This window comes from Culex pipiens, chromosome 1, assembly GCF_016801865.2.
Source record: "Culex pipiens pallens isolate TS chromosome 1, TS_CPP_V2, whole genome shotgun sequence".
Taxonomy (NCBI): domain Eukaryota; kingdom Metazoa; phylum Arthropoda; class Insecta; order Diptera; family Culicidae; genus Culex; species Culex pipiens.
In genome coordinates this window covers 81,835,927-81,908,015 of record NC_068937.1, presented here as the reverse complement: position 1 = coordinate 81,908,015, position 72,089 = coordinate 81,835,927, and the positions used below count along the sequence as shown (strand labels likewise).

General features: G+C 41.2%; 2 protein-coding genes across 3 annotated transcripts; both read left to right on the top strand.

Annotated features, from left to right (window-relative positions):
* The first annotated feature begins 28,309 nt into the window (after positions 1-28,309).
* Positions 28,310-50,727, top strand: LOC120431202 (uncharacterized). Of its 2 annotated transcripts, none has more exons than XR_008211838.1 (2): positions 28,310-28,958; positions 43,559-49,342. XR_008211838.1 is itself a non-coding variant. In XM_039596344.2 (2 exons), the coding sequence occupies exons 1-2, from the start codon at positions 28,935-28,937 to the stop codon at positions 50,685-50,687; spliced, it is 1,545 nt and encodes a 514-aa protein (XP_039452278.1). In that variant the 5' UTR covers positions 28,662-28,934; the 3' UTR covers positions 50,688-50,727. The 2 variants fall into 2 exon arrangements, 1 of the variants encoding a protein (XP_039452278.1); XM_039596344.2 differs by having other exon boundaries at positions 28,662-28,958; positions 49,167-50,727.
* A 10,244-nt stretch (positions 50,728-60,971) lies between these two features.
* On the top strand, positions 60,972-66,356 carry LOC120431200 (uncharacterized). The gene has a single exon (XM_039596343.1). It carries the CDS (start codon positions 60,972-60,974, stop codon positions 66,354-66,356), a length of 5,385 nt encoding a protein of 1,794 aa, XP_039452277.1.
* The last annotated feature ends 5,733 nt before the right edge of the window (positions 66,357-72,089 follow it).

Genomic DNA, 72,089 nt, shown 5'->3' with positions numbered 1-72,089 from the left:
GACTCATCGCTCAGACAGTAGTCTGGATTCTGCAGTTATGGTATCCCGGGTGGGGTTTTGTTCTGCTGCAGAAGCTGGGGCTGAGCAGCCTGTTGCATGACCGCAGGACGTCCAGGTAGGGTATACGAATTGCTATCTCATCCAACGCTTCCGGACGTTGTGACGTTGATCGCGCTGCAGCAGGTTTTTGTGCTGGATAATCACGATCGAATCGAGGACGATTTGCGGACCTCGGTGGTGGTACTGCTATTGCTATTGCCACTGCTGCAGCTCCTATGTGCTGTGTGATGAACCACATCAGGTCACTGACAAGGATGAAATCGCCTAGAAAAAATATTTGTTTTGGCGTCAGATGTTCAGGTCGGAAGTTCAGTAGAACTTACCTTAGACGCAGCAGCGGTGATCCCATCTCGAGGTCCAAATGTCGCACACGTCCTAAACCACGGTGGCACACCGCCTCGCGGTCCAGAATTCCCAGCAAGATTTCCTGGTCAAAGCGACCGACGCGACGCAGGGCAGGGTCGAGCGCATGCCGGTTGGTCGCACCGATGACGAGCACCTCGTCACCGCCTTCGATCCGCGGGAGCCCGTTCAAGCTGCACAACGACTCGTCGTTCCATGTCCTGCGCGTTGACGCGGTTCGCCGAGATGGCATTGATCTCGTCGACGAAGAGTACGCTGCCTGCTCGAACAACTCCTCCGAGTCATCGGAAAAGCCGCGACCGACTCCGTGGCGGCGATCTCAATTAGTCCAGTCGCTAGCACAAGGTCTTGTCCATTCCACCAACAGCCTCGAAGCACGTGTCCACCAGCTTGGACCAAACCTCCTTGATGCGCTTCGATCGCTCCGACCGACCTCTAAACTGCGACACTTAGCTCTTGTCCGAGTCCGAGCAAGTAGAGTAGGGCGTACGCGTTCCCGACGAGGCGATCGTGGGCGGCGGTAAGCGACTTGTCGAATTTGGACAACTCTAGCGCGCCGTCCTACAACGTGATCAGCAACTTGGTGCAATTGCTAGGGAAGTTCAACACCCCAGTTCTGGAGTTCGCAAAGGGTGACACGAGCCACCTCGTCGTAGATGGCCACAGCACGGATCACAATATGGGCCGCTTGCAATGCTGCGGGTTGGTATTTCTACTCATAGCTCCTGGCACAGATTTTGATAGTACCGAAACAGCGAATCGAAGAACTGGTCCCACAAGATGGTCGCTGCGGTTTTTCCAATGCCACCTCCACTTCTCTGCTTCAGCAGATTGCACGCATTTCGAGCGGATTGTGACGAGTTGCTTCCCGGCCAACCGGATGAACTTGAACAAGCAAACGGACCGGGACGATGCACGCTGGTAGTTGACGACCACTTCCATCGATGAAGAGTAGGCACGGCGAGAGGATCGCTGCCTGCTTGAAAACCTCCCGGATGCGTGGATCCTACTCGCCGGAAACCCCCGCGACCAACTTCGTGGCGGCGATCTCAAACATTCTAATCTGCCCCGAGCCGAGAGGTCCGTACAGCAAAAATTCATGCGGAGGCAGCAATCCAATGTGTCGATAAAACTCCGCTCGGCTTGGCACCTCCACCGGAACTACACCCGAGTTGCTCGATGACCTTAATTTGTGCTCTCCGGCCCTTCAACAACGTGATCTTTTGCAAGCTCTGCTTCACGGTAAAACTTTGTGATCAAACTGGAGGAAAACAAAACAACAAAACGATTGACAGCTCAGCAGAGTGGTACACGCTTATATGAATTCAGTTAACTTTGATTGGAAAAAAAATCGTGGGTTCGGATCGGATCTGAAGCCGACGGAGCCGATCACGCAGTTTCAGCAGTTTCAGACGTGAGAAATCCGCCAGAACCGAAGTGGCACCCCCCTAGAAGTGGAGTGTGTTTTTATATTCTGTTTTTGTAAGTATTCCACATAACTACGAGTTTTTAACAAATAGTCAATATACCTTTATCTTTCAGGAAGCATAAAATCATATTTATGGTGTTCAACGTGGGAGCTTTGTTTAGAAAATAATGGTCGTTTTGAGGACCTCCAGCTTCGGGCTTTGGCAGGTACAAGTTTACAACAGATGGATATTCCGGAACGGATCAAGTGATTGGACGCCAGGAAGCCGCGGACATTGCAGGCTGGTTTTTCCCCCTCAATTTGTGTGTGGTGTTGAAATAAGATCAATAAATAAATGTATTTGAGCATTATTTTTGTTTTCATGTGTTTTTCTCTTAAATAATGCCAAACGTATCCGAAAACTTCGAGCGGACGAAATTCACCGAAATCTGGCATCCCATCCTGAACTCAGCAAATTCAATCAAAAAAATCAACTTCCCCAACCAATCAGCTGAGTCGGTAACGTAGAAGTGTGTAAACAAACCGAAAATAGAACTGAGAGAGGGAGAGTGAGCAACATTTTTGCTTCTCCCGTTTTTTTAACGTTTTGTGCAGGGTTGGATCAACAACAGTCGAGGCCAGCTGGAAATCAGAAATATAAAGTCCAAACCCGGTTGCTTATCAGCTGTAAAAGCGCATTTAGTGCAGATGTTAAAACAACTTAGCTGTAACCAACAGCTGGTAAAGCGCTTGTAGTGCTGCAATCTGACTTGTTTTAGTGCTGTTTGGTTACTTGGGTATGAATACAAAGAGACGAGTTGTTCCTTTTAATTTTAATATCTTGACAGATACTTATTTCGTCTACTACTTGCAGACTTCATCAGTGTTCTGTTCTCGACTGAAGGTTCATCGCTGGTGTATCCGTATTTGTAGTTACTGTAGGTACTACCTCCTTGTTCTTCTTTGGTACCGTATAGGTAACAGCTTAAACAGCCACGTTGAGCCGTTACCTGAGTCCTTGTTGAGTAAACGTTTGTTGCCTGCCTTGAAGATTTCCAAACATTCGGCATAGACAAATCCAGCGAAAGCTCAACGCTGCTTTTTGATGGTGAGAGATTTGACAGCTCCCATACTAAATGTCTCGATTTTCATACTTTTTGTTAATTTTCTTCTAAAATAAAATACTTAACATATGAAAACTATATATTTTTGGTGCTCAAAATTCCTGCTGAATCGAATGGTGTACTTATCTCAATTGCAAATTTTTCGAACAGTTTTTATTTTAATAATATTCTAGACACATTTTGTGCACCTAATCAATCAATACTTTTATCATAAATAATCATTTTATTGCTTAAAAATTGAGTTTTCCTGAGCTCCCATATTCAAATACATGGAAGCTGTCATTTCTAACACCATTGGCCACCTAGCGGCCATTTCAAACTGGATACGTCTATTGCGGCTAGCGGAAACTCACCACAGCTAATAATTTGACAGTTCCCAGTCAAATCAATCCGAATTCTGAAACGGAATCTAATTAGAATCGTATACAAATTCCGTTTCAAACGCAACAACCGGTTCGAACACGGAACCGGTTGTTGCGTTTGAAACGGAATTTGTATACGATTCTAATTAGATTCCGTTTCAGAATTCGGATTGATTTGACTGGGTTGGAGAACCTAAAAGCACTGACGAACTGACGTGCCACCAAGAGTTCAAATCTGACCGCACTTTCACATCTTCCTTCTCACTCACTCTCAGCGATCAGCGATTGTCAAACACACGGTCTGACAGATGCGCAGCTGCTGCTGCTGAGAAGCTTTCTGAAGCAACATGTGAAAAGGGTGGAAACCATTCTTAATTATTTTATTTTCACAAGATCTTTAGTTAAACGTAATTTCTTAGCAATTTTTCTAATATAACATAAATGGTAGGGTTAAACATTGTTTTGTCTTTAATTATTTGGCAATGTATATGATGATTTCAGAATTTCCGTAACATTAACATTTTTATCCATATTAGCCGTTTTCACTTGTTGTTCCTGCATTCTTCGCAGCACGGAAACAGCTGCGAGGGTGAAGTGTCAAACTGGGATTTTGACATTCACTTAAGAAGAGAAAAGTACGAAGAAAAAGAAGAAGAATGCGGTCATAAATGATCGAGAAAATTGTTCCTGGTGGCACGTCAGTTCGTCAGTGCTAAAAGCTTTCCTGTTGCCAAGTGTGTGTGCCGAAAAAATCGCTCCTGTAGCTGAATTTGTGTGCTGGCGAAAGACCGATCCAAAGAACTTCGTAAGCTCTTGCAATTTTGAACCACCGGGACTTACGAAACGCTAATGCAAACATATGCTAGAAATTCATTCTACTACTGAGTTTTTTTAAAGGTCCTTTAAGCTATTGTCTTTCATATGTTATATGGACCTCTAGAAAAACTTTACGATTTAAAAAAAAAGAAAGCCATTGACATTATTTTTTGCAGGATTATTCTTGAAATTTGTAAAATAATATTGTATGCCCACCTAACTACGATCATCTTGAATCTTGAATGCGCAGGGTACACAGAAAAAAAATCATGGTAATATTACATCTGGGAAGGGGTACATCTTACTTACTTTTACTGCTCGTACAACCTCCGGGTCATGAGCTGTCTCCAGATGCGCTGCCACTGAACTCGGTCCTGGGCTGTTACTCTCCAATTTCGACTCGGAACTCCCACACTTCTCAGATCTTCCTCCACTTGGTCTAACCACCTAGCACGTTGCGCCCCCCTCCGCCGCGTTCCAACCGGCTCCGAATTGAACACCAACTTCACCGGATTGATTGTCCGGTTCGGTTGGCGCGCATCCAGCGCGTCCGGCATTCTTGCGACGTGTCCGGCCCACCGGGTTCGGCCAGCCTTGGCGACCTTCCGAATACTTGGCTTGCCGTAGAGTTGCGCCAGCTCGTGGTTCATCCTTCTCCTCCATACGGTGTTCTCACGCACGCCGCCAAAGATCGTCCTAAGCACTCGCCGTTCAAAAACTTCAAGCGCTTGCAGGTCCTCCTCGAGCATCGTCCACGTCTCGTGCCCGTAGAGGACGACGGGTCTTATCAGCGTTTCGTACATGGTACACTTTGTACGCCGGGAAAGGTGACCAGACCGTAGGGTCTTGTGGAGTCCGTAGTAGGCACGACTACCGGTGATGATGCGCCTCCGAATTTCTCTGCTGCAGTTGTTGTCCGACGTAACCAACGATCCGAGGTACACAAACTCCTCCACGACCTCGAACTCGTCGCCGTCGATCGTCACGCTTGGTCCTATGCGAGTCCTAAGGGACTCGGTTCCTCCTGCCAGCAGATACTTCGTCTTCGCAACATTCACCTTCAATCCAACCTTATCCGCTTCCCGCTTCAATTCGGTGTACCGCCTGGCCACATCCTCGAACGTTCTGCCGACAATGTCCATGTCGTCGGCATAGCAGATGAACTGGTTGGACCGGTTGATGATCGTGCCCCGCATGTTGAAGCCCGCCCGCCTCATCACACCTTCAAGCCCAATGTTGAAACAGAGGCCGGAGATACCGTCGCCTTGTCGCAGTCCCTTGCGCGATTCGATCGGGTCGGACATCGCTCCCGAAATCTTCACGCTGCACCGCGCCCCGTCCATCGTCGATTTCACCAGTCTGATCAGCTTCCCGGGAAAGCCGTTCTCGTACATGATCTTCCATAGCTCTTCGCGATCGACCGAGTCGTACGCGGCTTTGAAATCGATGAACAGGTGGTGCGTCGGGATCTGGTACTCGCGACATTTTTGGAGGATTTGGCGCAGCAAAAAGATTTGGTCCGTCGTCGATTTCCCCTCCACAAAACCGGCTTGGTACGTCCCAACGAAATCCTTTGCTCGCTCCGACAGACCACAGAAGATGATCTGGGACAGCACTTTGTAGGCCGCGTTGAGAATGGTGATAGCTCGATAGTTCTCACATTCCTACTTGTCCCCCTTCTTGTAGATCGGGCATATTACTCCCTCTTTCCACTCCTCCGGTAGCTGTTCTGTGTCCCAGACCTTGACAATCAGTCGGTGTAGACAAGCCGCCAGCTTGTCCGGGCCCATCTTGATGAGTTCAGCACCGATACCATCCTTACCCGCTGCTTTGTTGTTCTTCAACTTCTTGATGGCATCCTTAACTTCCCTCATCGTGGGTGCTGGCTCGTCCTCGCCGTCCACCATACCGCTGACGTCGTTTCCCCCGTCGCCCTGGTACTCCGCCTCTGGGCCGTTCAGGTGCTCGTCGAAGTGCTGCTTCCACCTTTCGATCACCTCACGCTCGTCCGTCAAGATTCCTCCGTCTTTATCCCGGCACATTTCGGCTCGCGGCATGAAGCCAGTCCGGGATTGGCTAAGTTTCTTGTAGAACTTACGCGTTTCGTTGGAGCGATACAGCTGTTCCATGTCCTGGCACTCCAACTCTTCCAGGCGGCGGTTCTTGTCCCGAAAGAGATGGGTTTGCTGTCTTCGCAACTGTTTGTACGACTCCTTGTTCCCACGGGTGTTGTGCAGCAGCCACTTGTCCCGCGCTGCTTTCTTCTCGTCCCAAATCGCCTGACATTCCTCGTCGAACCAGCCGTTCCGTCGAACTCGGTCCACGTACCCGATGGCGCTCGATGCCGCTGCGTTGATGGCTGCTTCCATATGGCTCCAGCAGGCCTCCAGAGGGGCTTCAGCGAGCTCACCCTCGTCAGGCAACGCAGCTTCGAGTTCCCGCGCGTACTGGGTAGCGACCTCAGGATCCTTGAGCCGCTCCAGATTATACCGCTGCGGGCGACGGTACCGGATCTTGTTGACCTCAGACAGGCGTTGGCGCAGCTTGGCCACCACCAGGTAGTGGTCCGAGTCGATGTCCGCGCCACGGTAGGTTCTGACGTCGATTATGTCCGAGAAGTGCCGACCATCGATGAGAACATGGTCGATTTGCGTCTCCGTGTCGTTTGGTGATCTCCAGGTGTACTTGTATAGGGAGGTGTGCTGGAAGAAGGTACTACGTATGGCCATGTTTCGGGAGGTAGCGAAATCGATGAGTCGTAGGCCGTTCTCGTTCGTCTGCTGGTGGGCGCTGAACCTCCCAATAACCGGTCTAAACTCCTCCTCCTGGCCGACTTGAGCGTTTAAGTCGCCGATGACAATCTTGACGTCGTGTTTTGGACACTTCCTGTACTCGCGGTCAAGAAGCTCGTAGAAAGCGTCCTTGTCATCGGCGTCGCTTCCCATGTGCGGGCTGTGCACGTTGATGATGCTCAGGTTGAAGAATCGGCCCTTGATCCTCAACCGGCACATTCTGTCGTTGACTGGCCACCACCCAATCACGCGCTTCGCCATTTCGCCCAGCACTATAAAAGCTGTCCCCAGCTCGCGTGTATTGCCGCCGCTCCAATACATAGTGTAGTCACCGTACTCCCGGTGGTCCTTCCCCTCCCAGCACACCTCCTGCAGCGCCACGACTTCGAGACCGCGGACCCGCAATTCGTTGGAAAGAATGCGGTCGCTCCCATCGAAGTTGAGAAACCTGCAGTTCCAAGTCCCGAGTTTCCAATCCCTGGATCCCCGAAAATCGGGTCGGCGATTGGATCGGCTCGCATCTGGAGCTCTCTGCACTTGGTTTTTACGGCGGGTGCGTGTAGCCATCACCAACCCCCTGTCTCGCCGGAGGACCATCGTACCAGGACTGTTTAAAGTCCCACCCTGGCACTGAGACTTTTAATCAGCCGCCCCTAACCTGGGGAACAGACGCTGTTTCGAGCCGCCCCTAACCTGGGGAACAGACGCTCGGAGGGGATGGGCACACTGTGCGCCTTCAATTCTCTTTTCACACTTCCAAGCAGCACTACGCACTACGTCGAAACGACGACGACGATACCATCTCACAACACTAACACGATGTGGACTAGCACGGGCGACGACGACGAGTTTGCTGTTGCCACGCGGGGAGCACTTATTGTTATATTGTTTTGGCCCAATCTGAACCGCGATCGACAAACAATTTTCGGGACGAAATCGACGATTTCCGCGATCCCTGGGCACGAATTTTGTGTTGCACTGGACCACCACGGGTTCCGCCACCCGTTAAGGGACACTCACGCCGCGTAAAAAACACGGATTTTTCGATGAATTCGGCGGACCGGTCGCAGCTCGACACCACTCAAGTACACACGCACACACGAAATCCATCTTTTATGTCAGAAAAAAGATGTAATTTTACCCCTGGAAATGTGTAATTTTACTGGTGTAATGTCACTTTTTCAGTCTAAATTGAGGTAAAATTACATCATAAAAGAGGTAATATTCAACCTTCCAAAATTACAGCTTCCAAATTTACATTATTATTTACTGTGTAGGTTAGTTACCCGTTTCGCCACCAATCTCAATTGGGCAGCACTGTTTTTTCGCCCGGTTAGATGAATGAGTGGCAATTTTACCTGTACCTACACAGAAAAAAAAATCATGGTAATATTACATCTGGGAAAGGGTACCTCTTTTATGTTAGATAAAAAGGTGTAATTTTACCTCTGGAAATGTGTAATTTTACCACTATTCTGGTGTAATGTCACTTTTTCAGTCTAAATTGAGGTAAAATTACATCATAAAAGAGGTAATATTTAACCTTCCAAAATTACAGCTTTTAAATTTACATTATTTTTTTCTGTGTATTATATGGTTCCATTCAACACGAACTACCCCTTGTTAAGAAAAAGGTAAAATGCTTAACTTTATTACTGCGTCTGCACCCGAATAGAACCGGTTACCTTACCAAACTACGTCACTGCCAACTAAGACTAACTCGAGTCGGAGCGTTCACCTTAGGCAGCCAACAAAGCAAGCACGAACTCTTGACGGAAATCGAGTCCTTATTGAAAAGATTTTGGGCCGGCAACCGGGCTGGAAACGGAACCCAAGAACGAACGATTAACAATATGAATAGTAACCAATTTTCGTTCGACCCAGTGCTTTCGTCTTCAATGATCCAAAACGAGGGAAACTTGCTGGACCTGGCCATGGGCGGAAAAATCGGACGAACCCCAACCCGAATGACCAAGGGGCCCCACCAGGATCTAATCCAGGGGACCCGGAGGGAAGACCCGGAAGCCATCCGGATAGCCATCGACCCGGACCACCAGCGGACATACGGATCCACTCGGAGGTATCTCGGCGTGGGACTTTCCACCCTTCAATCGCCCACCTCCAGGTTCAACCGGCGCCAACAATTTCCCAGACCGAAAGGGACCACTGGGAAATTCATCAGGACAAGGTCAACGGTCCCGAACGGCAACCGTGAGGAAAACCGGTGTGACGAAAGTTGCGACAGCTGGAAAGGGCAGAATGACCGTTACATCAAGGAAGCGCTGAGCGCGCAGTTTTCAGCCATGAGGGTGGAAATCACTCAAGCGTTACTACGCCACCTGGAACAGCAGATTGCACAGGGAGGATTTAACTTCAACCCCCAAATGAGACCCTCCGGAAATCAGAGCAACAACTCCAATGCCGGAGGAATGGGACCTCAATACTCGGGACATGGCGGGGACCCACCGAATACCGGCGGAACGGTCCCAGAGTAACCAGAATGACCACCAGAACTTCGGCGGATCGAGCGGACCTCAACTTTACCCTCAAGGAGGGCCGCAACCCAACTTGTATGGTGGGCAAGGACCCCGACCGTCCACGCCGCGTTCTGGGTTCCCAGATCGTCACCGCCTGACCGTACCTGTAAATAAATGGAGAATTCACTTTAGTGGCGAACCTCGTGGAATGACGGTTAAACAGTTCATTTCCCAGATGGAAACACTGGCGGGGAACAATAAAAACACCGAGCAAGAACTCCTGGGCCAAGAAAATTTTCTGTTCAAGGAGAACTCTGAAGCGGAGGATTGGTACTACACGTTCTGTCATAGGTTCAAAACCTGGGCCGAATTCAAAACTCACTTCCAACTCCGGTTTGCACCGGTCCATCAAGACCGAACGGTGGAGCGACAGATTTTAGATCGACGTCAGTACCCCAATGAGCCAATCATGAAATTCGTTGACAAGATGGAGAGACTAATGCAGCAGCTGGGAAGACCGATCGCGGAGGAACGGAAGTTAGAGATTCTAAAAGAGAACATCAAAGATGCCTACAAACCGTTCTTGATACCATACCGAATCACAACGATCAATGAGCTCATCGCGGTTTGCATCGAGGATAGGGCCATGACTCCAACCCCGATGCCGTATCACCGATCTAGACATCCCCAGATAAACTGTTTGGAGGAGGAAGGTGAGTGGGACGAAGACCCTGAGAAGGAGGAAATAGACGCTGTCGGCAAGGTGGCAGGTGGAACTCGATTCACTAACCAAAGAACCCGGGACCATCCCCGAATTAAACCGTCGATTTCAGGCCACGGCTCTCCGATGCAGTACACCGGGACCATCCCGAAGGGCGAAGTAGGAACGGAAATACCTCCCAAACCCGCGAAAACGATCCACAACACCAACATAAAAGCCAGCAGATGCCCCCAAATCACGGTGGACATCCTGGGAACCGCCGTTACAGCGCTGTTAGACTCCGGAGCAAGCGCAACGATCACAAATTCTAGGGAGCTAATCACCAAACACAACTCGCGCATCCACCCAGCAAACGTGACCATTAAAACCGCCGATGGGACCCCTTACGAGTGCGAGGGTGTGGTTTTGATTCCGTACACGTTTCATGGTTTATAAATGTTATCCCCACGCGAGGGGTAGCTCACTTCGCGTTAGACCACAAAAACGCTTTAAAACTAGCTTGAAATTTCAGAACGCGGCACAAGGCGACGTTTTTTTTCACAACGCTACGAGAAGGCAAGTTAAGGTTAAGCCGGCGGCGATGACGCCAACGCCGGCCAAGATGAGCGACTCGACTAACCTCAACCAGCTGATCGGCCAGAAAACGCAGCTCAACAATTCCTGGAGTGCGGACCAGGTGCGGTCCGGAGCTGAAGGTCCTGATTTCCGCCGCAGATGTTTTCTTGATGGCTTCGGTGAGGCCGTTTCTCGCCGGAATGGCGTTCCATCCCGTCCTGACGGGCTCTAGTTCATCTGTAACACTGTTCCCGATAAAAAGGTGGACAAAAATCTGCGATGCAGAATTTCAAGTTTCAGAAGAATTCTTTGCTAATCTGCCGAGGTCGACTTTGTCGCTGCTGTACAACTCGCGGATTCACGTCAAGACAAACACAGACGAGTAGACCCCGATTGGCTCAGAAGTTCCTTAAGCTTCGGCGCCGTGGAACCGGCTACTGAGAGGTCGTGACTGTGAATACCGGAGAAGAAAAAAGCGCAGTGTGGAGTTTTTTTTTTTGATTGTGGAAAGAAAAATGATTGTAGTTTTGCTGTCAACTGAAACGTTTTTTTATGTTTTAAAAATAAATAAATAAAAAACAGCATCCTTGGCGATTTTTTTTAAATTTATTTTGCTGTTTTGCACCATCAGTGATAGAGTTTCCAGGATTTTTTGGCTTTGACTGAAAAAAGATAACGAGAATAAAAAAAATACACAGCAACTTGACTAAGGGACAGACTAGAAGCCTCTATACTGGCCTACCGTACGACCAAAGCCAGGTGGCCGTTTTCATAATGGGGCGTTAATATTTACAGCTCCTAAGCCCGGCCACCCGGTTAGCTTCGGCATGATGCCGCCTTGATGGTGGTGGCGTGGTGATTTTGTTACAAGGGGAGGTGTAATTTTGCATTGGGCGGGTTTTTGCCGGTGGACAATTTGACTGCCTGCTGGTGAGGCTGCCTAGCGCAACGGTGGTTTCGGCAATCTGCAACACAAACGCAATACTCCGTTTAGGTTCAGTTGGGAGGTTAAGATATCGGTACTGGTGGTCAGAATCAACATCACTGTTCCACGATTCGACGTTCCATTACACAAATTCAACCCGTTCGACAGCGCTATCGCCGCAACGGTTGACGACCTGGGGTTTGCCGAAGCAGATTCGGCGGAACTTTGCATCTACCGGGACCTTCGTTGCCTTCTTCTCCACTGGAGGAGCCACGTCCTCAATGGCAAAGATCGTTGGAATCGCAAACTCCAAGAACAACTATGATCTCCGTACCTGCTCCCTGCCGGCCATGTGGAAGAGTTCCGGCCATTGCAACACCAAGCTATTGGTGGACCTTTTTTACGCAACAACGTAAATTTTAGCGAAAACCGGGCGGAAACAGTTCATTTTGAGGAAAATAGTATTTAAAAACATACATTTTCTACAATGACAAACTGCTCGCAATGTGACAGCGAGAACTGTCAGATGTAATTGACAGTTCTCGTTGTTAAATAATTCGAGCAGTTTGGTGAGAGAAAGCAACAAAAAGGAACAGAAAAGGCGAGTTAACGCGCGTTAACTCAAGAAAAGGTCAGAGAAGGTGGAAAAAGTAAAACGAACGCTGAACAGTTTTGTAAAAGGAGCTCCAACGCTAGGTCAAGGCGGAAGTAAGCCACCCCTCGTCCCCACGTTACTTGTACCCCAGGTCGCTAAAAAGTTAATTTTGGGGATTAATTTGGGAAGCGTTTGAAATTTCACCTGCCATCTTAGGGAAAACAGGGACGGCCATCTAACTAGAAAGCGAGACGCACCCGACGCTGAACCTTTTGGAAGAATATTTCAAGGAAGAAGAGAACATCATGCTGACGATCGAGACCGCGGAGGTGTTTATAATCAGTGAAGCCGAACCTGAGAACGATGTCAGCTTGGAGTTGCCAACGGTATAACGGCCCTGCGACGAGACGATCAGTGAGGTGCTGACCGAACACTCGTTGTCGGAACTGGAGCAGGACGGAACTAATTTAATGTCGCATAAGATCAACCTGATAGAAGGCGCACAACCGAAGAAGTCACCGCAGTACAGGTGTTCCCCGCAAATCCAGAAGGAAAAAGATCAAAATATTGAACGAATGAAAGAATTGGACGTAATCGAGGAATCGACATCTGAGTGGTGCAACCCATTGCTTCCCGTAAAGAAATCCTCGGGAGAGTGGAGATTTAGTCCAAAACACTCCCTGAGCACTTCCAGTTGCTCCGAAATGTTAAAAGCAGCAAACTTGTCGATCAGTTTGGAAAAGTCGCGGTTCTGCCAAAAACGTATTTGCTACCTGGGGTATATGATTTCGGAGGAGGGATTAGCAATTGATAGTTGAAAGGTACAACCTATCCTAGACTACCTCACCCCCAAACTCGACAAAAAACAGACAAAACCTCCCCCGCTCCTTCCAGCAGAAATCAGCAGCGTCAGGATGACGGTATCCAAATTGATACGAGAAACAACAACAAAACACCAGGACAACGCCGAGGTACGAACAGTGAAGGAATTCAAGGAGAAATCCGTATACTTCTTGAGAAACTCGGGAACAGGGAAAAATATTCACTAAAACGAGGATACACGCTACATGGTATGGTCAAAAAAGTCGAAAACACTATCAAGGAATGTGCAGGCCTTTTGAAATCGGTTGGAAAACTGCAAAATCGCTGAGAGTACCGAACCCAACTCTACCTAATGCACTACCTAATGTGCATAAACCAGGCAACGAGATGCGAGAAATCATTTCAGCAGTGGATGCCCAAACCCATCGGATCGCAAAGTGGCTTGTCGAGGAATTCAAGAGTATGCCGAAACGGGTCTAGCTCATTTCCCCGAATGACATTTCCCCGAATGCCATTTCCCCGAAAATCATTTCCCCTAATTGGCCACATCCCCGAATACCACTTCCCCTAATCAGCCACATCCCCGAATGCCATTTCCCCGAATATCATTTCCCCTAATCGGCTATATCCCCGAATGCCATTTCCCCTAATCGGCCATTTCCCCGAATGCCATTTCCCCGAAATGACACTTACGCCAATTGCCGTTTATTTGAATTTAAATTTTCCCGAATTTTTATATTCCCTAATCTTCATTTTCGCTAAAGCTTTTTTCCATAACTAACAGTTATTTTCTTTCTCAATTTTACCGAACAAACAGCTTTTTCGGGTATGCTGTTGATTAAATGTTGTAAATTGGGTAGTAAAGCCCTTTGTCAATTTTTATGAACAACGGTAAGAAACACGATCAAAAACCAATTCTGATAACGTGTTTTCTATTTCATTTTTATGCAAAAAAAAGTTATTGACAAGACAACATTTTTTCGATGGATCAACTATGGTCCCCTTGGAACGAGCTGTCAAGTAGGAGCTTTTCTGCCAAGAAGGGCATTGTACTTAAAAAAATAAGCTTTATCGTTGTGAACAATAATATCACAAATTTAGGCTTAATTTTAGGACCCAATTACAGTCCAAACTCGATTATCCGAAGCCTCGATTATCAGAAGTTTCGACCATCCGAAGTTCGATTATCCGAAGGTTTGTATGGGACTTCGGATAATTAAATCACGAACATTTCAGTTCTACAACCCCATTTTAGTCAAATTTGAATAGTTGATTGCCTGTTGAATAATAAAATGCATTTTTTCAACATTCCAGCACCGCCATATTGGCCGCCATCTTGGATTTAAAAGTTTTAAATCACTTTAACGTAGTTTAGGGGTCATACTTAAGCTCGACAATAAAAAATTAGGCATCGAAAAAAATTTCTTTTCGTGATTCGATTATCCGAAGTGAAATTTTTCCGAGGCCTTCGGATAATCGAGTCTGGACTGTACTAGATTTTTTTTGTTCAATTAACATTTGTATTCAACCGCATAATTAGATGTTGTTTTTGAGAAATTTGTCTTCTTTCGAATTTTGTTCAAGAACCCAAAAATCGAACAAAAAGGTACATAAGGCTGGTACAAATTTTATTTAAAGTTTTTGTTGATTATACTTTTCGCCGAATCTCTATCCAGCAATGTGAATAAAACGATCAGTGTGAACGGGGTTCTGTACTACGAAAATCGCACGGTATGTTTTCTGAATCATAAAAAAATAACAAACTTTTTATTGCATCATTATTATCATGTCTATAATAAAAAGTATATGTTTTGAGAATATATAACAAAAAGTCTGTAACAATATTCATTGTATTTGAATGAATAGTACCAAACCTTTCAACACCCTTTCCCCCCTAAAATGCTACGTCTGTTCTGAGTGAATCCAAAAAGAAAGTTGATCATTCAAGGCCAATACGAACCTTTTAAGAAATATTATATGTAGTTTGATGTGATAAAAATTGCCATCATTTTTTTTCTTATAAAATGCTATTTCCCCGAACGCGGTCAAGCGGAAATGCCCGGTGACCAGGAGCGCGCGCGCTCCGGGGCACCGGGCATTTCCGCTTGACCGCGTTCGGGGAAATGGCATTCAGGGAAATGACTATTCAGGGATATGACTAATCGGGTAAGTGGCATTCGGGATTGTGGCCCATTCGGGAAAATGACTTTCGGGGATGTGGACGATTAGGGGAAATGGGAAATTCGGGTAAAAGGAATTCGGGGAAATGACTATTAGGGGAAGTGTCTTTTCGGGGAAGTGGCATTCGGGGAAATGTCCCTTCGGTAATATGGGTTTCGGGGAAATGTCATAGATTCAAAAACGATCCAGTATATAACATTCGTCAAATTATGCATGGAACAGAGCTACTTCCAGTTCAGGGATTGCATCTACCAATAGAGGATGGGAGCATCAATGGGTAACCCACTGTCACCGTTCCTGAGCGATGTTTATATAGCTGCTTTGGAACACGAACTCCAGACCAAAAACCTACTACCAGAACGTTGGTGGAGATACGTGGATGATGTCTTCTGCATCATCAAAAGGGATTCACTACCAACGGTACTGGACACCATAAACGGGTCTAGCTCATTTCCCCGAATGCCATTTCCCCGAAAATCATTTCCCCTAATTGGTCACATCCCCGAATACCACTTCCCCTAATCAGCCACATCCCCGAATGCCATTTCCCCGAAATCATTTCCCCTAATCGGCTATATCCCCGAATGCCATTTCCCCTAATCGGCCATTTCCCCGAAGTGACACTTACGCCAATTGCCGTTTATTTTAATTTAAAGTTACACGAATTTGCATATCCCCTAATCATCATTTTCGCTAAAGCCTTTTTCCATGACTAACAGTTATTTTCTTTCTCAATTTTACCGAACAAACAGCTTTTTCGGGTATGCTGTTGATTAAATGTTGTAAATTGGGTAGTAAAGCCTGTAGCCTTGATTACTTCAAGGGTCTTAGAATTTTGGACCATAGGCTGTCATCCGAAGTAGATCGGTGTCCTCAAGCCTGGCTTGGGAGCGATCACTAAACTGTACAGTTCTGGTCTGTGTTCTAAGAAAGAATCTCTTTTATTTGGTGGCTCCTGGCCCTTTTATATGAGTTTGGTTACATTTCTTACATCGTATTTGTAGAGAGTGCATAATTGGCAAAGGGTGCGCGTGGTCGTAAAAAATATTCGGAGTTTAAAGTGATTTTTTTGCGCCTTTTGTTTCGCATTTTTGTCGTGAATTGTGTGCTGCGAGGAGAAGATATGTTCCACCAGTGCAAGCGGATGGTTGTGTTTGTGTGCAAAGTGAAAAAAAAAAAACAAATCAGAATTGTGAGATGGATTTTTGTGGTGTTTTTTTTTTGTGTTGATTCGCGATCGTGAATATCAGGAGTGAGTTGCGCTGTAGCTAGAAAACAAGATCGATCTTGGAATTTATTTATATTAATCGGTGTGCTTAAAGCCCTTTCTTCATCATCGGTGGTTAGAAGGCAATTTGACGGTTGAGCTCGTTAGGTTTATCGCGTAAAAAATATTTTGATTCATCAAGAACGTTGTGTGGTGCGCGAGTCTTTTTTGTGTTGAAAAGACCTTCCCATAGCTCCGTAGCTCGGAGGGCTCGACGTCGGTTGTTTGTGTGTTGAGCGAAGATGGCTTTCGAATGGTGAACGCCCGAAATGTCAAAATCGCGCAGTAGCACCAACATTAGAAAAAATGTGGCTGTCATGCCATGGCACACTTTTTCCGTAATGTTGGTACCACTGCGTGATTTTGACATTTCGGGCGTTCACCATTCGAACGCCATCTTCGCTTAAAAACCTAGATTTGATTACCCTATTTTTATGGATTTCTTTATTTTTATTTGAGGGTGTATGAAAATTTTTTTATATTTGGATGATTTAGACTTACTATATGGGCCTTCATAAATGTTGTCTAATTTTCTATTGGTTTCTGATTTAATTAAAATTTTGTCTCCTACTTTAAGGTTGATTGGGTTTGATGATTTTTGGTTTTGTATTCTTTTCAGTTTTGTTTTGATTATTATATCACGTACTCTCTGAGCTATTGTTTGTAATTTGAATTTTAATCGTGATTGTACATAGGTTCTATTTTGTTTAGTGTGTATGTGGGAAAATTTGCTTGTTTTCCAAAAACTATTTCGAAAGGTGTATACTGCGTATCAGTATTTATTGGCAGAACATGTCTTGCAGGGGCAACGAACAGAACTAGAATGATTTATTCATCAAATTACATTAAGTCAATATCAAGTCAAGGCATACTTATGCGTATCCTCAACACTCCTCCTCGCATGAGTATCCCTAACGTCTTCAGGCTTCGTTTTTGCGAGTTCCAATGGTCAGGATCTCCATCTCCTCCTGAATCCTGGACAGTTTGCTCTCCTGTTCATCTGGATCAGCCAATCGACGTGATTTTGGCACGGTTCCACTTCGCTCCACTGGTCCCTTTCGTTTGGTTCGACCACTCACACGCCGTTTGGATGATGCTCGAAAGAAGTAAACCGGTTGTACCACATCATCGTGAAACTGGACGGGATCCTCCATTTACCTTTGATCTTGACCCAAATGTGTAGCACCGCGCAATGTATACTCAAATACTTCCCTTTTCTTCGTCTTCTTGCTCCGACGTTTGCTTTCGATCAGGACTCCCACAAACTGCGTACCGATCTCCTTCTGTTGTCCGGAGCGCCACCGACGTTGCTTGAGCCGGTACAGTCCGTCGCGCAAAACTGCCACCGCTGCTGTCTCTCCTCGTGACATTATCCGGCAGCCATGTTTGCCGAACCGGATATCCGCTCCCTTCACTATCAGCTTAGCCACCGAAATGAGGTTCATCTCGAGTCCCTGGATGTACAACACGTCGGTCAGCTTGATCACCGTTTGCTCTCCGTTGTTGTCCACGCTTTCAGCGTCACCGTTCCAATCCCTTGGACATCCACCTCCTTACCGTTCGCCAATAGCACTTGTCCTCTGGGGGCAGGTTTCAGCGAATCGAAACAAGCCTTCACGCAGCACACGTGGGAGCTGGCTCCCGAATCCACGATCCATTCTTGCCGTTTGCTGTTGTCCAATACAAAAGCATACGATTTCTTGCTGGCGTTGACTTCCACGTCGTCATCACTCATCTCGGCTGGACAATCCACTTTCCTATGGCCTTCCTTACCGCATCCGTAGCAGATCAGCTTCCTCTTGAATGCCACCTTATACGCTACTGTCGTGTCTCCCGCTTCACCTTCGTTCATCTTGCGCTCCTGGTCCAGAATTTTCCCTTTCACGTAATCCAGCTTAAGATCCTCGTCCTTCATGATCAGCAAAGCAGTCCGGACTTGATCGTAGCTCATCGGCAAGTTATTTTCTTTCTCAATTTTACCGAACAAACAGCTTTTTCGGGTATGCTGTTGATTAAATGTTGTAAATTGGGTAGTAAAGCCTGTAGCCTTGATTACTTCAAGGGTCTTAGAATTTTGGACCATAGGCTGTCATCCGAAGTAGATCGGTGTCCTCAAGCCTGGCTTGGGAGCGATCACTAAACTGTACAGTTCTGGTCTGTGTTCTAAGAAAGAATCTCTTTTATTTGGTGGCTCCTGGCCCTTTTATATGAGTTTGGTTACATTTCTTACATCGTATTTGTAGAGAGTGCATAATTGGCAAAGGGTGCGCGTGGTCGTAAAAAATATTCGGAGTTTAAAGTGATTTTTTTGCGCCTTTTGTTTCGCATTTTTGTCGTGAATTGTGTGCTGCGAGGAGAAGATATGTTCCACCAGTGCAAGCGGATGGTTGTGTTTGTGTGCAAAGTGAAAAAAAAAACAAATCAGAATTGTGAGATGGATTTTTGTGGTGTTTTTTTTTGTGTTGATTCGCGATCGTGAATATCAGGAGTGAGTTGCGCTGTAGCTAGAAAACAAGATCGATCTTGGAATTTATTTATATTAATCGGTGTGCTTAAAGCCCTTTCTTCATCATCGGTGGTTAGAAGGCAATTTGACGGTTGAGCTCGTTAGGTTTATCGCGTAAAAAATATTTTGATTCATCAAGAACGTTGTGTGGTGCGCGAGTCTTTTTTGTGTTGAAAAGACCTTCCCATAGCTCCGTAGCTCGGAGGGCTCGACGTCGGTTGTTTGTGTGTTGAGCGAAGATGGCTTTCGAATGGTGAACGCCCGAAATGTCAAAATCGCGCAGTAGCACCAACATTAGAAAAAATGTGGCTGTCATGCCATGGCACACTTTTTCCGTAATGTTGGTACCACTGCGTGATTTTGACATTTCGGGCGTTCACCATTCGAACGCCATCTTCGCTTAAAAACCTAGATTTGATTACCCTATTTTTATGGATTTCTTTATTTTTATTTGAGGGTGTATGAAAATTTTTTTATATTTGGATGATTTAGACTTACTATATGGGCCTTCATAAATGTTGTCTAATTTTCTATTGGTTTCTGATTTAATTAAAATTTTGTCTCCTACTTTAAGGTTGATTGGGTTTGATGATTTTTGGTTTTGTATTCTTTTCAGTTTTGTTTTGATTATTATATCACGTACTCTCTGAGCTATTGTTTGTAATTTGAATTTTAATCGTGACATAGGTTCTATTTTGTTTAGTGTGTATGTGGGAAAATTTGCTTGTTTTCCAAAAACTATTTCGAAAGGTGTATACTGCGTATCAGTATTTATTGGCAGAACATGTCTTGCAGGGGCAACGAACAGAACTAGAATGATTTATTCATCAAATTACATTAAGTCAATATCAAGTCAAGGCATACTTATGCGTATCCTCAACACTCCTCCTCGCATGAGTATCCCTAACGTCTTCAGGCTTCGTTTTTGCGAGTTCCAATGGTCAGGATCTCCATCTCCTCCTGAATCCTGGACAGTTTGCTCTCCTGTTCATCTGGATCAGCCAATCGACGTGATTTTGGCACGGTTCCACTTCGCTCCACTGGTCCCTTTCGTTTGGTTCGACCACTCACACGCCGTTTGGATGATGCTCGAAAGAAGTAAACCGGTTGTACCACATCATCGTGAAACTGGACGGGATCCTCCATTTACCTTTGATCTTGACCCAAATGTGTAGCACCGCGCAATGTATACTCAAATACTTCCCTTTTCTTCGTCTTCTTGCTCCGACGTTTGCTTTCGATCAGGACTCCCACAAACTGCGTACCGATCTCCTTCTGTTGTCCGGAGCGCCACCGACGTTGCTTGAGCCGGTACAGTCCGTCGCGCAAAACTGCCACCGCTGCTGTCTCTCCTCGTGACATTATCCGGCAGCCATGTTTGCCGAACCGGATATCCGCTCCCTTCACTATCAGCTTAGCCACCGAAATGAGGTTCATCTCGAGTCCCTGGATGTACAACACGTCGGTCAGCTTGATCACCGTTTGCTCTCCGTTGTTGTCCACGCTTTCAGCGTCACCGTTCCAATCCCTTGGACATCCACCTCCTTACCGTTCGCCAATAGCACTTGTCCTCTGGGGGCAGGTTTCAGCGAATCGAAACAAGCCTTCACGCAGCACACGTGGGAGCTGGCTCCCGAATCCACGATCCATTCTTGCCGTTTGCTGTTGTCCAATACAAAAGCATACGATTTCTTGCTGGCGTTGACTTCCACGTCGTCATCACTCATCTCGGCTGGACAATCCACTTTCCTATGGCCTTCCTTACCGCATCCGTAGCAGATCAGCTTCCTCTTGAATGCCACCTTATACGCTACTGTCGTGTCTCCCGCTTCACCTTCGTTCATCTTGCGCTCCTGGTCCAGAATTTTCCCTTTCACGTAATCCAGCTTAAGATCCTCGTCCTTCATGATCAGCAAAGCAGTCCGGACTTGATCGTAGCTCATCGGCAAGTTATTTTCTTTCTCAATTTTACCGAACAAACAGCTTTTTCGGGTATGCTGTTGATTAAATGTTGTAAATTGGGTAGTAAAGCCTGTAGCCTTGATTACTTCAAGGGTCTTAGAATTTTGGACCATAGGCTGTCATCCGAAGTAGATCGGTGTCCTCAAGCCTGGCTTGGGAGCGATCACTAAACTGTACAGTTCTGGTCTGTGTTCTAAGAAAGAATCTCTTTTATTTGGTGGCTCCTGGCCCTTTTATATGAGTTTGGTTACATTTCTTACATCGTATTTGTAGAGAGTGCATAATTGGCAAAGGGTGCGCGTGGTCGTAAAAAATATTCGGAGTTTAACCCTTTCAAGCCTGGTGGGTCATATATGACCCAAAAATGATAATTTTCAAAACCAGCCTATAATTTTTGTATGGTCTTAAGAATTATTTTCCCATCATCAGATTAAAAAATATTTTTTTAAAAATTCAGGCTCGAAAGGGTTAAAGTGATTTTTTTGCGCCTTTTGTTTCGCATTTTTGTCGTGAATTGTGTGCTGCGAGGAGAAGATATGTTCCACCAGTGCAAGCGGATGGTTGTGTTTGTGTGCAAAATGAAAAAAAAAAAAAAAACAAATCAGAATTGTGAGATGGATTTTTGTGGTGTTTTTTTTTTGTGTTGTATTCGCGATCGTGAATATCAGGAGTGAGTTGCGCTGTAGCTAGAAAACAAGATCGATCTTGGAATTTATTTATATTAATCGGTGTGCTTAAAGCCCTTTCTTCATCATCGGTGGTTAGAAGGCAATTTGACGGTTGAGCTCGTTAGGTTTATCGCGTAAAAAATATTTTGATTCATCAAGAACGTTGTGTGGTGCGCGAGTCTTTTTTGTGTTGAAAAGACCTTCCCATAGCTCCGTAGCTCGGAGGGCTCGACGTCGGTTGTTTGTGTGTTGAGCGAAGATGGCTTTCGAATGGTGAACGCCCGAAATGTCAAAATCGCGCAGTAGCACCAACATTAGAAAAAATGTGGCTGTCATGCCATGGCACACTTTTTCCGTAATGTTGGTACCACTGCGTGATTTTGACATTTCGGGCGTTCACCATTCGAACGCCATCTTCGCTTAAAAACCTAGATTTGATTACCCTATTTTTATGGATTTCTTTATTTTTATTTGAGGGTGTATGAAATTTTTTTTATATTTGGATGATTTAGACTTACTATATGGGCCTTCATAAATGTTGTCTAATTTTCTATTGGTTTCTGATTTAATTAAAATTTTGTCTCCTACTTTAAGGTTGATTGGGTTTGATGATTTTTGGTTTTGTATTCTTTTCAGTTTTGTTTTGATTATTATATCACGTACTCTCTGAGCTATTGTTTGTAATTTGAATTTTAATCGTGACATAGGTTCTATTTTGTTTAGTGTGTATGTGGGAAAATTTGCTTGTTTTCCAAAAACTATTTCGAAAGGTGTATACTGCGTATCAGTATTTATTGGCAGAACATGTCTTGCAGGGGCAACGAACAGAACTAGAATGATTTATTCATCAAATTACATTAAGTCAATATCAAGTCAAGGCATACTTATGCGTATCCTCAACACTCCTCCTCGCATGAGTATCCCTAACGTCTTCAGGCTTCGTTTTTGCGAGTTCCAATGGTCAGGATCTCCATCTCCTCCTGAATCCTGGACAGTTTGCTCTCCTGTTCATCTGGATCAGCCAATCGACGTGATTTTGGCACGGTTCCACTTCGCTCCACTGGTCCCTTTCGTTTGGTTCGACCACTCACACGCCGTTTGGATGATGCTCGAAAGAAGTAAACCGGTTGTACCACATCATCGTGAAACTGGACGGGATCCTCCATTTACCTTTGATCTTGACCCAAATGTGTAGCACCGCGCAATGTATACTCAAATACTTCCCTTTTCTTCGTCTTCTTGCTCCGACGTTTGCTTTCGATCAGGACTCCCACAAACTGCGTACCGATCTCCTTCTGTTGTCCGGAGCGCCACCGACGTTGCTTGAGCCGGTACAGTCCGTCGCGCAAAACTGCCACCGCTGCTGTCTCTCCTCGTGACATTATCCGGCAGCCATGTTTGCCGAACCGGATATCCGCTCCCTTCACTATCAGCTTAGCCACCGAAATGAGGTTCATCTCGAGTCCCTGGATGTACAACACGTCGGTCAGCTTGATCACCGTTTGCTCTCCGTTGTTGTCCACGCTTTCAGCGTCACCGTTCCAATCCCTTGGACATCCACCTCCTTACCGTTCGCCAATAGCACTTGTCCTCTGGGGGCAGGTTTCAGCGAATCGAAACAAGCCTTCACGCAGCACACGTGGGAGCTGGCTCCCGAATCCACGATCCATTCTTGCCGTTTGCTGTTGTCCAATACAAAAGCATACGATTTCTTGCTGGCGTTGACTTCCACGTCGTCATCACTCATCTCGGCTGGACAATCCACTTTCCTATGGCCTTCCTTACCGCATCCGTAGCAGATCAGCTTCCTCTTGAATGCCACCTTATACGCTACTGTCGTGTCTCCCGCTTCACCTTCGTTCATCTTGCGCTCCTGGTCCAGAATTTTCCCTTTCACGTAATCCAGCTTAAGATCCTCGTCCTTCATGATCAGCAAAGCAGTCCGGACTTGATCGTAGCTCATCGGCAAGCTTCGCAAGAGCATCGCAACCTGTACATCCTCACCCAGGTCCTTTCCAGCACTCCGTAGCTTCGCAAACAGTTCCTCAAGATCGTAAATGTGTGTTGCAACGTCTCCTCCTTCCGGCAACTTCCGGTCGCAGATCTGGCAGATCAAGGACACACGGGAACACATCGATGTCTTCTGGTGCTCGTTTTTCAGCTTGAGCCACACCTCTTTCGCCGTTTTGAGCTCTCGGATTAGCGGATGCTGGCGCCTCTCGACCAGCAGCGAAATCGTTGCGCGTGCTCTCTGGACTCCATCCGTCCACGCGTCATTTTCTGGAACCGGGGCCTGCGCGTACTCGACGTACTTCCACAGCTTCTCGCGAATTAACAGCATTTCCGTTTCGAACGCCCATTGCGCGTAGTTTTCGTTGTTCAGCTTCTCAACTACAAGCTTCGCTTCCATTTTTCTCAAGAAAATTTTCTTCAAACTTCCGATTCCGATTCCGTTATCGCCTTGGTTACTGGGCCCATAACCTATTGGCAGAACACGTCTTGCAGGGGCAACGAACAGAACTAGAATGAATTATTCATCAAATTACATTAAGTCAATATCAAGTCAAGGCATACTTATGCGTATCCTCAACAGTATTTGGTGTAGTATCTAATCTAATCTAATCTAATCAGACCCTAGCGCAGCCAATCTTTCGAAGGGATCCTGGAGAGTGCCTTAGGTTAGATGACGCCTAGCACTCTTCTTGTCATTTATTAACATTTGTAGTGCGCCATTGCATTAGAATGCATTGAAACATCACAAGCGTTAAAGCGGCCAGGCCTACTGCGTAAAGCCGTATCGCAGAGATGACTCGTAATTGGGTTGAGTTTGAGCACTGAGTGTTCGAACAACAACACTATTCTGAATCGACAGGGGAGGAAGAAGCGTGGGGACACACCACCATACGCTCCGAGATTTGGTTGTATTCGTTGGGAGCACCATGCTAAGAAGGCTTGATACTCCGGGACCCTCTGGGATGGGACATTGTATTTCCACGAATGCCCTGGACTCTATTTGCCGTGGTTATAGCGCCACAACTCGCTCTCTGTAACAGTAGTCCTAATTCCAGTCCATGCTCACCAAGTCGTCATGGCCTAGTGGTTAGCATTTTTGCTTACCAATCCAAAGGACGGAGGATCGAACCCCGCCTCGAGCGACTTTGATTTTTCGTTCATATTCAATCATTTCAAATTAATGTGTTCTTAACTTTCTCGTTGGGAGCAGATGGGAATCGAACCCAGAACCATTCGCTTACAAAGCGAACACCGTGACCAGTCAGCCACGGCCGCTCCTCGTATCAGTATTTGGTGTAGTATTGTAACAAAAACAATAGTAAGGGAGCCATGAATCCCAATCATCATGCAACTCATTTGTGAATGACCTGAGGTATTCGTTGAGGCAACGATGATTACGTTCCAGATTACCAATTGTTTGTGGGTGGTAAGCTGTTGAAATTGTTAGATTCAACTGTAAGAACTGAGAAATTTTACCGAATACTTCATTTTTGTATTCTGTTCCTAAATCTGATTTAATATTTTTGGGACATCCAAAAACTAAAATGAGGTTTTCTACAAACGCTTTTGCAAGTGTTTGAGCTTGTTTATCTTGGATTGGAACAACAATAACGTATTTGGATAGATCGCATTGCATAGTTAATGCGTATCGATTACCATTTTGCGTTTTTGTCATTAGGTTTTACGCCGACTCGATTTGGAGGTTAGAAAGGAGTGCACTGTTTACATGGACTTAGCACAGTTAGATGCGGTCGTCGATTTTGTTCGGGGAAATTCGTCGACAATCGACGAAGACCATGTAAACAGTGCACACGAGCTGTCAAATGACGTCACGGTGTAAAACCTAATAGGTCCAATTGTGTCTATGGAAATTGTTTCGAATTGGAAGTTGAAGTTTTTGTATAAATTTCGTTTGTTTTTGCAGAATGTTTGTTCATTTTACACTGAACACATTTTTCTACAAAAGTTTTGATTAGTTTTTGCATGTTTTTAAATTTAAAGTATCGGGCTACCTACGTTGGAGCCAGCCATAGCAAAGTTTTAGTGCTCCGTATAATTTTCGAGATTTTCACGCCGCGGGTGAAGTGTTTCTTCGCGAACTTGCCGCCCGGAGATGCCCAAGCGTGGCGCTAGGCATGGCAACTCGAGTGCAGCACCGGGGACCTCGCGGAACCCGTCTCCTGGCCGGATTACTAAAAACAATCCGGCCAATAGTCAAATCAAGCCTTCCACCGCGGCGACAGCGTTGGAAGGCATTGACAAAACAAAGCTGCATCCACACTATCGCAGCCCGTACCAACTACGTGTGAAGACAGCTAAGGCAGGCCGGCAGGCCTCCGGCGTCCCCTCCGTCACCCCCGTCCCCACACGCAACGAGTTCGAGACGCTGAGTGGTGATGATGAGGACAATGAAGACGACTGCAGCACCAGCAGTAGTGACGACGACGACGACCCTGCACGCGGGTCGAAGAAAGCAGAAACCAGCAAAACTGCGGCGAAGGGAAGAAGACCTCCGCCGATATTTGTCGTCGACACATTAGCAGATACCGTGGACGAGCTAATGATGGGCCTTAGTTACTGTTTGAAGATCGGGAAGAAGAATGTCCAAGTAATCACGTTTGATAAATCTGGGTTTGATAAAGTTCTTGTCGTGCTTAAATCGAACAACGTGAAATACTTCACATTCGACCCGGCTGAAACAGTGCCGGTTAAAATAGTCTTGCAAGGGTACATGGACCGGCCAGTGGACGAACTGGCTGGGCACCTTGCCGACGCAAAAGTTCACCCCCGGGACATCAAGGTGCTCTCAAGAACGACCACGGTGACGGGTACCCACGTGCTCTATCTTCTCTACTTCGACCGTGGTACTGTCAAGCTTCAGGACCTCCGGCGGATAAAAACGTTGGATGGCTTCTGGGTGACTTGGAGGTACTTTTCTAAGAACTCGACGGACGCAGCCCAATGCCACCGTTGCCAACAATTCGGCCACGGCTCAAGAAACTGCAACCTCCAACCGCGCTGCGTTAAGTGCGGTGAAATGCATTTCACGGAGAAGTGCAAACTTCCCCAGAAAGCAAGGCTGAGTGAAAGCGACGCTCAGCAGCAACGGTCTCGTGTCAAGTGCGCGAACTGCGATGGAAACCATACAGCAAACTTCCGTGGCTGTGCCGCGAGAAAGGCCTACCTCGAGGAGCAGGCTAAGAGGAAAAAGAAGCTTCCAGCGACCCGGCCACCTCCGAGATCAAGATCAACCGTTCCTGCAGCTGGACAAGGCGCGGCTGACCGGAGTATTCCAGCGTTTCCTCCCGGCTGGGGAGGTTCTTACGCAAGCGTGACCGCGGCGAGTGGTGGTACGGTTCCGGAACAAGCAGCGGTGTCCGGAGATGACCTCTTTACCCTGCCAGAGTTTTTCGCTCTCGCGGGGGAAATGTTAACCCGTTTTCGTGCCTGCCGTAACAAGGCAGAACAGTTCATGGCTCTGGGAGAGCTCATGATTAAATTCGTGTACAATGGATAAGCTGCCTCGTGCAGCGCTGTTCTTCGACGTCAAAAGACAAAATCATTCTGTGATCTAGCTTTAAGTTTTCCTCTAACTATCCCGTCTCTTTAGTAATTGTGTAGGTTTTTTTTTTAGAACTTTTTCCTACCTTTGATTAGCCCTTTAGTAATGAACAATTGTGTCACTAGACAAATTATATCAACACATAGCTGAAAGGACCTCCAAAACTCTATTATGCTTAATAGTTAAACACATTGTGAATTGATTATCTACTGAATAAAAACTGAATTGAAATTGAAAATTGAAAAAATAAATTTAAAGTATGCTTTCAATTTTTTCCAAAGGCGGTAAGAACCAACATAACCTCCTAGCGGTGATCATGATAATATTCTATAATCTTTAGTGCTTCAAGTGGATCATTTATAATTCTACGTTTTCTATAAAAGATTAACGTAAGGTTTATTACTTTTGAGTTTTGGTTAGTAATAGGATTTGGTTTGGGTGTGGCTAGCACTTTGTACGCGTGTATGAACTTTTGAATATCACATAAACTTGAGAATTCAGCGGTTAGCGCTAGAGCTAACTTGTCTATTCCTAGTTTATTGGCCTGTGAGTCAATGTTCTGAATAATCTCCATGAGATTATCATTAGTATTAGACAGAGGCATAGGGATAATCGCTGGAGTTAATTCCTTTCTGGATCGCTTGTCTCTAATGGAAATTTTTATACCGGTTTGCGCATTTGTATCAATACCAACTATTTCAAGTTTTGGTAGATATATAGACGTCATTTATATTGCAAGATTCGTAGATTTTGAGTTGATCAGGCTCTACTACTGAACTTGGTTTTGTTTGATTTTGTTGATGCAGTTTTGCTCGCGCTCGTGTTTGTACGAGATGCACATTAGGGTGTAATATCAAAATCGATTTTCCAGCACAGCAATATTTCAGTTCCTTTTGGGGTCCTAAACAACTCCCCAAAGTTTGGGAACGATTGGTTTAGTCCTCACTTTGCGCAAAGTTATTCAATTTTTGATATTTATAAAATCCACGTTTCACGCTGTACTAAAACCGGATTCATATTCGGATGCTCTGGAAGGTGCTCTACAACTTTCCCGAAGAGAGTATGGTGCTAACTTGCTCCTAAAAAAAGATACAGCGTGTTCAAAACTCGTCTAAAACGTGTTTTTTGCGCCAAAATCACGTTTTAGACGAGTTTTGAGGACGCTGTATCTTCTTTCAGGGACAAGCTAGCACCATACTCTCTTCGGGAAAGTTGTAGAGCACCTTCCAGAGCATCCGAATATGAATCCGGTTTTAGTACAGCGTGAAACGTGGATTTTATAAATATCAAAATCCAAAAAAATGGAAAATTGAATCGCTTTGCGCAAAGTGAGGACTAAACCAATCGTTCCCAAACTTTGGGGAGTTGTTTAGGACCCCAAAAGGAACTGAAAAATTGCTGTGCTCCCTGAATTTGTACAACTTCATTTTTTTCCATACAACCATATTACACCCTAATGCACATACATCTGTTTCAGCTCATCAATGTCGATTACTACTCTTGAAAGTGCGTCAGCTCCGACGTTTGATTTTCCAGGTACATAGTGTACTGTGAAATCGAATTCTTCGAGATCTAAGCGCATTCTAGTAAGTTTCGATGATGGCTCTTTCATTGAGAACAGATAGACTAGTGGTCAATGATCTGTTCTAACGACGAATTTCCTACCATATAAATATGGCTTAAAATGGTCAATTGCCCAATGTATGGCAACGAGTTCCTGTTCTATAGTGGATTTATTTGATTCACCTTTAGTGAATGTTCTGCTTGCGTAGCATACTGGTAAGTCAATATCTCCATGCTATTTTTGAAACATCCGTTGTTAAAATGAACTGCTTTTCGAAGTCAGGAAATTGAAGAATTTCTGGTGACAACAGTTTATTCTTAATTTCTTGAAAAGCGTTTTCGCATATATCAGACCTGATGAATGGTTGATTTTTGCGTAATAGACGATTTAATGGGTGAGCTGTTTTTGCGAAATCTGGCAAGAAGCGTCGATAATAATTTGCAAATGCTACAAATCTTCGAACATCATCTGCGTTTTCTGGTTTTGGATATTTTTGGATCACTTCATATTTTGATTTGTCCGGTTGAATGCCTTTATCTGAGACATGATGACCTAAATAAGTCACGTCAGTTCCGAAAAAGTTACATTTTGCTGGATTTAGTTTAAGATTGAAGTGTCTTAGTTTGGACAAAACATTTTCCAGATTTGAGATGTGATGATTGATTGAGCATCCGACGACGATAATGTCGTCAATATAAAGGAATGCACATTCTGCTGGCAATCCACTCAAAGCAATCGTCATCATTCTTTGATGACTTGTTGGACGAAATGTTTAATCCGAATGGAAGTCTATTGAATTCGTAGTGTCCATTAGAACTAGAAAAGGCTGTGAATTTTTGTGATTCCTCTTCAAGTTCAATTTGGTGAAATCCGGACATTAAATCCAAAGTTGTGAAATATTTTGCTCTACCTAGATGATCTAAAATTTCATCAATTCTTGGTAAATGAAATTTGTCACCGAGAATCTTTTTATTTAATTGTCGGAAATCCACTACCAACCTCCATTTTTTCTCGTCATTGTCGGTTTTTTTTGGGCACTAGCATTATCGGGGAATTATAATGAGACGTTGAGTGTCTTATAATCCCGTCATTTAGCATTTTGTGCGCTTGTTTGTTTGTTTCCTGAATGTGCGCTTCTGGAGTTCGGTAATTTTTAATATAAACTGGTCGACTATCTTCCAAGTTTTTTTTTGTTTATAGAAATTATTCGTGGTGAGATGATCATTTTCTAAAGAGAAAATTTCATTATATTCACGACATAATTCTATTAATTTGTCTTTAGCTTTTTTGGGAACTTTATCCAGTTTTAGCGACATCAGTAATTTTTTATGACGTTTATTTTTGATTTCGTGACCAAAGTTATAAGCGTCAAAATTGACGACATTGGTCATATTTTCAGTAAAGTTTTTATTGATCTTTACTGTTTTATTAGTAGTATTCAAAATTTTTACATATGGAAAACTACTATCTACAATGGAGTTTGCGATGAAGACTCCACGGTCAGTCTGATGTGAATTTATTAAATACACAGACCTGGTATCTGGTAAATTTACTTTTCGAAATACTTCACAACGAGGAGGAATATAAGTATTTCCTTCCAAGTTATCAATTATTTCGAATTCAAATTTTTCCGAATTGACAGTTCCGGAAAGTAACCATGTATCGTAATCGATGTTACAATGGTACTTTGTAAGAAAGTCTCTTCCAAGAATTCCATCAGTGGGGATTGTTACTTCCTCATTGATTAATTGGAATTCTTGAGATACCTTTATGTTTTCTAAGATTATGTTACCATAAGTACTTCCCAACGTATGAATACCTTCATCGTTGATACCTGATATGGTGCATTTATTTTCGGGGTCCATTGGAGTGGATCCAAAAAGTTTCGTAATTTTTAATAAGGATATTTCAGCGCCGGTATCAACTAAAAATGTACATTTGGCGTCTGATATATCTAACTTTACATTAATAAAATTACTTAAATTATTGCTGGCTGTAAAAAACCGCTTTATTGCTGGTTGTGAGTTTTAATAGCCGTTTTATGAGCTATGTTCCCCGCGTGGTTTCGGATGAAACCGAACTGGAGCATTTAGCTTCCAGTTTTGTCACGATTTCAGCCAAGTTAGCAGGGTTGTCACCTACCGTTGATCTGGCTTTTTTCGTCAATTTTGTCAGCACAACCTGAACTGCGATTGGTTCAGTTGCTGCTGTGACGAGTGGTGTCAATGCAGCTAGTGCACTTGTCACATTTTTTAGCTTATCTCCCTGCCCGTCATACTCAGGGACGAGGGTAGAAGCTATTTGAATGATTTCGGCAGCATTTGCCATTTTAACTTTTTTATATGATCTGTTTAATGTAATTATTACCTTAACTAGTGTCCTAAATGAAAGTGGTTCAACGTGTTTTTCGAGCTTTTCATTTATTAATGTTATGATTTCTCCTTGGAGATATCGTAAAGTTTTTGTCAACGGAGCTTGTTTTTGCTCCGGCAAATATTCAATTTCCGAAAGTCCTATGCGATATAGGCTTTTCGCTTTATCTAGTTTCGTTAATAAGGTCTTAGACCTATATTTTCTGTTTGGGTTTTTGATAATTTTTTTAGAATAACTCCCAGACCTTCATATGTTTTTTCTAATAAATTTTCTGTCATCTAGATTACTTATCATTTAAATGAAGATTATAGCGGGTATGCAATCTCTGTTGTGTGCTCCCCTTCTTGAAAATTGATGATTCGGGTATGCGGCCACTTATGTGCGCTCCCCTTCTTGAAGATTGATGATTCGGGTATGCGGCCACTTATGTGCGCTCCCCTTCTTGAAGAATGCCGAAAACACCGCGTAAGGATATGCATCCGTTAAACAATAACGCGCTCCCCTTTACGGTTGTTTATTTCCTGGCGCGGCTGCACCTGGTTTCGCTGCTGCTAATGCTGCTGCTGCTGTTGTTGCTGCTGGTCGGCTGCCCTTAGCCGATTCCATCGTTGGCGTTCTTTTTCGTAAAAGATCTTCTTTTGACTCTTAGTCATTCGCGGCGGCGTTTGTCTTATTATTTTTTTGTTTTTTTCCACTAACACCGATTGTTCATAGTTTCTCAGTATTGTTAAAAGTTCACATTTTACGAGGCACTGAATCAGGCCTTTTACACATTTTAAATTCGTTCTTACGATGATTGGCACTGATGTAGTGTTCAATCTGTTTACTGTTTTTTTAATGGTTTCCATATTTACTGTACTTGTTGGTCTTTGATCCTGGACGATCGGCCTCGCGCACGATGTGGGTCAGTTCACTGATCAATTTTCCGTCAAAATGTTTGATAACGATACTACCTTTTTTATTCTGTTTTCGGGTTTCAATCGTTCATAGCGAATGACTAACTTGTATAAAATATTCAGTAGTCCTAACACGATGATCGTTATACCAGCGTAGGCTAGTATTGAAGTTGCGTTCGCGGTTTTTTCTAGGTGCGCCGTTTGCGCCACGTTCGCATTTACGATGCGAATTATGTCTTCGTGCACCGGGGGTTTTGGAGTTGTGTTCTGATTACCCATTATGCAGAGGATAAAAAAAACTCGTTTCACTTGCGGTGTCCCGGTCGGTTGTTGATCTTCAATTTTTGTACAACATTACGCCTCACTATTTCCATTTTTTAAGTGCACTTTTAACTTATTTTTTTACAAAGTCCCGAAAAAACGAATTGAAAATCGCGGCGCGTTGCGTCCGAGCCGCTGCTCACGGGCGCCATGTAGCCTTGATTACTTCAAGGGTCTTAGAATTTTGGACCATAGGCTGTCATCCGAAGTAGATCGGTGTCCTCAAGCCTGGCTTGGGAGCGATCACTAAACTGTACAGTTCTGGTCTGTGTTCTAAGAAAGAATCTCTTTTATTTGGTGGCTCCTGGCCCTTTTATATGAGTTTGGTTACATTTCTTACATAGTATTTGTAGAGTTTACTCATTGGAGACATCTGGAGTTGGCTCTCTCTGTTTATGGCCTGAAGTGTCCTTTGCGCTGGATCAGCATTATCCAGCGCATGGCCACTTTGCCGTAAAACACGAAAAACTGTACAACCCGAAACAGTCCCATGCGCAAGCACAGCAGTTATGCCAGCGCATATTGAACCGATTGTTATGTAATTTGAGTCCTGGGCCTGGCTGTGTGTGGCTCACTCAGCCAGGCAGGGCAATAAATTGAAATTGAAGTGTGAAGCAGTAAATGATGGGTTGCAACTAATTAGCTATGCAGGGTTCAGTGTCTTGCGAACCTTCGTGGTGAACGGACACTAAAGCTGCGGTATTTTTTACTACCTAAGCTCAGAGTTATTTCAAACAAAATTCACAGTCTTTTTAAAGACTACCTGAGTTATTTTCCAAAATTCTAAACAGTCTTTTCAAGACTAACCCCACCTCAAATTTTGTTGTATTTTACAAACGAAGCCATCTTTTTAAGAGAACTTTGGCCTTGCAAAATGCGTCAAAACAAAGGTAAACGCAAATCTTCTGAAGATTTTTGTTACGTCGGTGAAGCGTTTGAACGCTAAGCCGGCTAACGGAAACAGAAAAAGAAAACAGCCTCATCCGAGGTCTGATTCTGAAAGTGAGGTCATTCCTCCAATCCCATTGGCAAACAGTTTCGGTGTTTCTTCTCCTCGTACTGAGCCTTCTGCCGTCGAGAAACGAGTAAAGGCTCCGCCAATTGTAGTGACTTCCGTCTCCGATTTGGCCAGCTTTCGAACGCAACTGAAGAATTGCAAGGAAACTTGCAATTTGAAGGTTTCGTTCCAGCTTGGTCGAAGAGGAGAATGTCGCTTGTTGACGGAATCTTTACAAGATCACCAAACTTTTGGTGGTTATTTGAAAAACCACAAACACAATTTCTACACGTATGAGACCAAGAATGCTCGTCCATTCAAGGCGGTCCTGAAAGGTCCATCCAACGACTTGTCGGTGGATGAGATCAAAAACGAATTTAAGGTGTTGCTTGGTTTTGCCCCATCCCAAGTAATACCAATGAAGAAAAAAACAAACGGGAATATTTCTCGCTTTGGTTTGACTTTACAATTTTATCTGATTCATTTCAACAGAAATGAAATCAACAATTTGAAACTTTTGGACAAAGTTCAGTTTTTGTTCCATGTACGGGTAAAGTGGGAGCATTTTAAGAAACATGGCGGTAATGGCCAGAATCTGACCCAGTGCCGGCGTTGCCAGGCATTCGGTCACGGTACTGATCATTGCGCCATGGTTCCAAAATGCATGGTTTGCGGGGATTCTTCTCACGACAAGGACAATTGTCCCGTGAAAGAAGTCACCCAATTTAAATGTGCAAATTGTGGTGGAAATCACAAATCAAATTTCTGGGATTGCCCCATCAGAAAAAAGGTTTTGGATTCTCGTGCTAAGCATCAGCCGAAATCCAAACCGAAATTTTCTCAAAGTCAGGTTGTACCTGCATCTTTAAATCAAACGTTCGTGATGTCTCACTCGAACAATGCTAGGAATACCCCTACCGTGGAAAAGTTAGGTAACACTAATGGTATTTCTTATTAACGTCGTTTCGGGTTCGGGTTCATCCACGAATTTTAAATCCTCTACCAATCTTCAAATTGGGCAGGTACCTCAAATTTCATTTGAAAATGTTTCTGCTGGCAACGCTTTGGGATCTTCTGATCTCTGCGATGTTACGTTTGAAAAAGTGACTTTTTTGCAAAACTCACTGTTTGGTTTGATTCAAACAATGAGTAATGCTACATCCATGATGGAAGCTATGAAAAAATGACTTTTTTGCAAAACTCACTGTTTGGTTTGATTCAAACAATGAATAATGCTACATCCATGATGGAAGCTATCCAGATTGGATTAAAATTTGCGAATGATGTTGTTCTTACCCTGAAGTTTAATCATGGATCTAAGTAATTCCATCAATATTATGAATTTTAATGCTCGCTCTTTAAAAGCGAAAGAAAATGAATTTTTCAACTTTTTACGAGTTCATAACGTGCATGTTGCTGTTATAACCGAAACATTTTTAAAAACTGGCACTTATTTGAAAAGTGATCCAGATTATAAAGTTATAACTAATAACCGAATGGATCGAAATGGCGGTGGAGTTGCAATAGTTATCCACCGTAGTATGACTTATAGCACGTTACGTGACTTTAAATTAAAAGTTATTGAAAGTTTGGACATTGAACTTGAAACTTCTTTTGGGAAAATTATGATTGCAGCTGCATACTTGCCTTTCCAATGCACTGGGGGAAAATAAAAATTATTTCAAGGGGAATTTGAATAAACTTACTCGGCATAGATCTCGATTTTTGATCATCGGTGATTTTAATGCCAAACACCAATCTTGGAATAATTCAAAAGTAAATTCCAATGGTAAAATTCTATTCAGAGATTGCACTTCTGGTCTTTATTCGGTTTTATATCCGAATGGGCCAACTTGCTTTTCTTCTGTTAGAAATCCATCAACAATTGATTTGGTTTTGACAAATCAAAGTCAGTATTGTGGACCTTTAGTGACTCATGCTGATTTTGATTCTGATCACCTTCCAGTAACTTTTTCACTTTCTCATGAAGCAGTTATCAGACCCAATAGTTCTGTGTTTAATTACCACAAAGCTAATTGGGACAGGTATCAGCATCATATTGAGAATAACTTAAATCATGATTTTGTTTTAGAAACCAAAGCTGATATTGATTCAGCCTTGGAATCTTTATCTAATGCAATTGTGGATGCTAGGAATATTGCTATTCCTAAAGTCCAAGTCAAATTTGATTCTCCCATTATTGATGACGATCTTCAGCTTCTGATTCGTCTAAAAAATGTTCGCCGAAGACAGTATCAACGTTCTCGTGATCCTGCACTGAAGCGAATTCAAAAAGATTTGCAAAAGGTTATTGACCACAGATTCACTCTCCTGCGAAATGAAAAGTTCGCAAGAGATGTCGAACAAATTAAACCTTATTCCAAACCTTTTTGGAAACTTTCAAAGGTTCTTAAGAAACCTCAAAAACCAATCCCTTCTTTAAAAGATGGTGATAATATTCTATTAACTAATGGGGAGAACGCTCAAAAACTTGCTCAGCAGTTTGAGAGTGCTCATAATTTCAACTTAAATGTTTTGAGTCCTATTGAAGATCAAATTTCAACAGAATTTCAGAATATTGTTGAACAAGAGTTTTCATCAGATGATGTTTTTAATACGGATCTGAATGAAATAAAATCTATTATCAAAGAATTTAAAAATATGAAAGCCCCTGGTGAGGATGGCATTTTTTACATTTTAATTAAAAAATTACCTGAAGCAACTTTAAGTAGCTTGGTCAAAATTTGCAACAAATGTTTTGATTTGGCATATTTTCCCAGTAGTTGGAAAAATGCCAAAGTAGTTCCGATTTTGAAACCGGATAAAAATCCTGCTGAAGCCTCAAGCTATCGGCCCATTAGTTTGCTTTCATCTATTAGTAAATTATTCGAAAGAATAATTCTTAATAGAATGATGACACACATTAATGAAAATTCAATTTTCGCTGATGAGCAGTTTGGATTTCGCCTTGGGCATTCAACTACTCATCAGTTGTTGAGAGTTTCAAATTTAATTCGAAGCAACAAATCTGAGGGCTATTCTACTGGCGCTGCTCTTCTAGACATAGAAAAAACATTTGACAGTGTTTGGCATAAAGGTTTGATTGCGAAATTAAAAAGGTTTAATTTTCCGATTTATATCGTGAAAATTATTCAAAATTATTTGACGGATCGTACTCTGCAGGTATGTTATCAGAACAGCAAATCTGATCAACTACCTGTACGTGCCGGCGTCCCTCAAGGAAGCATTTTGGGTCCAATTTTATACAATATTTTTACTTCTGACTTGCCTGATTTGCTCCCAGGATGTCAGAAATCACTTTTTGCTGTTGATACAAGCATCTCCGCCAAAGGTAGAAGCCTTCGTGTCATCACAAGAAGATTACAAAAAAGCTTGGATATTTTCAATTCTTATTTGAAAGAATGGAAAATTACTCCAAATGCTGCAAAAACTCAACTTATTATTTTCCCTCACAAACCAAGGGCTGATTTTCTTAAACCAAAAAGTCATCACATTATAAAGATGAATGAGGTAAATTTAAAGTGGGAGGATCAAGTGAAATATCTTGGACTTGCATTTGACAAAAACCTTACTTACAAGGATCACATTGAAAGTATCCAGGTTAAATGTAACAAATATATTAAATGTTTGTATCCACTTATAAACAGGAATTCTAGACTTTGTCTCAAGAATAAACTGTTAATTTATAAACAAATTTTCAGACCTGCCATGCTTTATGCTGTGCCGATCTGGACAAGCTGTTGTTTAACCAGGAAGAAAAAACTTCAGAGGATTCAGAACAAAATTCTGAAAATGATTCTGAAACTTCCTCCCTGGTTCAGCATCAGTGAACTTCATCAATTAGCCGAAGTTGACACTTTGGATGTTATGTCCAATAAGATAATTGATGCATTTCGACAAAAATCATTGCAGTCTTCAGCTGCATTGATCCGATCTTTATATAGTTTATAAGTTAGTTTTAAGGTATCCCTTTTCCCTTTTGTACATGCAGGACCTCCTACATTTGAAATCACTGAATAGCGAAAGCTAAAAATTTCATGAATAAATGAAAGTTGCTAGTATTTAAAATTGAGGTGAAAAGTCATCGATTGTGATTGGACACTCAATAATATTTTAACTGAATGAATGTACATGGATAAGAAAAACTGAATAAATAGAAATTAAAAAAAAAGCTATGCAGGGTTGGTAAACCCGTGCAGGGGTGGTAACCTATCAGTGATTCATAAAAATTGACAAAGGGCTTGTGATAGGCTATCACAAGCCCTTTGTCAATTTTTATGAACAACGGTAAGAAACACGATTAAAAACCATTTCTGATAACTTTTTTTATACAAAAAAAGTTATTGACAAGACAATATTTTTTCGATGGATCAACTATGCCCCCCCTGGATCGAGCTGTCAAGTAGGAGCTTTTCTGCCAAGAAGGGCCGTGAAGTGAATTTTTAGGAATTGAATTAAAAATCCATTTTAAATCCTTTGCGGTCGTTCAAAGGGTCATTTTACTTAGTAAAGCTTATTTTTCTTGTGAACAATAATATCACAAATTTAAGCTTAATTTTAGGACCCAATTACTAGATTTTTTGTAGTTCAATTAACATTTTGTATTCAACCGCATGATTAGGGGAGAGTGGGGAGACTTGATCCCCTTTTTTTGTATCGCACATAACTCTGTCAATTTCTCACAAAACTATGATCTTTTTGCATGAATTGAAAGCTTGAACATTCAACTATGTTTGGCTGATGAGGGTATTTCATGAGATAAACTTTTCGAATCATGCCAAGCGTTTAAAAAAAAAAATTAAACCGGCATTTTCAAAATGTTGGGGGTAATTTGATCCCCCTTTAAACATTTTGAAAAAATCTTTAGTACAATGTTTTTTATTCATCCAAACTTTTTATTTTCTAAAAGTTACAGCAATTTCACATTAAACCTGTACGTTTGTATTCACAATATAACAAGTTTAGCATGCAAAATATTTAAAAACTTAAAATTTTCTTTTTTAGACCAAAATTGAGCATGTTTACAAAAGCTGGTAATTTTTGTTTACAAAACTTTTGAAAAATGGTTCAAACTGCAGTAAGTTATGTACAACTATACTAAAGGAAACTATGTATGGAAACCCAGCCCAATTATTTAATCTTGAGGCTGATTCCAGTGACTGTAAAAATGCAGGGATCAAGTCTCCCTAAACGTACTTTTTTAAACAATTGATTGTAAAAATAGTATGAAGATAAATTTAACGTCAAATGCGTTAGGGTTTTGGAGTAGATATGTATATCAAACAATTCATGTATAAAAAATATTTTTTTGAGTATTTTTTGAGTGTTTTCTATACTTATCAAAACAAAGAAAAAAGTTCTCTTGGAAGTTTTTTGCAGCACTTTTTAGAAAAATGTGCGTAGCTCAATCAATCAATTTTTTAATATTTTTCTTTGTTTTCTACAATGAGTTTTAGTCAATTTCGCACAACTTTCTAGAACAAAGCTAATTGTTTTACCCACATGCTGACGAGATACAGGCTTGGGATCAAGTGTCCCCGGGGATCAAGTCTCCCCACTCTCCCCTAGATGTTGTTTTTGAGAATTTTGTTCAAGAACGCAAAAATCGAACAAATACATAAGGCTGGTACATTTTTTTTTGAAGTTTTTGTTGATTATACTTTTCGCCAAATCCCAAACCAGCAATGTGAATAAAATGATCAGTGTGAACGGGGTTCTACTGCCCAGTCAGATCAACCCGAATTCTGAAACGGAATCTAATTAGAATCGTACACAAATTCCGTTTCAAACGCAACAACCGGTTCGAACACGGAACCGGTTGTTGCGTTTGAAACGGAATTTGTATACGATTCTAATTAGATTCCGTTTCAGAATTCGGATTGAGTTAACTGGGTGATACGGGGTACTACGAAAATCGCGCGGTATGTTTTTGAATCATAAAAAATAACAAAACTTCTATTGCATTATTATTATCATGTCTATAAGAAAAGGGTATTGAGAATATATAAAAAAAAGTCTGTAACAATATTCATTGTATTTGAATGAATAGTACCAAACCTTCCAACACCCCTTCCCCCCTAAAATGCTACGTCTGTTCTGAGTGAAGCCAAAAAGAAAGTTGATCATTCAAGGCCGATACCAACCTTTCAAGAAATATTATATGTATATGATGTGATAGAAATTGCCATCATTTTTTTTTTCTTAAACAGTCGACTCTCTGGCTGTCGATCTTCTCGATATCAATAATTCTCCATCTATCGATGATTTCTTCAGTCCCTTCAATCTGCATACTTCAATTATCTTCATTCCTCGATATTTTCCCTTGCTTGAAGGATCTCTTCCTCGACGGTCCCTTGGATTCTGTTTGCTTTAAAAATCTCTTCCGGTTGTCAATAATTTCAGTTTTCATGGCTTGCATAGACATTTTTTGGCGAAACGAAGCTTTAAAGGGTGTTTGACATTAGTTTGTTTTTGTTTGATGGACGTTGCCATGATTCTCTCCCATAGCTGGGTATCAAGAAAAAATATTTTCAATCGAGTCTTCATTTTGCATCGTTCTGTAATCTGATGATTCTCTTCCTCGACGGTCCCTTGGATATTGACAAGCAGAGAGTCGACTGTAAAATGATATGACTACCCAAGTAACCATCCAGCACTAAAACATGGTCACTGTTCAGCACTTAATGCGCTCTTACAGCTGCGAGTAAAAGCTACGAAGTTTGGAGATCAGCCCTAACAGCTACTTCAGTGCTAGACAATGACCGAGTTTGGACTTTACTCGGCTGGTTTAGTGCTGGCCCCTACTGTTGGTGTCCACCCCTGCAGAAAATGTCATAAAAATGAGAGAGGCAAAAATATTGCTTTCGCTCTCTCTGCTTCCTCTTTGTCACCATTCTATTTTGGTTTGTTTAGTTACTACATTACCGACTCAGCTGACCGAGTTTGCGAAGTTGATTTTTTTGATTGAAGATGATGAGATTGGGATTTGATGCCAGATGGTAGAAGTTGTCTTCGCTGCTGATTCCTGCGCCCGTGCCTTTTCTCCTAAATGGGAGATGGCTTTCCAAGCAGGTTTTTACAGCTACTTATGTAGCGACTTTGTGTCAGAAGAATGCCGAACAGCTTGGGTTTAATGTTTCACCCCTTTTAAAAGGGCACTGAAGAAATCAGTTTTTGATGAGGTTCGGAAGATTTAGATTTAGTTATAGTAATATAATAAAATACGTACAACTAGCCATGAATTTGCTTAGAGATAAATAAATACATGAATTGTCTGCCACCCGCTTATTTCGGCGGGAGAATTCGGCCCACCAGCAGGACAATTTCCAATTTCCAATCGTTGGTGCGATCTATACGAGAAAGTGAGAAGGTTGTTGTTTTCTCGCACTCTCTCTTTCACTCTCCTCTCAGAATGAGAACAATGTTGCCAGTTTGATGGAAACAGCATGACAGTGTTGCTAGCGGTTGCACTTAAGCAGCACTTAGTCAGCTTTGGACAGTGCAGTTGAATAAGTGCTGAATCGCATTTGTAAATGCTGTTGGGTGGCTAATTAGCAATGAAATGCTAATCTGTTGCCGATTTATGACTTTTTGCTAGTGCTGGATGGTTACTTGGGTACCCAAGTAACCATCCAGCACTAAAACATGGTCACTGTTCAGCACTTAATGCGCTCTTACAGCTGCGAGTAAAAGCTACGAAGTTTGGAGATCAGCCCTAACAGCTACTTCAGTGCTAGACAATGACCGAGTTTGGACTTTACTCGGCTGGTTTAGTGCTGGCCCCTACTGTTGGTGTCCACCCCTGCAGAAAATGTCATAAAAATGAGAGAGGCAAAAATATTGCTTTCGCTCTCTCTGCTTCCTCTTTGTCACCATTCTATTTTGGTTTGTTTAGTTACTACATTACCGACTCAGCTGACCGAGTTTGCGAAGTTGATTTTTTTGATTGAAGATGATGAGATTGGGATTTGATGCCAGATGGTAGAAGTTGTCTTCGCTGCTGATTCCTGCGCCCGTGCCTTTTCTCCTAAATGGGAGATGGCTTTCCAAGCAGGTTTTTACAGCTACTTATGTAGCGACTTTGTGTCAGAAGAATGCCGAACAGCTTGGGTTTAATGTTTCACCCCTTTTAAAAGGGCACTGAAGAAATCAGTTTTTGATGAGGTTCGGAAGATTTAGATTTAGTTATAGTAATATAATAAAATACGTACAACTAGCCATGAATTTGCTTAGAGATAAATAAATACATGAATTGTCTGCCACCCGCTTATTTCGGCGGGAGAATTCGGCCCACCAGCAGGACAATTTCCAATTTCCAATCGTTGGTGCGATCTATACGAGAAAGTGAGAAGGTTGTTGTTTTCTCGCACTCTCTCTTTCACTCTCCTCTCAGAATGAGAACAATGTTGCCAGTTTGATGGAAACAGCATGACAGTGTTGCTAGCGGTTGCACTTAAGCAGCACTTAGTCAGCTTTGGACAGTGCAGTTGAATAAGTGCTGAATCGCATTTGTAAATGCTGTTGGGTGGCTAATTAGCAATGAAATGCTAATCTGTTGCCGATTTATGACTTTTTGCTAGTGCTGGATGGTTACTTGGGTAATCGGGTAAGTGGCATTCGGGATTGTGGCCCATTCGGGAAAATGGCATTCGGGGATGTGGACGATTAGGGGAAATGGGAAATTCGCGTAAATGGAATTCGGGGAAATGACTATTAGGGGAAGTGTCTTTTCGGGGAAGTGGCATTCGGGGAAATGTCCTTTCAGTAATATGGGTTTCGGGGAAATGTCATAGATTCGTAATATGGTTGTATGGAAAAAAAGTCGCCAAAATTTAGTGAGCACAGCAATTTTTCAGTTCCTTTTGGGGTCCTAAACAACTCCCCAAAGTTTGAGAACGATTGGTTCAGTAGGGTGTAATATCAAAATCGATTTTCCAGCACAGCAATATTTCAGTTCCTTTTGGGGTCCTAAACAACTCCCCAAAGTTTGGGAACGATTGGTTTAGTCCTCACTTTGCGCAAAGTTATTCAATTTTCCATATAAATTTGTATGGGATAAACCATTTTTTTGGATTTTGATATTTATAAAATCCACGTTTCACGCTGTACTAAAACCGGATTCATATTCGGATGCTCTGGAAGGTGCTCTACAACTTTCCCGAAGAGAGTATGGTGCTAACTTGCTCCTAAAAAAAGATACAGCGTGTTCAAAACTCGTCTAAAACGTGTTTTTTGCGCCAAAATCACGTTTTAGACGAGTTTTGAGGACGCTGTATCTTCTTTCAGGGACAAACTAGCACCATACTCTCTTCGGGAAAGTTGTAGAGCACCTTCCAGAGCATCCGAATATGAATCCGGTTTTAGTACAGCGTGAAACGTGGATTTTATAAATATCAAAATCCAAAAAAATGGTTTTTCCCATACAAATTTATATGGAAAATTGAATCGCTTTGCGCAAAGTGAGGACTAAACCAATCGTTCCCAAACTTTGGGGAGTTGTTTAGGACCCCAAAAGGAACTGAAAAATTGCTGTGCTCCCTGAATTTGTACAACTTCATTTTTCATTGCGCAAAGCGATTCCATTTTCCATATAAATCTGTATGGGAAAATAATTTTTTTTTAATTTGGTATTTAAAAATTCCACGTTTCACGCTATATCAAAACCAGATTCATATTCATATTCCAGATGCTATGGAAGGTGCTCTACAACTTTCCCGAATAGAGTATGGTGCTAACTTGCTCCTATAAAAAGATACAGCGTGTTCAAAACTCGTCTAAAACGTGTTTTTTGCGCGAAAATCACATTTTAGACGATTTTTGAGGACGCTGTATCTTTTTTCAGGAGCATACTCTCTTCAGGAAAGTTGTTCCAGAGAATCCGAATATGAATCCGGTTTTGATATAGCGTGAAACGTGGAATTTTTAAATACCAAATTTCAAAAAAAAAATATTTTTCCCATACAGATTTTTATGGAAAATGGAATTGCTTTGCGCAATGTGAGGATCGGACCAATCGTTCTTAAACTTTGGGGAGTTGTTTATGCTCCGGACCCCAAAAGGAACTGAAAAATTGCTGGGCTGCAAAATCGATGTTGTTATTACACCCTAATATACATACAATTTTGTGTTAAACTTATGTTTTTTCCTTTATTGGAGTGAGCCAGCTGTCACTAATTTTTCTTTTTTTCTTATTCACTGCATTTTTCAGCAAGCCGAACATTATCTTTTTTTTCAGGCAACAAGCATCTTCCAATATGATCTTGCCGGAAACCATGCGCTTGCGTGTGGCCCGCGTGGCATCCGTAGAACCCCCGAAAGCAGTTACGGCTACGGAAACACCCGCTCCACAAACCCACGTTGTCTCATACTCCGGTGGCCATAAATCCGTCGGATATTGAAGATTGGCGTCGCATCCGGGTACAATTTGTATCAGCCTTGTAGAGGAGAAAAAGTCCAACACGACCAAGATGCTGCCGGGCTGCCACAGAACACCAACATCCAAGCCGGAAGCCTCGGACAAGGCAAATCCCATGTGATAGTATCCGAAAGAACCCAAGTCTGAGAAGAATCGGTGATTCGGAATTAGTTAAAAAGTGAAGTGAAAAGTGAAATTATGCTTGCTTGAATAAAAAAAAATAATAAAAACAAAACAATATTTTTTTTTTCGAGTGCAATAACAAAAAATCCGAAATGACTGCACACGATAATAGCACGGCATCCTAAATAACAATCCGTGCGACATCGGTCGAATGTCGTACGACAATGTTATACAATTTCGATTATCGTTCGCACGAAAAACACGATATTTTGGTGCAAAAACGTATAACATTCGATCAAATGTCGCACGACATTTTGGTGCAACGTCGTACGATTGCACGAAAGACAAACGTCTGACGGACTTTTCAGTCAGGGGTACCGTTACCTGAATCTCGTGGTTGGATTTTGTGTTGATTTTCCCTTGCGTGACCAGAAGAAACTGGAGCTCGTCGGCAACTTTGGAATCAGCAACGCGGAGTCGTTTCTGGGTTTCGGGATGGGTGACCCAGGTAGAACCCTTTAGAACCCAGGTTTCTAGAGCCCAAGCTTGCAGAGCTCCCAAGTCATCCGATGCACACGCTGCTTCTCCGGCGCCAGATGGTCCTGAATTAAGAAGAACTTGTTCAGCGATTTGATGTTCAGGTCACGGGGTGTGATGGGCCTCTTGAGAGCCCGCACTCGCTGGATGAACTGGTGCTTATCACTAACCCTCCAGAACTTCACCAGCACTGCGTCTGTCTTCCGGTTCTGCTTGAAGATCAGCGGACCAACCTCTTTGACGTTCTCCGCCACGTCAGCCCCGATCACCTCACAGACCTTGTGAAAAACTTCCTGGTTGTGTTCCGGGCCTTGCAGCTTGATGCCCTGGATCAGCACCTCCTCCTGCAACCGCTCTTGCTTCAAGACGTCGATCTCCTGCCTCAGGTGTCGATTTTCCACGGTGACCTCGGTCACTCTGTTCGACAGCTTGAGCAACTGCCCCGGCAGATCCCGATTCAAGTTAGTTCGTCAAGCTTGGATAGCTTAGCTAAGATCTCTTGAAGTTGCTGGGCAACGTTACTGTTCGTTTTCGACTCCTTCCCAGCCTTGGCAGTGTTCGAGCGCCGGTTCGACATCCTAACCTCAACTCAGCTCGCCTTGCCAACTCGCCATCAAAGTTCATCCGTCCGAAGCTGCGCCGTCGAGAGATGAGCGTTTGCGGGCGGGAGTTGCTGAGAGAGTTTGAAAGTAAATGAAAATGGCTAGACACTGAACACATTCTAAATACTCACCGGTGACTTCTTCGGTATTCTAGGTAAATGTTTTTGATCAGGTTCGTCGGATCTCGCTCCAACCTCTGTAAGTAATCCGAGTACAATAGCTACAGGACCTGCGATTTTCGTACAGACGGTCCTTCCAGAACTGGTGCAAACTGTTCTTCCGGATGTTTAGGTAATACTCGTCAAACATGTCCCGCAATGAGAAATGGACTGCGGACCCTCGGGACATCCAAAACTGTCCCGTCATCACATCCGGATGATGGGAACTCATGGATAACATTTCGTTGTAATTTTGAGTTTTTGACCCAGAAGGAGGGTATCTGCGCCAAGACACCTCCTCGACAGCCGGGGTTGTCCTCAGCAGGACAGGGGAGTGGACTGTAAGACTCCGTTGGGGGTGCTTGGTCCGGATGAAGAAAAAGAGTCCTGGTCGTCGGTTCTGGGTGATGTTTATTCGTGTGCCCTTTAGCCGGGGCTGGATGATACTGGATGGGGATCACGTTTTGGATCGCCTTCTTATAGGCGAGGGCAAAGAGAAATCAAAGATCTTAAACAATAGGAGCCTCAAATTACCATGCGACCAACAATAGCGCGATTGTTGGTGCCGTGTACACAAAACTCGGGATTAGAGACTGCCTCCAAGGTCAGCTAGTCTTGGGGTTGTGTGCAGGACAATTTCTGGGGTAGTTAACCTAATTGCGGACGCAACAGAGGGTAACATGTCTCATCGTGAGAATCATTGGAAAGTGATAAACATTGAATTAAGACGATAATTAGCAAAAAATAGTGCAGTGTATTCCGCCGGGGAATTAAACCCCGTTCTATCTCATACCGTGAGAACGCATCACCGATCTGCCAACGGAACCAAACCACCGTGCTGAGAGGCGACCTCTTAGAACGTGATCTGTTTCTACTGGGTAATCGTATAACATTTGTTCCATGTCTCCGACGCAACCATAACACCTAATTATTTCGCTCTTCTATTATGTCAATTTCTCTCTCTTTCCAGTGGCTCTCTGAGATCTTTGTGGGTCAAGTATATTTTTAGAAGCATTTGTGTCGTTGTTCATAGGGTCATTGGGTGAATACTGAACACCTCGACCCAAATGCGACGTACAGTATGTGAAAAAAGTATTTACACCCCTTGGGCACTATGCACATTTTGTGATGAAACATGTAAAAAAATTAAAGTTTGACAGGAACCTGGTACTACGTTTTGTTCAGAAACTCATGCTACAAAAAGATCATGAAAAGATGATTTCTATAAAAAGTTATATAACAAATACTATTACGAAAATAAAAAAGGTGCAAAAAAAGTGTGTACACCTTTCGAAAAATTAACATAAATAATGTTATTTGTTGACAAATCACCATAAATCCAGTCTCCCAACTCCAAATAGGCGTCCTTGACTGATTAAAAAAATAATTTGGATTGAATATAAAGTTTACTAACTACTTAGTATAAAAGTTTATATAACTCTGGAAATTCTATATAAAACTTATGTAAACTTAATTTTGCAAACTTTTAATTGAACTAAATGTCAATATATTACCATATAATTGCTAAATAAACATTTTGGAGTGGGTATAACACCGTTTTGGGGGTATTTGTATCGATAGAATAGATTTTTCGTTGGAATTTCGTACCAACCCGGAATTACGTCGTAGGAAAATCCGCTGGCATCCGAACCGGTCCACGATTCACAAGTCAACCTATGTGGAATCGGAAAGGGCATAAAATTTCCGATCTTTTGATACCCAAACATCTAGGTTTTCTTTAAAACCTACGTTTTTAAATACCTAAGCAAAAACGTTGTTATGGTTTCGTTTGAGCAACCTGCCGAAAATGTATGGAATTTCGTAATTTTTGTTCTCGTGGATCAAACTTACTTTTTGCCCAGGTATTTAAAAACGTAGGTTTTTACATGTTTCATCACAAAATGTGCATAGTGCCCAAGGGGTGTAAATACTTTTTTTACATACTGTATAAACGCGGTTGCCTACTTGAACAATGCCAATATTTGAGTGGATTAAAGCCACCGCACAGAAAAAAATCAATTCCCGTAATCGTGAATAAGGTTCACGAATGTGAGATCCGTGAATATATTCCTTCGTGGTTCTCATAATCGTGAACTGACTTCACGGTTTCGAGAATTGATTTTTTGCGGCTTATTTTCGCAGTAATTTTGAGTTTTTGACCCGCTCTTCTATTATGTAAATTTCTCTCTCTTTAGAATTAGGTGTTATGGTTGCGTCGGAGACATGGAACAAATGTTATACGATTACCCAGTAGAAACAGATCACGTTCTAAGAGGTCGCCGGAATACAGTGCACAATTTTTTCTCTAATTATCTTCTTTATTCAATGTTTATCACTTTCCAATGTTTCTCACCATGAGACATTAGGGTGTAATATGGTTGTATGGAAAAAAATAAAGTTGTCCAAATTTAGCGAGCACAACCATTTTTCAGTTCCTTTTGGGGTCCTAAACAACTCCCCAAAGTTTGGGAACGGTTGGTTTAGTCCTCACTTTGCGCAAAGCGATTCAATTTTCCATATAAATTTGTATGGGAAAAACATTTTTTTTGATTTTGATATTTATAAAATCCACGTTTCACGCTGTACTAAAACCGAATTCATATTCGGATGCACTGGAATGTGCTCTACAACTTTCCCGAAGAGAGTATGGTGCTAACTTGCTCCTATAAAAAGATACAGCGTGTTCAAAACTCGTCTAAAACGTGTTTTTTGCTCGAAAATCACGTTTTAGACGAGTTTTGAGGACGCTGTATCTTCTTTCAGGGACAAGCTAGCACCATACTCTCTTCGGGAAAGTTGTAGAGCACATTCCAGAGCATCCGAATATGAATCCGGTTTTAGTACAGCGTGAAACGTGGATTTTATAAATATCAAAACTCAAAAAAATGGGTTTTCCCATATAAATTTATATGGAAAATTGAGGACTAAACCAATCGTTCCCAAACTTTGGGGAGTTGTTTAGGACCCCAAAAGGAACTGAAAAATTGCTGGGCTGGAAAATCGATTTTGATATTACACCCTAATGAGACATGTGTTGCTCTAACATTTCGTTAATATATTAAAAAGTATATTAAAATTTCGTTATTCTATCAAGATGTTTTTATTATTCTTGAAGTTTCCTCCTCCTTGGTGCGATGAAATGTTTTCATAAAATCCACCTAAATTGTAAGTTTGATAATACAACACAGGTCAGTTTAACAATAACAATACGGCTCTAGATTTAATGGGTTTTTGGAAGGTATCCAGGTTTTTAAGCGAAGATGGCGTTCGAATGTTGAACGTCCGATATGTCAAAATCGCTCAGTAGCACAAATATTAGACAAAAAATGTGGCTGTCATGCCATGGCACACTTTTTTCACAATGTTGGTACCACTGCGCGATTTTGACATTTCGAGCGTTCACCATTCGAACGCCATATTCGCTTAAAAAGCTGGATAGTAAAAAAGTAAATCTTTCCCAGTTCCTGAGGGGAACACCCTTGAAGAGTATCGGGGCCGGCATTTACAAAGCGGATTCAGTGGCAATTTCATTCTCAACTTAATGTTAACATGTTAAGGTTAATGTTAACATTCCATAGGTCGCCTCCCTAAGGTGTCGTGATAAGGTCCAGTTTGTGAAGATACACTACCTTCCCTTTACTAAGCAATCAATTCCAGAAGGGTAAAGATCACCAGTTGTGTTGGTCCGAGCCGGGATTTGAACCCCGATCTACCGCTTACGAGGCGGAAGCGTTACAACTGGGCTACGTGGCTCGGTCTTTTTGGAAAGTATACGTCAAACTAAACTTAAAAATGATGAAAAGTCAGAATCGTCCAAAACATACATGGGAAAAATTTAATTTCAAATATAATTTCTGTTCTCTAAGCGGCATTCTTGCAGCAAGCAGAATTTCTGCAGCGTCTTAAACTACATTGCCTAATCAATGAGCGTGAATCAAATTATTCATAAACAAAACTAATTTTGTGTTTCTTCTATTTCAGCCAAAATTCTGCCAGCTTTTTAAAGCAAGCCGAAATGGAATAGAACGTTTGGAAATAAGTGACAGTGAATTAGACAAAAACACAAGAATTGTTACACTAGAGAACTGCGTTAAGATTGTTCTTGAGCAAGCTCCTTCAAATATCATCAATGTTGTTACTAAAACAGGACAAATTCAGTTAGGTTCGTCCAGTGACGTAACTGCAAAGCAATGGAAGATTTCATTGCAATCTGTTGCTTTCAAAGAGAAAATTTCACAAACTTGCATTTTGAATGAAAATTCAAGTATTGAAGAAGACAATGATTTGTATTGCTCATCGTATAGCGATATATTCACAGCAACCTTAATCCCAACAGACGCCTCGTTGAAATGTGGTCTTGAATGTAGAATGTATACGCTGATGCTTACTAATACAGAGATTCAATTGAAATGTTATGATAATGAAGCTGTGGTCGTTGCTAGTTGGCCATACAGGTTCATTAGGAAGTATGGATATCGCGAAGGAAAATTTACTTTCGAAGCTGGACGAAAGTGTGACACTGGCGAAGGCACTTTTAAGCTGGACAATGTTAATCCGCAGGAAATATTTCGATGTATGTCAACCAAAATGAAATCGATGAAAAAAAATATGACCAGTGAAAGTTTCAACACCAGCAGCACCCATAACATTCCAAGTCAGTTTAGTGCTGCATTTTGTATGGAGCCTGGTTCTAGAAGCCCTCTACCTCCAACTACTCAGGCACAATTTATTGATCTTGAAACCCCATTCCGTAGTATGGTTGCCTCCCTTGACATACCCTACCCTCCAAATAAACCACCGCGAAAAACAACTGTTCAGCAGCACAACTTTTCTAAAATTCCGGAGAGCCGAAATAATATTTCTGCATGCAATGTCTCATCTGTCTTCATTCAAAGTAATCATAGCAACCAGGAGTTATCTGTTAATACTAATAGTAATTCTGTGCCATTGTCCCCGAAAAATGATCGGGAGTACGAAAGTGTTGAAGACATAACTGATGCTTGGAAAAAACTTGGTATTGACGATGTTAAGCATACTGAGAGTTCCCTTACCATGCCGGAAAGTAGTAGTAGTGCAACGCATAGTGATAGCAGCTACGATAAACTGGATTTTTTCAGAACCAGTCATAAAGCAAGTTCCGGATATAAAACAATTGTGCCAATAAAACAGAAAGGTTCTATCACACAAGGTAGTTTATCGGACGATTATGAAATAGTTGGAGATCCACCCACTTCTTCCACACTATTTGCTTGTAACAGCAATGTTGTTGACGTGTTCGATAACTGTGGTAATCAAATGACAATTACATCTCCAGATACTTTAGTATGTAGGGTGGCGGATGATAGTTATCAAGGATATGGTATGATACGCAAATCAAACACAAATAATCAAACATCAACTGCCTCTTACCCAACAAACTGTGTTAATATTGTTCGGAATGATGAAGATAATAATATTTCTAAGCATGAATATGCAACTGTTAGCAAACCCAAGCATGTGTAATTTTTTGGGCAATTAAAGATGAAATTTTACATTTTTTGAATGCATGTTTTCTTCCTATCCGAAAATCTTACAACAAGTAATTCATGACAGTGAACTAGGGCATAATTCAACGGACACTAACATTTCATAAGATTTTCTAGCCGGTTAAAATTTAACCAATTTTTTGTCGTGCACATTCAAAACATGCGCGCATATTGTTGGAGCAATCCATGATGTCAATCTGGCCAAATAAAAAATACGAACTACGGAAGTGTCAACTTTGGGGAATCACTCACTCATCTTCCACAACTGTCTTACCCAGTAAACACCATCTCGAGGCCTCGATTCTCGTGCACGTGCTGCTTGTCGACTCGTGGCTCAGGAACACCGCGTCCGTGTGGTTGACGAACAGTTGTGGTGGCTGGTACATGGAGGACACGTGGTGGGTCCACGGCCGAGTGGATTGCAGAGGGGAAATCTAGCGTTTGTACAGGTTCGCGCGCGCCGCTGTCCAGCAGCGTCGTCTGGGCCGTCCAGACCGGGATGCCCCCAGATAGGTACTCAAAATGGCGACTTTCAGCAAGCGGTTTGGATGTGGTAGACACACCTTGGGCGTCTTCTTCTGATTGACGAACCGGCCGTACAAAAAGGTACTTCCGGCAGATGGGTATACTCTTTTGCGAGTTAGGATACAACGATCTGAGTATTGCTTCCTTAATGTTGATCACCGCGCACGGTGAGAAGCTCGGGCCCTCGATTGACTAGGCACCCGGAAATGCGACCTCGGGACACCGCAATGTCACGGAATCGGTGCTTGCGGGGAACACCGACTAGCGGTCCGGGATTCCTCTTATTCGACACTTAAAGGTCCTACAAGTGAGCGTGTAATTTTTTTGAAATTAAATATGTCTTTATTGAATAATCTTATAATAATTACATTTCTTTTACATGCTAAGTGGTATGGCCTAATGCTCGTCATCTTTGTTGTATTTTTCGTTATTATTAACTGGTCACATTTATTTTAATTACTTCAAATTGTTTTACATTATTGCATTGAATCGAATACATTTGGGTAAAACAGAAAAAAAAATCACTTTAACAACTAATCCTAACTTAAAACTAAAAAAAATCATTGAAATATTCAAAATCACTAAAACGAGTAAACTACGAACTGTATTTTAAGATAAATGCTCCAAGAGTTCTTACTTGTTCCTGACGAGTTTTACAACCACGCAGTGTTGTTGTCATCTCGATGAAAATGTTCAAAAGTTCTTGTGGTGAAAACAGGTCACTACTGCCTTCACCCGTTGATGTTGGTTGGTTTTCCCTCGGTTGCTGACTGAAGCCTGGAGGTGTTGTATTCTCTGCAACTCTTTGCCGCTGATTCAACGGCAATGGCTGCAGATTTGGAACCACTCGAACAGATCCTGCGATCCACGTCCGTGTATGCTGGTGGTGTTTTGCGATGATTTGGTTGGTGCCTCGTCGTCGCTTGCTGCCGAATTTTTACAAACTCAGCACGTTTTGGGCAGCTCCGATTCTTGGTAGAATGGTCGCCGCCGCAATTGAAGCATTTCGCTTCGATGTTCTCGTTGATTGTTTCGCAAGCTTGAGTTTTGTGCTCACCTCCGCAGGTTGCACAACGACTCTTGATGAAACAGTTTCTTCCACCATGCCCAAACTGCAAGCAGTTCGAACATTGTGTCACGTCACGGTGCACTGGTCGATAACGTTCCCAAGTCACAATGATGTTGAAAATTGCCCGAACTGCTTTCAGCTCAGACGGCGTTGTCGATCCTTTCTCGAGATGAACCAGGTACAGTTGATCACGATACTTGATGTCCTTGTTGTGTCTCGTCATCTTGAAGACTTCGATCCCGTTCAACTTAAGAGTTTTGAGCTCTTCTTTCAGCACACTCACATCCATGTCGTACAGGCCTCGGAGGACCTGTTTCATGGGGCGTTTACCTGGATCGTCATGGCTGTAGTATTCAATCTTGGTGTTGTTCAGGAAATCCCGAACGTAGTTGTAATCCTTTCTGGTAGGTAACAGAATTTTGAGTCCATCAGCACACAAGCGAATGGAAGCTCGTGAAGCACCAGATTTGATAAACCCGGTCAGCCACTTTCGCACCGCCGATCCTGCTGGTGAGGACCGCCTCTTTTTCTTGCCGTGAGGCATTTTAGCACTTTTTAAGCACTTTTCAGGAGCTAATATCCAGGAGTACCTCACTGATTGGTGTTCCACAAGGGAATGAAGTGAGCGTGTAGAAAAAAGATAGTAAGTGAAAGCCAAAGGGGTTGACACATCGAATATTTTTATTCGAATCATTCCGTTCATTCCAGAATTATTCCAGAATGATGGTGGAATAATTCCGTTTTCCAAAATTATTGCCAATTTAATTTATGCGTGTTAGCGCATTTTCATCTGTCAAACTGGGAAAAAAGTAAACATCGTGTGTCGCTGAAAATTTAATTGTCAGCAAAAAATCGAAGCAAAATCCGGCCGGAAGCTGCTAGAAACATGCACCCGGTGGTGCTGCTGAGCATGGCGAACCACCTTAGCCGGACGGGGAACATAGGCAACCGCATGGGTGCTGCTTGGCTGCTAACGGACAAAGGTCGCGCTGAACATGTCTTCCTCGCCACGACTACCTGGAGTATTTGTACGGCATGATCAAGAAGGCATGAAGAATCTGGCCGCTGTCCGAGACCGAACTGGCTAAGAAGGCTTCTGTCGCTTAGAAGGGAGCGGCTGCTGCTGCTGCTGCCGGAAGCGGTGCCGTTGCCAGAAAAGGCTGCGTCTGTCCCGCAGCCCCAAGCTCCCATGAAAATCGGTGTATGTTGATCGGTGGTCCTGATCTACATGGGTGTCAACAAGAACCACGTCAAGGCTGTCAAGAAGCTGTCAAAGTGTACCGTGGTGATTATTGCATTCGATCGTAATATTTCGATCGTAATTTCTCGACTCACGATCGAGATTTCTCGATCGTAATATTACGATCGTAATTTGTCGATGGTAAGTCGTTATTTGTCGATAGTAGATTGACAAATTACGACAAACGATCGAGAAAATCTCGATACGTGTTTTAAAAAATTCAAGTATTCAAAAATTTCAAAAAATTCAAAAATTTCAAAAATTTCAAAAATTTCAAAAATTTCAAAAATTTCAAAAATTTCAAAAATTTCAAAAATTTCAAAAATTTCAAAAATTTCAAAAATTTCAAAAATTTCAAAAATTTCAAAAATTTCAAAAATTTCAAAAATTTCAAAAATTTCAAAAATTTCAAAAATTTCAAAAATTTCAAAAATTTCAAAAATTTCAAAAATTTCAAAAATTTCAAAAATTTCAAAAATTTCAAAAATTTCAAAAATTTCAAAAATTTCAAAAATTTCAAAAATTTCAAAAATTTCAAAAATTTCAAAAATTTCAAAAATTTCAAAAATTTCAAAAATTTCAAAAATTTCAAAAATTTCAAAAATTTCAAAAATTTCAAAAATTTCAAAAATTTCAAAAATTTCAAAAATTTTAAAAATTTTAAAAAAATCAAAATTTTTAAAAATTTCAAGAATTTTAAAAATTTCAAAAATTAAAAAAAAATTTTGGATTTTTTGAAATTTTGTAAATCTTTGAAATTTTTGAAATTTTTGAAATTTTTGAAATTTTTGAAATTTTTGAAATTTTTGAAATTTTTGAAATTTTTGAAATTTTTGAAATTTTTGAAATTTTTGAAATTTTTGAAATTTTTGAAATTTTTGAAATTTTTGAAATTTTTGAAATTTTTGAAATTTTTGAAATTTTTGAAATTTTTGAAATTTTTGAAATTTTTGAAATTTTTGAAATTTTTGAAATTTTTGAAATTTTTGAAATTTTTGAAATTTTTGAAATTTTTGAAATTTTTGAAATTTTTGAAATTTTTGAAATTTTTGAAATTTTTGAAATTTTTGAAATTTTTGAAATTTTTGAAATTTTTGAAATTTTTGAAATTTTTGAAATTTTTGAAATTTTTGAAATTTTTGAAATTTTTGAAATTTTTGAAATTTTTGAAATTTTTGAAATTTTTGAAATTTTTGAAGTTTTTGAAATTTTTGAAATTTTTGAAATTTTTGAAATTTTTGAAATTTTTGAAATTTTTGAAATTTTTGAAATTTTTGAAATTTTTGAAATTTTTGAAATTTTTGAAATTTTTGAAATTTTTGAAATTTTTGAAATTTTTGAAATTTTTAAAATTTTTGAAATTTTTGAAATTTTTGAAATTTTTGAAATTTTTGAAATTTTTGAAATTTTTGAAATTTTTGAAATTTTTGAAATTTTTGAAATTTTTGAAATTTTTGAAATTTATGAAATTTATGAAATTTATGAAATTTATGAAATTTATGAAATTTATGAAATTTATGAAATTTATGAAATTTATGAAATTTATGAAATTTATGAAATTTATGAAATTTATGAAATTTATGAAATTTATGAAATTTATGAAATTTATGAAATTTATGAAATTTATTAAATTTATGAAATTTATGAAATTTATGAAATTTATGAAATTTATGAAATTTATGAAATTTATGAAATTTATGAAATTTATGAAATTTTTGAAATTTGATTTTTCTTAATTTTTCTTATTTCTTCATATTAAAAAATTGAACTTAGATTTTTTTTAAATATTTTGTTTAAATAAAAAAATATTTAAAAAAAACGGTATTCAAATTACGATCGTAATTTCTCGATCCACGATCGAGATTTCTCAACAGTCAAATTACGATCGTAATTTCTCGATGGTAAGTCGTAATTTGTCGATGGTAGATCGAGATTTGTCGATGGTAAGTCGTAATCTTACTATCGAGAAATCTCGATCGTGAGTCGAGAAATTACGATCGTAATATTACGATCGAATGCAATAATCACCACGTACAAGTTTTGTGGCCGGACGGCAAGAAAAAGGCATACGTGGGGCTTGCGCGCGACTACGACGAAGGTCTTCGAAGTTTTTTTTTTCTTTTTTTTTTGACAAGTTAGATGGTTTTAACAACAATTTCTTTTTCAGGACTTGAACAAAACATCTCCGACACGGCCGCCGTAATCTCCTCTGTCGAATGCACAACATTCAATATATAATCCGGGTCATTGCGTTAAGCGCTGGAGGCTCAGGCCTTGCCAACAAGATGGCCCTTCCGACGGAGAACCCACCTGGCAGCAGGCCGCCCATGAAAGCTGGAAGGTCTGCTTCGTCCTAAGACCCCCTCCCCGGTGGGTGTCCAACCCGGATAATTCGGACCTGAACGACGGCGAACGGAGCATGTCGCCTAACGACTTCTACATCGATCCAACGAAACGCTGAACGGAGGATTGGTCATCGCGAACTAAACCAGAAGCCTGGCAGCAAAGTGGCCGTCGTACCACACGGTGTGTTTTTTAGAACAAACTAATGATTAAAAATTCGGTATGTCTGATATTTGGCACCGTGAAAGAAGGGCTCTTCCTCGATGCATTCATGTTGATATCACTCAAATTTCTTATGAATATGCCTTAGAGACTCTAACCAACTATATTTGACCAATATTTGACCTCCAATAAAAAAAATTCTAAACAAATTTTCCAGATTTCTAGCTTTCTTTGAAATTACCTCAAAATCTAAGCTGGTGAAGCGAGCGGCCGGTCCAAGGCACTGCAACTCTGGATATTTCGGATGTAACACAGTTAAACACTTTCAACTTCGTGCTTTTCAAAGATACTTTTTGATTTTTATTCAGTTATCTTAGCTTAGAATTACAATTTTGTAACATAATGAGCTAAAACTGAAATCAAGTTCTCTAGGAAAAGGTCAAAGTTGACAACTCACTGACTTGTCTCCGACTCCGACTGGACTTGGACTTCACTCCACTCCACTTCGCACTTCAACTTCACGCTTCCGACTGCCCAACTTGATTTCAGTTTGGCTCTTTATACTAAATCTAGTTATTTACTTAATTATTCAATATCTTATATTTTTACCCCCACTCTAGTTTTTTTGAAGTTGCATTATATATCCGTCCTTTTCGGTTTCTCTTATATAGTATATTTTGTTTCATTTACAACCCCACTCCAACCTGTATTTTTCTTAATATAATGAAAACTTTCCTTAATTCTCTCTTTTTCCCAAAATTCTCTTTTCAACAATATATAACTCTCTTTTTTTATTAATTTTTCCCCCACTCTAAAAATCCTTCCAAGTTATACATGATATCCTGGCCTTTTTTATTACTCCCATTCTTAATTTTATAAAATCCTAATATAAATGTTCTATTTCTTTCCACCACGCTCTAATTCTCCCTTTTCGTGAGAACTCAGATGTTCTCATAATATTGACCCGAAATTAGTCGAGGTCCTTTTATGACTTAACCCATAAATAATGTCATTTTATTGTTTTCTTGACGCGCATGTCCTTTTTATCTGATCCTCGTCGGGCAACCGTCTGCGCGTGCCACTTAAGTGGGTCATAAAAGTGCTGTCGGTTTTTTCCGTCCTACGCATCATCCATATACGCTCTTAATTGATTTTTTTATAGTCATCCTTTTTCTTTTCATCTCTCCTGATTCGTTTTTCAGGTAGAGACGCATCGAGCTCTACAGGCTCAATAAAAACTCCTTACCTGCTCTGTATGGTAGAACAGAGCTAAGCTCTGTATGGTAGAACAGAGCTAAGCTCTGTATGCAGCGAACAGAGCCAGCTCTGTATGGGGAAAAATAATATTGATTTGCATATATCTCTAAAAAGATAAGTTTTAGAAAGTTGACATGTTCTAGAAAGTTGCTGGTACCAAAAGGTTCTATATTATTCATTTTGACATCAATACAATTTGATTGATTTTAGTTGTGCAAAACAAGTAAAAACTATTTATTTTCTAAGATACAAGGTATAGAATATTTTTGTTTTGGACAAAGTTGCTCAGCTACCAAAAATGAACAACTCTCTCGAAGACACCAAAGGTCTATCTTCAATAGATACCGAAATAAAAAATAAAAAATCTTTTTATAATAAATACTGCTTGCGACAAACACAAAGCGACCGCGTCGTAGGCACAGGTGATATGAGGCATGTTTGGTAGAAATCGTCTGAAGTGAAAACTAGTATTGCAGAGTTTTTATAGAGAGTTTTTATGTTAAATGCTCTCGTCTGGATGGTTGAAAGAAATTTCAGATAAAATTATACAAATTTAAAAAATTATATTCTTTTTATTGTACTGGTAAATAATTATGATTAGAAACAATAAAATTATTTTAAAGCTATTTTTATATTTGCCTTGACAAAACAAATGTTTAACAAAATTGCAAGTTTCGTACAACAAATTAATATAAAAAACAATTTCAAATACGCAAGTTAAAAAAATTAAAACTAAATCTTCTAACAATTATTTTAATTTTATAAAAAGAAAATCAGTTAACATATGTTTAACCTTATAAAGATTTCAGGAAACTTTGCCATTTTATTTAATTCAACAGAAAATAAATTATAATATTCAAGCAAGATAACCATTAGACAGTTTTAAGCTCTAAATTTTTTTTAAAATTTTGTCATTTTTTTTAAACAAAATAAGAAATTGAAATTAAATAGCAAAAACCATTTTTTCTTTATTTCGCAAGCAAGGAAATCAGTGAAGAGTTTTATGCTCTAAATGCTCTCTATGGAAATTTGCCATTTTATTACCTGTATTCTAAATATTTTTTATATTTCAAACAAAGGAAATCAGTGAAGAGCTGAGCTATGGAAATTTGCCATTTTATTACCAGTATTTTAATTTTTTTTTCAAACAAAGGAACGCAGTGAAGAGTTTTTAGCTCTAAATGCTCTCTTTGGAAATTTAGCAAAAACATAATCGACAATAAAATATATTATTGATTTATTTTGTCCAACTTAAATTTAATTACATAATTTAACTCAATTGATTTTAAGATCTTCTAGCGGGTAAAATTTAAATTTCATTCAACGAACATAGAAAATTTAAATTTATTTTCCAAATAATTGCAACAGAAAAAAAACTTTTTCGAGTGCTTCAATTAATTACTACACTGAAAGAAACCAACATAGTCAAGTTTTTTCACGTGAGAGTCTCCGAAATTCAACACAATAAATTCACGTGCTTTTCCTTTGACCTACACATGTTCTACATGCCAAATGGACGTGAAAATCATCCAAAATCAGCTGATCGCTATCGAAAGACCTTTCACTCTTTTTTCGAATGCTGTTCACTTCATGTTCACATGAATTCACATAAACTTTTAAACTTTTAAATTTTAAACTTTTTGTTGGAGTGGTCACGATTAACAACCCTGCATCTACTGTCGGGTCACCACTGTCGGGTCAACTGTGACCATCCAACGCGAGTGACCACTCTTATCACGGCTGCACGCGACCTACAGCAGCTGATCGCGGTATTGGTGATCACGGTGATCTTCTCGCGAGATGGACGATCGTGATCGCTGATAGGACCAACACCAACAGCAGGATGCACTTTTGCGGGGTCGATGACCGCCGGGCCGGGTTGATGACCTGACCTACCTCAACGAACGACGGGAGCAGCTGACCTACTGCGATATTTAGTTTTAAGTTTTTAGAACCCTCGTACCTGCAGATCGAAACGGTCGATTCTGCGCCCATAAGGCAATTTTCGTGTGTTAGCGTTATTTTAAATAAATGTAGTCCTTTCTAATTGTATTCTGTGTAGTAAAATGTGGTTAAATTAAAATTCTGTGTTTGATTTGTAATTGCGTGTTTTATTTGTGAAATTGCCGAGAAACACTTCGGAGGACCACACGCGAGGACTACCCAACGAACCAGGACCAGAACAGCCAGCCCAATCCGATCCGGTCGATGCTGGGGGCCACCAGAGCTGTCGAAGGCTAGGTTTTTACTCCGGCTCCCCAACATTCTGGTCCTTCGAACCGGATCGGACGGATCCTGGTTCGCGGGAGGAAGGACGGTTGGACGCTACATTGCCGTTTGTGGACGAGGTTCGTCGCCATTGGACTGCGGCGTGGCACGGTTCGCCATCGCTGCTGGGAACATTCAAAGCGCGCCAACGGTTTGCCCATTCATCCCTGGGACAATAGGACATTGTACCCTCAACCCGGACAACGAACTTCGCGCTTGGACATCTACGCGCCAACGTGTTGCGTTTGGTAAGTGGAACCACTACGTATATGTCCGCCGAAGCGGTCAGACATTCCCGGTACTGACACACCTCCCATCCACATCTACGCTGTACATTCCGCTGGAGCGAACCGCTGTGTGCGTCCCATTGGATCGAGCGAGCCATCTGCTACGCGCTGCGCGGCGAGAGCGCGTCTCCGGTCACGGTCAGCCATTTTCTGGGACATCCGGTCAGCCATTTCCTGGACCATCCGATTGCTGCGTTGCTGTCGGAGCCATCCGACTGCTGCGTTGACACACTGTTCCAGAAAGGACACCTTTTACCCAGGTAAAATATTCTAAGCACAGTGTATGTCAGCCGAAGCGAGTCGCTACCGTGAAACTAACACCATTTTTCGACCACACAACTCATTACTACGCCCGAACCGGCTGAACGCCGGTGATTGCACGTACTGTGACCACGTGGAGGTCACTGACTATCTGCACGACTCCAAGCCGAAACGCGGCGACTCCGAGGTCGCTGGAGATCTACACGACGATCTGCACGACTCCAAGAGGACATCTAACGGTGACCACAACCGTTTGCTACCGTTCAGACCACCCGAGAAGGACGACATCAACGTGTCTGACACGTGCCAAGACGGATCGCCACGTGGACTGAAGAGGCTGCGCAACTGTTCGTTTCTACCGGTGAGTGCTAAAGAATAGTATATTGCCGAAGCTAAGACGACAGAAATACACCATTTTTAAATCGAGTTTGTATCCTCTTCGCTTACACCACGCATCCCTGAGGTCATCCCATTCGCTGATTGATTTACGATCTGATCTGGTTCACGTTGTTTTTGGTCGCTGCTGCTGTTTCTCCAGGTGAGATACACTAGCAAAGTATATGGCTTGCCGAAGCCAAGGCACCGTTGATACTACATGCCGTTTTCCACCTCTTCTTCGCACACCCACGCATTCAATTTGAGCTGCCCACTTGACCGCTAAGGACATTTTGGTTTGACGTCTCGAGTTATCTGGTGCTTCCGGTTCTGATTGAACTCCCAACTGCTTTGGGTACGATCAGTTACTGCTAAAAGTAAGTAATTTGCTACAGCAGTATATGTTCTTGCCGAAGCCAGGACGAAACGGAATACTACAGCACCACACTTTTTCGCTTTACATTCTCTGACGTCATGGCACCCCGGAAGTCCTTGTTAGGACCGACGCTGAAGGCGTTGACCGTTAAATACCAAGAGTTACAAGCAGCGCTCAATGACATCTTCAAATTTGCTGATAAATTTAAGGCGGAAACAACCGCTTCCCAGGTGAGTGTGCGCTTGGAAAGTCTCAACAAGCTGTGGGATGTTTTGTGCACTACCTTGGTGGAAATCAAATCTCACAAAGACTACAACCCTGAGGATGACCCTACCTACAAAAAGGACCGCGAAACGTTGACTGAAGGCTACTACCGAGTAAAATCCCTTCTACTGGACAAGTTGAAAGAACGACAGGAAGTTCCTTGTGAACCGACCCACAACGACACGATTGTTGGGGGGACTGATCACGCCCGTTTGCCTCAGATCAAGCTTCCTATGTTCAAGGGGAACATCGACGAGTGGCTGAGTTTTCGTGACTTGTTCCTCTCACTCATCCACTGGAAGTCAGACCTACCGGATGTGGAAAAGTTCCACTACCTAAAGAATTGTCTTGACGACAAGCCCAAGAGGATCATCAGTGGACTTTCAACCACGTCGGTCAACTACAAGCTGGCATGGGATCGTTTGCAGAGGTACTACAACAACCACAAGGTACTTAAGCAGCGACTGGTGCAATCGTTGTTTACCCTTCCAACCCTCGCCGAGGAATCTGCCACCGATTTGCATTCCCTCGTTGACGAGTTCGAGCGTGTTCTGAACACCCTCGATCAGGTGGTCTCACCCGTTGACTACAAGGATCTTCTGCTGGTGAATTTACTCGTTACGCGTCTGGATCCTGTTACGCGTCGCGCATGGGAGGAAGTATCTACGGCGAAAGATTTGGTTAGAGATTCGCTAGGTGATTTTGCAGATGATTCAAGGGAGGAATCTGCTAACGACACGACAAAGGACACGTTGAAGGACTTGTGCGATTTCCTAAACCGACGCATTCGAGTTCTGGAGAGTTTGCCACCGAAAACTGTGAACAGTCGGGCTGTTCAACACCAACAACAACAGTACGTTCCCAAATCCAAGGCAAAAAAGGTTAGCTACAGTACGGTGCAACATGCTGGCTACTCGTGCGTGGCTTGTAAGGACAACCACTTACTCTACCAGTGTTCTGCATTCCAACGGTTGGCGGTGTCGGAGAGGGACGCATTACTCAAGACGCATTCCCTCTGTCGCAACTGCTTCAGAACTGGTCACCAAGCCAAAAACTGCACGTCCAAGTACAGTTGCAGGAACTGCAAGGGTCGGCACCATACTTTGGTATGCTTTCAACAACAACCGGAAAGGGACAACGCGGTGACGGCACTCGCGGTTGCAGGGAGCAACAACCCTTCCAACTCCAAGGAAACCCAAGGTCCGACAACATCCCACGTGGCAAACATGGCAGCCACGAACCCATCCGTGTCAGGCGCAGCAACCCAAGCTGCATCCCAAGTGCTGTTGGCTACAGCAGTGGTCATTGTCGAGGACGATGATGGCAATCGGTACCCTGCACGCGCACTCCTCGACTCGGGGTCGGAGAGTAACTTCATATCAGAGCGACTGGCGCAGCTGATGAAGGTCACGCGAGAAAAGGTGGACATTTCCGTGCTAGGAATCGGTCAATCTGGCACAAGGGTCAAGCACAAGATTCACGCAACGGTGCGGTCTCGATTATCCAACTTCGAGCGAGACATGAACTTCTTGGTGCTCTCCAAGGTTACGGTCAATCTGCCAACAACAACAATCGCAACAAATGGATGGTCGATTCCGGACGGAATTGAGTTGGCAGATCCAGCATTCTTCCAGTCCAAGAAGGTGGACATCGTCCTTGGCATTGAATGCTTTTTCGAGTTCTTTGAAACCGGTCGAAGAATTCCCCTGGGAGACAATCTACCAGCGCTGAACGAGTCGGTGTTCGGCTGGGTGGTATCTGGTGGTCTCACGGTTCCATGCAACTCCACGCAGGTGAAGTGCAACGTGTCAATCTCAGAGAAGATGGAAACTCTGATGGCACGGTTCTGGTCGGCTGAAGACGTCGGTTTGGACGACGCGTTCTCTCCCGCTGAAAGACGCTGCGAAGAGAACTTCCAACACACGGTTCAACGGTTATCCGACGGTCGGTATTCCGTTTCCATGCCCAAGGTCGAAGGTGGAATCTCTAGGTTGGGCGAATCCAAGGAAATTGCGTTGCGACGGCTGCACGCAACCGAGCGCAGACTGGCAAGGGACGCCAATTTGCGGAAACAGTATACAGATTTCATGGACGAATATCTGGAACTGGGTCACATGTCCAAGGTCGAAGAAACAACTCCAACCCAGGTCAACCGGTGTTTTCTACCGCACCATCCGGTGGTCAAGGAGGCCAGTACCACCACCAAATGCAGAGTTGTTTTCGACGCTTCTTGCAAAACATCTTCTGGAGTCGCGCTGAACGATGTGTTGCTGGCAGGGCCGGTAATCCAAGAAGATTTGCGCTCTATCATTCTGCGGAGTCGGATCAAGCCGGTTATGCTTGTGTCTGACGTAGAGAAGATGTTCCGTCAGATCATGGTCCACCCAGAGGAACGGCCATTGCAATCCATTCTGTGGCGTTTTTCTCCGGACGAGGAAGTTGGCATCTACGAGCTGAAAACCGTCACTTACGGCACCAAGCCCGCTCCATTCCTCGCAACCAGGACGCTAAAACAACTAGCGACGGATGATGGACCTCGATTTCCGCTTGCTGCACGGGCAGTCAACCAAGACACCTACATGGATGACGTCATCACCGGAGCTGAGGACGTCCAGTCAGCAATCGAACTTCGGAAGCAGCTAGACGAGATGATGCTACGAGGCGGTTTCAAGCTTAGGAAATGGGCATCAAATCGACAGGAAGTGCTAGCTGGGATTGCTGAGGAAAACCTAGCGATTAGCATGGAGGAAATCAACCTTGACACGGACCCTGGAGTGAAAACTCTTGGTCTCACATGGATGCCGAAAACGGACACGCTAAAGTTCCAGTTCAACATTCCCGATTTGGACAAAGTTCCTGAGCTCACCAAACGCTTCATTTTGTCAACAATTGCCCTTCTTTTTGATCCTCTTGGACTGCTAGGACCGGTCATCGTAACGGCCAAGATTTTTATGCAATCTCTGTGGACGTTGCTGAACCCGAACGGAGAACGTTTGGATTGGGATGAGGCGGTACCTGAAATGGTGGGTGAGGTCTGGAGGAGATTTCATTCACAGCTCGCTTTGCTCAATGAACTTCGCATCACTCGTTGCGTCATCTGCCCTGAAGTGTTCAAGATGGAATTGCACTTCTTTTCTGACGCATCTGAGAAGGCCTTTGGAAGCGGTACGTATTTGAAAAGCGAAGATCCAAAGGGCAGGATATCCGTGAACTTGCTCACATCCAAAACCAAGGTGGCACCGTTGAAGAGCCAAGCGATGCCAAGATTGGAACTACGCGGTGGCGTTTTGTCTGCTGAACTCTACGTGCAAATACTGCAATCGCTGAAGATCAAAATTCCAACCTTTTTCTGGGTCGACGCCATGTGCGTGTTGTACTGGCTACAATCACCACCATCAACATGGGTCACTTTCGTCGCCAACAGGGTGGCCAAGATTCAAGCTCTCACGGAAGGCTGTGTCTGGGGACACGTGCCTGGAGTTGAAAATCCCGCAGATTTCCTGTCACGTGGAGTCATGCCAGCAGATCTCATCGACTTGGTACCATTCTGGAAGCCAGGCTGGGTAAAGAAGACGAATGAGCAACGCCAACCACAACCGAAGATCGTGACGACGGAAGAAGCAGAAGAAGAGCGAAGAAACACTGCGGCATCGGTAGCTGCAGCAACTACGGCTGAGTTCAACGTTTGGTTCATCTCTCACTTCTCTTCGTATCCCGATCTGGTCAGGCGTACGGCGTATTGGCTACGCTTGAAGGATCTACTTCGCATGCCCAAGGAAAAGCGGTTCAAATCGGACTTGTTGACGATTGCGGAGCTGAAAGAAGCAGAGTTCGCATTAATAAGGCTCGTTCAGAAGCAAGTTTTCGCTGATGAATGGAACAAACTAACCAAGGGAAAACCAGTTGCGAACAGTTCACCACTGCGGTGGTTCAACCCGTACATTTCCGATGAACAGCTCATTAGAGTGGGAGGACGCTTACGTCATTCATTGGAATCCGAGGACACGAAACATCCCATCGTACTTTTGGCTAGGCATCAACTCACACGACTTCTTTTCCGACATTTCCACGAGAAATTGCTTCACGCTGGCCCACAACTGGTGTTGGGAGTCGTACGATTACGCTTTTGGCCACTTGGGGGCAGAAGTGTGATCAGAGAGGTGATCCATCACTGCAAGGAGTGTTTCCGGTCGAAACCCGTGGCTGTTCAGCAGTTCATGGGAGAATTGCCTTCTGCTCGGGTTACCACCTCGCGACCGTTCGCGCGGACAGGTGTGGACTACTTTGGACCACTTTATGTGCGCCCAGCCCCAAGACGACCTGCAGTTAAGGTTTACGTGGCACTTTTTATCTGCCTCTGCACCAAGGCTGTCCATTTGGAATTGGTAACAGACCTATCCACAGAGCGTTTCATCCAGGCACTTCGACGATTCGTAGCCAGGCGGGGAATCTGTGACGACATCTATTCCGATAACGGAACGAACTTCGTTGGTGCTCGTAATAAAATGGCCGAACTCCTGTTACTGCTCAAGGACCGTAAACATCGCGACATCGTCTCCAAGGAATGTTCAAACCAAGGAATCAAATGGCACTTTAATCCACCCAGCGCACCACACTTCGGAGGCCTCTGGGAGGCCGCGGTTAGATCTACAAAGAAGCTATTATTAAAAACAATCGGCGAAACACCTGTTACCCCAGAGGATCTCAACACGTTGCTGGTCCAGGTGGAAGGCTGCCTCAACTCTAGGCCGTTAACTCCGATGTCCGATGACCCTAATGACCTGGAACCATTAACACCGGCACATTTTCTCGTGCAGTCATCGCTGCAAACAGTACCCGATGCTGATTTATCAGCAATCCCGATGAACCGGCTCGACAAATTCCAGACGATGCAGCGCATGCTGCAAGACTTCTGGACTAGATGGCGAAGGGAGTATTTGTGCCAGCTACAGGGACGGGTCAAGCGCTGGAAGCCACCAAGACAGATCGAGGTCGGTAAGCTTGTGGTCATCAAAGACGAGAACTCACCACCAATGCGATGGAAGATGGGAAGAATTTTCGAGGTACACCCAGGCGAAGACGGAGTGGTTAGGGTAGTAACGCTGAAAACCGCCGACGGCTATCTCAAACGTCCGGTGGAGAAGCTGTGCATACTGCCACTTCCGGAGTACAGCGACGCCATGGAATCAACGAATGCAGATCTTCAACCCCATTCCTAACTTCCTATCCCTATTCCCACATCCCCGAAGAGGTTTTGTTTGTATCTTTTCAGAAACTGGTCATTTCTGGGTGGGTGAGATGTTGGAGTGGTCACGATTAACAACCCTGCATCTACTGTCGGGTCAACTGTGACCATCCAACGCGAGTGACCACTCTTATCACGGCTGCACGCGACCTACAGCAGCTGATCGCGGTATTGGTGATCACGGTGATCTTCTCGCGAGATGGACGATCGTGATCGCTGATAGGACCAACACCAACAGCAGGATGCACTTTTGCGGGGTCGATGACCGCCGGGCCGGGTTGATGACCTGACCTACCTCAACAAACGACGGGAGCAGCTGACCTACTGCGATATTTAGTTTTAAGTTTTTAGAACCCTCGTACCTGCAGATCGAAACGGTCGATTCTGCGCCCATAAGGCAATTTTCGTGTGTTAGCGTTATTTTAAATAAATGTAGTCCTTTCTAATTGTATTCTGTGTAGTAAAATGTGGTTAAATTAAAATTCTGTGTTTGATTTGTAATTGCGTGTTTTATTTGTGAAATTGCCGAGAAACACTTCGGAGGACCACACGCGAGGACTACCCAACGAACCAGGACCAGAACAGCCAGCCCAATCCGATCCGGTCGATGCTGGGGGCCACCAGAGCTGTCGAAGGCTAGGTTTTACTCCGGCTCCCCAACACTTTTAAAGTTTTAAAGTTTTAAAGTTTTAAACTTTTAAACTTTTAAACTTTTAAACTTTTAAACTTTTAAACTTTTAAACTTTTAAACTTTTAAACTTTTAAACTTTTAAACTTTTAAACTTTTAAACTTTTAAACTTTTAAACTTTTAAACTTTTAAACTTTTAAACTTTTAAACTTTTAAACTTTTAAACTTTTAAACTTTTAAACTTTTAAACTTTTAAACTTTTAAACTTTTAAACTTTTAAACTTTTAAACTTTTAAACTTTTAAACTTTTAAACTTTTAAACTTTTAAACTTTTAAACTTTTAAACTTTTAAACTTTTAAACTTTTAAACTTTTAAACTTTTAAACTTTTAAACTTTTAAACTTTTAAACTTTTAAACTTTTAAACTTTTAAACTTTTAAACTTTTAAACTTTTAAACTTTTAAACTTTTAAACTTTTAAACTTTTAAACTTTTAAACTTTTAAACTTTTAAACTTTTAAACTTTTAAACTTTTAAACTTTTAAACTTTTAAACTTTTAAACTTTTAAACTTTTAAACTTTTAAACTTTTAAACTTTTAAACTTTTAAACTTTTAAACTTTTAAACTTTTAAACTTTTAAACTTTTAAACTTTTAAACTTTTAAACTTTTAAACTTTTAAACTTTTAAACTTTTAAACTTTTAAACTTTTAAACTTTTAAACTTTTAAACTTTTAAACTTTTAAACTTTTAAACTTTTAAACTTTTAAACTTTTAAACTTTTAAACTTTTAAACTTTTAAACTTTTAAACTTTTAAACTTTTAAACTTTTAAACTTTTAAACTTTTAAACTTTTAAACTTTTAAACTTTTAAACTTTTAAACTTTTAAACTTTTAAACTTTTAAACTTTTAAACTTTTAAACTTTTAAACTTTTAAACTTTTAAACTTTTAAACTTTTAAACTTTTAAACTTTTAAACTTTTAAACTTTTAAACTTTTAAACTTTTAAACTTTTAAACTTTTAAACTTTTAAACTTTTAAACTTTTAAACTTTTAAACTTTTAAACTTTTAAACTTTTAAACTTTTAAACTTTTAAACTTTTAAACTTTTAAACTTTTAAACTTTTAAACTTTTAAACTTTTAAACTTTTAAACTTTTAAACTTTTAAACTTTTAAACTTTTAAACTTTTAAACTTTTAAACTTTTAAACTTTTAAACTTTTAAACTTTTAAACTTTTAAACTTTTAAACTTTTAAACTTTTAAACTTTTAAACTTTTAAACTTTTAAACTTTTAAACTTTTAAACTTTTAAACTTTTAAACTTTTAAACTTTTAAACTTTTAAACTTTTAAACTTTTAAACTTTTAAACTTTTAAACTTTTAAACTTTTAAACTTTTAAACTTTTAAACTTTTAAACTTTTAAACTTTTAAACTTTTAAACTTTTAAACTTTTAAACTTTTAAACTTTTAAACTTTTAAACTTTTAAACTTTTAAACTTTTAAACTTTTAAACTTTTAAACTTTTAAACTTTTAAACTTTTAAACTTTTAAACTTTTAAACTTTTAAACTTTTAAACTTTTAAACTTTTAAACTTTTAAACTTTTAAACTTTTAAACTTTTAAACTTTTAAACTTTTAAACTTTTAAACTTTTAAACTTTTAAACTTTTAAACTTTTAAACTTTTAAACGATCAGATCCTGGCAACCCTAAGAGCCAGTAACAACACGGTGTTCGGTGCTCTTCAAAGTTTTTCGATTTTTAACGCCGCGAGTTACGTTTTTATCCGCGAATCTGCCTCCCCGAGATGCCGAAGTCCGGCCGGGGCCGTGGCAGCTCGAGTGCGGCCTCGAAACGTTCGCGAAGTTCTTCCGCCGGCCGAGTGCAGAAAAATGGTAAACAACCCATTACCAACCCCGCCGCCATCGGTGAACACAGAAAAAAATCAATTCCCGTAATCGTGAATTAAGTTCACGAATGTGAGATCCACGAAGGAATTTATTCATGAGTATGGTGCATTTGCACCATAAACGTGAATATATTCCTTCGTGGTTCTCATAATCGTGAACTGACTTCACGGTTTCGAGAATTGATTTTTTTCTGTGAAGCATTTAATCCGGACCTGTTACATCCGGGGTACAAGCCACCAGCTATTCCGCGTAGTCCCGTGAAAACTCGTGGGAGAACGGCCTTGGGCCTTGCCGGTTCCAGCCAGGTCAACCAGTCGGGATCATCCGGCAATACATCAACGGGTGGAATTCCCATAAGCAACCCGTACGAGAGTCTCAGCGGGGGAGACGATGATGATGACGATGACACCAGCAGCGACGACGACGACAACGAATCTCAACCGAGGGGGACGTCACTCCGCGATAACACACTAAAACGCACAAAAACGAGCTCGAAAAGCATCAACGCTTCTCATCGTGCCGAGATTTCACATAACGCCACCTTAAAGCAAGTTATCGCAAGTTAACGCGCGTTAAAGCGATTTAAAGCGGTCAGCGACTGCTCGATTTTGAACTAAGCAAAATCGTTCTTGCAGCCTTGCCATCTCAAATCGAGTAGTTTTTAATCGAGTTTGGCAACTCGGTGTTTGTTTTGCTTTTCCTGCAGTTTTTGTAAATAAACAAAGCAATCTGCAATCCGCGAGTTTATTTTTTTCCCGCTCGGTGACAAAAACGCTGCAGGTTTGCCGCTCCGCCGGCGGTCCCAAGGGACAGGGGGATATTCCCGAGTTCGCGGTACGAGGAGATGTTTTCACCGATGGCTGGGCCGGCGAATTCGGTTTGACGGAGCAGAAGCAAATGCTTCAGGTTTTGTGGAGGAGCCCGTAGAACCAGCGAAAGACGGTCTACATCTCGGTGGAGGAAGGACTGAGTGGAGATGGTGGGACACATGCAGGCCACGTACGACACGAACACGTTTGATTCTAGAGCGAATCGGGCGTTGGTGATCGACACGCCGGAAGAAGTTGATAGATTTTTGGGATCGTGAGGTGAATACTTGGATGAGGAACTTGTATCGAGGCCGAACGGGACCGAGCGGGTTGAGATCGCCGAGACACCAGGGATATTTCCGCCATCCGGTTGTTCCCCTGGCCCATCTTCTGCTGTACTGTTAATGTTTAAATGTTTAAATGTTTAAATGTTTAAATGTTTAAATGTTTAAATGTTTAAATGTTTAAATGTTTAAATGTTTAAATGTTTAAATGTTTAAATGTTTAAATGTTTAAATGTTTAAATGTTTAAATGTTTAAATGTTTAAATGTTTAAATGTTTAAATGTTTAAATGTTTAAATGTTTAAATGTTTAAATGTTTAAATGTTTAAATGTTTAAATGTTTAAATGTTTAAATGTTTAAATGTTTAAATGTTTAAATGTTTAAATGTTTAAATGTTTAAATGTTTAAATGTTTAAATGTTTAAATGTTTAAATGTTTAAATGTTTAAATGTTTAAATGTTTAAATGTTTAAATGTTTAAATGTTTAAATGTTTAAATGTTTAAATGTTTAAATGTTTAAATGTTTAAATGTTTAAATGTTTAAATGTTTAAATGTTTAAATGTTTAAATGTTTAAATGTTTAAATGTTTAAATGTTTAAATGTTTAAATGTTTAAATGTTTAAATGTTTAAATGTTTAAATGTTTAAATGTTTAAATGTTTAAATGTTTAAATGTTTAAATGTTTAAATGTTTAAATGTTTAAATGTTTAAATGTTTAAATGTTTAAATGTTTAAATGTTTAAATGTTTAAATGTTTAAATGTTTAAATGTTTAAATGTTTAAATGTTTAAATGTTTAAATGTTTAAATATTTAAATGTTTAAATGTTTAAATGTTTAAATGTTTAAATGTTTAAATGTTTAAATGTTTAAATGTTTAAATGTTTAAATGTTTAAATGTTTAAATGTTTAAATGTTTAAAAGTTGAAATAATTAAATGTTTAAATGTTTGTTAAATGTTTAAATGTTTAAATGTTTAAATGTTTAAATGTTTAAATGTTTAAATGTTTAAATGTTTAAATGTTTAAATGTTTAAATGTTTAAATGTTTAAATGTTTAAATGTTTAAATGTTTAAATGTTTAAATGTTTAAATGTTTAAATGTTTAAATGTTTAAATGTTTAAATGTTTAAATGTTTAAATGTTTAAATGTTTAAATGTTTAAATGTTTAAATGTTTAAATGTTTAAATGTTTAAATGTTTAAATGTTTAAATGTTTAAATGTTTAAATGTTTAAATGTTTAAATGTTTAAATGTTTAAATGTTTAAATGTTTAAATGTTTAAATGTTTAAATGTTTAAATGTTTAAATGTTTAAATGTTTAAATGTTTAAATGTTTAAATGTTTAAATGTTTAAATGTTTAAATGTTTAAATGTTTAAATGTTTAAATGTTTAAATGTTTAAATGTTTAAATGTTTAAATGTTTAAATGTTTAAATGTTTAAATGTTTAAATGTTTAAATGTTTAAATGTTTAAATGTTTAAATGTTTAAATGTTTAAATGTTTAAATGTTTAAATGTTTAAATGTTTAAATGTTTAAATGTTTAAATGTTTAAATGTTTAAATGTTTAAATGTTTAAATGTTTAAATGTTTAAATGTTTAAATGTTTAAATGTTTAAATGTTTAAATGTTTAAATGTTTAAATGTTTAAATGTTTAAATGTTTAAATGTTTAAATGTTTAAATGTTTAAATGTTTAAATGTTTAAATGTTTAAATGTTTAAATGTTTAAATGTTTAAATGTTTAAATGTTTAAATGTTTAAATGTTTAAATGTTTAAATGTTTAAATGTTTAAATGTTTAAATGTTTAAATGTTTAAATGTTTAAATGTTTAAATGTTTAAATGTTTAAATGTTTAAATGTTTAAATGTTTAAATGTTTAAATGTTTAAATGTTTAAATGTTTAAATGTTTAAATGTTTAAATGTTTAAATGTTTAAATGTTTAAATGTTTAAATGTTTAAATGTTTAAATGTTTAAATGTTTAAATGTTTAAATGTTTAAATGTTTAAATGTTTAAATGTTTAAATGTTTAAATGTTTAAATGTTTAAATGTTTAAATGTTTAAATGTTTAAA

Bases quoted from the DNA above. Each gene is read 5' to 3' on its own strand.
- LOC120431200 (XM_039596343.1), top strand. From the start codon at position 60,972: ATGGCACCCCGGAAGTCCTTGTTAGGACCGACGCTGAAGGCGTTGACC.
- LOC120431202 (XM_039596344.2), top strand. From the start codon at position 28,935: ATGTTCTGCTTGCGTAGCATACTG. The intron at 28,959-49,166 runs GTAAGTCAATAT...CTTCTATTTCAG, and splicing joins TCTGCTTGCGTAGCATACTG to CCAAAATTCTGCCAGCTTTT.